Raw genomic sequence first — 56,372 nt, 5'->3', positions numbered from 1 at the left:
CTATCCATGCCTTTTGTAGAGCTGTGAAATTATATATTGCATTTGTAATTATGTCTAAGAATTACAAAAATAATGTATATATTTTTTAGTAAGTGTTTTAATTAGTGTGTAATATTATAATTTTAAACAATTTTATAAAAGATTATGCTATATAACGTCTATTCTATTATATATTCTGATTCTCAAGCAGCTATAAAAAGTCTCAAATTAGGAAATTTAATATTTAGGATGGTCAATTGCTTAACTGTTTTTCTATATTGCTATTTTCCTAATATAATTCTGTGGGTCGTCTTTCTTTATTCAGGAGACAATTAATGTTAATACTACCTTTGTCGTTACTAAGTATTTATCTTAATTAGAAATTCATTAAGAAAATATTTTAGACTAAGTATCTAAAAGCATTCATTTTTGCTATTTTTCAGCAGCGCTTAATTTGGAATAATAAACACGAAATTGTGGATCATTGCCTGTATTGTGTATAACACCTTTTTTATTTATCTTTAATTAAATTCAAAGCCTATTCAATGGCAATTAAATATATTCTCAGCGGCAATAAATGTACGACTGCATAAAACCAACACAATTTGCTGAAATTCAATGTTACTTATGGCACTTAAGAACGTATATACTTGTATGTTTATATCTCTAGAGATACAGAAGCACTTTAATGCATGCGAGTAAATATTTAAATACAGATTTGAGATTGTAACGTTCATGCAATAAAAGCCTGGCAATAAATTTTCTTTGTCATTTTTTGAGCTCTTGCGTGTCGTATTTACATATCCATTTGGAGTTTTGTTTGCAGAAGGATATTTGGGAAGCCTCCTAAATGTATTATTTGTTAAAGATTTGTTTTTTACAGCTTTTTATTATCTCTCTACCCAACAGTTAAATAAATCGTGTTTCTCAGTTTAAGCAAATAAATATTCTCCATTTTTAAAGGTGCTAATGTTATTTGAATTTAATAACATAATTGAAAATGCATTTTGAATTTTTTTATCTCTTTATTTAAGTTAAAAAATGACAGTGTTATTTGCACATGCAATGTCAGCTTAGGTGAATATCCTGGTGTTTTTCAGATTGAGTTAAAAATGAAATAGATTTCAGTATATAATGAGTGTTTAGAATAATATTTTATACTAGTAAAATAAATAAATTATATCTTATAACTTATACTTGAAATGATTCATAGATGAATACATCCAGACAGTGAATACACTGTTAATATCAGCTCAAGATAAACCAAATTAAGTTGTTGTGAATGGTACATGCTTCATAGCACTAAGCGGTTGATTGCTTCAAAGTCGTATGCTTTCATATCAACTTAATCTATATGCTTACTGTATAAAATGCCAGTTCTTCCACATTTTAATGTAAAGACATTAGCAGAAGATTTATTTACCATAAGATTAAATTTTTTAAGATATGAAAAGTCATTCATTCATTTTGCATTCATTTAATATACCATTCGTTTTTATATATTGGTGATATTGGTAAAATCCGCGGGTTAATATCATTAGATGATACACGTACCCACATATATGACAATACTAATCGGATTATATGAAATGAACGCGTATTTAAAAGATGAGAGTTCATGTAATATTTTTTTAGTACAACATATCCTTCATATAAACAGTTATATTAACTTTAAAGTGAGTGAAATATCTGAACAAATATACTATATAATGATTTATTACTATAAAAGTGTAAACTATATCGAAAAATTTGTACAGTGGGGTTCCGGATATTTTGATGTGAATGATGCACCTCATTCCTGATAAAAAATTTATAAAATTTTGCAACTGGTAGAGTAAGACAGACCATTAAGCTGCCAGGAGATAGCGAGCCATATGATAGGTTGAAATCATGTAAAAGCAACAGGCTACGTAAAGACTAAACAAAATGTGATATAACTGATCGAATTACTGTTAGTAGAGTGCTGTTGAAACCAATAAAATCCAGACTAAGTATTAGAATATGTATCGCAAACCATAATGGCCGGTGACTCTATTCAAACAACACAAGGCCTGAATTGACAGCAACTAAGGCTATGTGAAGTGTTTGGTAGGGAATTGTTTATTACGAGCTCAGTCCTTTATTCCGATCGTTAACTCAACAGCTTCCAAGTAACGATCACTTTATTAAACGATATACTTTATTAAAATTAATTTTCTTTTGCCTATATTTTAGGAGAAGTTTTCAAAACTTGTAGTTTTATGTTTTGTCGATTCAAATTGGCGGCTATTTAAGTAATCATTTAAGTAATCGTTATACAGTCACTATATGAAACCATGTACTCGTATGGTATGATAACTACCATGTCGTTATTAACTCGCTACATAATTACATATTTATTATTGGGTTACATATATAATGAAAAACGTGTAGTATTAATTATAATTTATGTTAAACGTAATACATATCGATTTTCGTGTTAATAATTTATGTATTTTTACTGAACAATTTTATAAGTGGCAACTATTAACAATAGCATACAAAGTAACGAATAAATTTCATTTCCATATTCATAAGAACTAGTAAAAAAAATGTTGTTTACATTGGCTTAAAATAGTTTGATTTACAAGCTTTTCGTATTCTCTTTTCGAAATCATAGTTTTGCTTTCATTAATTTTATTTACTTAAATTATCAAAGGAATTTTTAGGTATTTTAGTTTTTAATTAATAAAAATAACAAACTGTTTTTCGTAAGCATTTTCTTATTAGGTCACTTAGATTTACTCAAAGTAATTTGCTACCGACAAGCTACGTAAATAGAAAATGGAAAATTATTTTCTTAATAAAAATAACATAAATAGTGTTTTTATTTACTTTCGTATTATTCTAATATAAACAAAAATTTAATTAAGCACCGAATAACATATACGACACGTAGAAATGCTTAGGGGCATCGAGTAAATATTTGAAGCAACTCTTGTTTATCTGAATCTGGCTTATTTTGCACCTTCTGCAAATAACAACAACACAAGTCGAGAAGCATTCACACAACAGCAGAAGTTTTCATTATAAAGGAAAGAAGAACTTATTTTTATACAATAAAAGATATAAAAAGATATAAAAGAAATAAAAAACACAAATAAAAAACTTAATATGAATTTTACGTGTTCCAAAATCTACCGCAACAATTCGAATTTCAGTGACTCAATCAAGAGAACTTAAGTGAATATACAAATTTTATTTTATTTGCCTATTGACGATGAAAATTAAGTTAAATACACAAATTTGAAGTGTAAACAATTTAAATAAAAGCAAGCAAATCAGACAATAAATGCATTGCATAATTAAACTCATAAAATAAGTCAAGAGATGCAAATGCTTTGGAATTTAAATCTGATTCGACTCGTAAGCATGAGGAAAGCAAATTTGCTTAAAGAATCGAAATAAGATAAATAAAATGAAATTAAATTTTGTGCTTTTATTTTGAAAAGGCCTGAAATGTCAGGGGAAACGATCAAAACAGTGTCTTTTACTCTGCACATCTGCTTCAACGTGCACAGATGTCAGTGAGAAATTAAATAGAAAAATTTAATAAAAATTATTTTTGGCAGATACTCAACATAAATTTAGTATCTTAAAATTTTAACAGTCTTGGGTTATTTCCTTACTTATACTTAGTATTGACAATTTTAAGTGCACCACTACACAAGAACCTCGAGGCAAGATACATTTTTGTGGTTTTTACTTAGTGAGATAGAGGCTGGAGCGTAATAAAGAATATTGAATTATGCTTTAATACATCCTCCTTAATAACTTATGCGAAATAAGTAAAATGTGTAAAGATTTGTTGAAGAGAATTTAAAAAATTTCTCTATATACTACTATGGATAGAGTGTGAGTTAAAAAGTGTTTTGATTATATCTAGCTTTCAATTATACAATATTAAATAAATATAAATATTATATTATTAAATATAAATATTATATTAATATTATTATGAAAATTACATTTAATATATTTGCATTAAATTTTATAAATAATATTAGGATTAAAATATAAAATAATTTATAAACAATATAAATAACACAATATATATTATATTATATATTGTATATATAGCGGCTTTCTGTGGCTTGAAAAGGTATTCTTCTAAAGGAGAATAAAAGTCATAAAGGCTATATTATAATGCGCTATTTATTTTATTGTATTCTCTTAATTTCTAAAGCCGGAAAACTTGAAACGTATTTCTTACTTTTTTCTTCCTCCATTAAATTTTCTAAATTTTCTAATGTTAATGTTTTTAAATTAAGTTTACGATAGCTGCGAGTACCGCTACATATATATGATTCATTCTTTTACAAATCGGACATCTTTTTGACATTATCATCTCCGATTCGGCAGAAATTTTTTTATGAGCTTCTTTCATAAAATAACATGATCCGAATCTCGCGGAAAATTTTTGCAATGTTTTTCCTAGAAGATATGGACCCATGGGGTTTTAAGAGTTGGCATTATGGACACATTTTGAAATGGCGTTTTAAAGATAATTGATTAAACTTTCACGAAATTGTTTAAACAATTAATATTGTTTATATTTAAGTACGAATATTGACCGTTATATTTCAAAAAAAAATTTCTTTGCAAATGCATCCCCATAATTTTCATTTTTTATACTTTATTTATATTCAATTTTAAATTTTACTAAGAAATAAAAATTTTCAGGATGGCATTATTTTTGAAATTTTTTGAAATGTTTTTCTTTCCCATAAGAAACGTCAATTACATGTGTACTGTATTTCTATTAAATGAATTCTCAAAGACTAGACTACAAAAGTTCTAATATAATATTTTTGACCTTGATTAGTAATAAAATTCTTTATAATATACAAAAGTTTCAGGACGATATTGTTCTACACGACACTTATACAGACCATAGCATCATTAAATCAATTTTCCAAGAAAAACGACACATTCTTCCATCCTTTAAAGTAGCGCGGACATATGATGCAGCAACAAATGCTCTTTCGTATGCCTCTGCAAAAATATGTAGCTGTGTTGATGATAAAACCTCGCCTTTGAAGATGTATCTTGACACTTAAAAATTTTCTAGAGTACTTAAGTTTTCTCTAAATGCTGGACATGCTGTACTAAGACCTGTAGGTAGTGATTCATCCCAAGATAATTTCAACTACCATAATTGGATGAAAATCTTCGCCTTAAATGTTTCTGAAGCATATAAACCAAGTGAATCGAACAGTCTACCTAAGTCAAGACTTAACACTCCCAACGTGATTACTAGATTCAAGTATTCATTTTGATTTGTACGGTAGGTAAAGGTTGTTAATAAATTTTATAAATATAATTTTTTAGTGAAATGTGCATTGAATTTTTATTAAGCTTTGTGAGTGAAAACTGCAAAGTGCCAGAAGAAATATTATTTTTTTGAAGATGAAAATATTCAAAGCCAAAATAGTTTTAATCAGAATTTATTACAGATTTAATAAGAGTATAAAGTTTATTTTGTTTGATTTATTAGAATTTTATATGTTCAACGTCAATTCAAAATATATACAACCTACAAATTTTTTGTATTTATGTACTTTTATTCCAGATATTTAAAATATATAAGGATTATAACGGAATTTCATAAAAAATGTTTGCAGAGCTTACAATGAATTCTAAGAGACTTTTAGAATAGATCCGATCAAAAAATACATAAGGGACAGAGCCCTAAAGCTATATGCAAAAACCGAGAGGCTGCCCTACTTAGCACTATCTAATCTCAGAGTAATCACTAACCGCACGGCGCGGTACGCAGATCTTTGATCAGTCATTGAATAATCATGATGGTTATGAGCAATACACAAATTAGTCAGTGAGATGGGTGGGACTCTGCAGAAACCCATCAGCTATGAAAGAGTAAATGTGTCCAGATGCACTAACTCGGAAAAGATTCAACATTAGACAATGCAATTTTAATATAATCAAATTAAACAACTCATAAAAGAGGTATAATTGAGTCTTTACTTGATTCTAAAACAAGAAACATAAAAAACACAGCTATTCTTTACACAGAGTTCACTGAAAATAAGTTAGAGTTGTTAACCCTAAAGGTTATTGAAAGGTTTTGAAATTAATATAAAATCTAATTTTACATGTCTTCAAAGATTTTCTTTATAATACATATTTAATCTTCAATTATAAATATATACATATTTTATTATTTATTTTTTTATTCAAATCTCAATTATTTTACATGTAATTTTAATATTAATAATAATCGAATATGTAAGCAAACAAAGCACACAAATTTGTTCAGAATCCTAATAAGGTTATTCACATCTATAGTGGAATGAACCAACAAATGTTATTAGTAAACAAGAACAACAATAATTTTCGTTTTTTACATTCGATTTATGAAAAGTGAACACAACAAAATTCCAATTTCATAGAACAATACTTTGAGTGCTGTATCTCACCTAGCCAATTTAATCGAATCGAAATTGTGGATTCGCTATTTGCAAATTTTAATGAATTCATTCAACTGAAAAACGAGCATTGCACTCTTCATCCCAAAAACGGAATGAAGTGTTTGCGTGCTTCAGGCACTTAAAAAATTTCAAATGCCTTATAACACGACCGAGCAAAATTATCTGAATCGTTCCATGACGACCGACCAAAAAAAGACTTACAAAGTTTTATAGATGCACAGAATATTTGGAATTTTTCGATTAACCAAAAATGTGAGCTTCTATGCGTGCCATATATCAACTGCATTTATTGCTTTCATTACACAAATTTTGAGTGTTAAGCAAAATTTTGAATTGGAAAAGTTTATCTTTATTTTGTTTAACTTTGCAGAAGTGCCGCAATAAATTCTTCCCATATTTTGAATAGAAGGCGAAATTTTAATTGTCACTACGCACCCAAGCATTAAACACGCCTTGGTTTAATTATTATTTGTTTAGTAACAAAGTAAAAACACACTACGTTTTCTAGGCTGTAGGCTGTAGGGTGTGGGGTGTCTGATGTGCGGATGTGCGGAGGGTATGTTTATTTTATATCACTTGCACTGGTTTAATGCTGTTAACATATTGTCGTGACGTGCGTTATTAAGATTTGATTTACGGCTTTATCGGATGTCATGTGACGTTCTCACCCACTTTTCCAATTTATTGCCCATTGTTTTTGTTATCTTTTGTTGATTTTTCAAAATTGTTGCTGACTACTTGACACTGACTGCCAGAAATTAATAAAGATTTTATGCACTATGGTTTACTCATGTGGTTCAACACATTTTCCCGAAATTCTGTAATCAAGCAATAGATGCTTTACTGCTTAACCGCATTATTTAACTTTGAGTATAAAAAGACAAAAACACCAGAATTTGTTACTTTAGATGAAATGTGCCATGAAAGTTTCCATTAAAGTAAACATAATTGGGTTCAATTAACCTTTTCAAATTGATAATTAAATGAATTTAAAGAGTTTAATAGTAATAAATTTAATAAAGAGGTTTTTCGAACTGTAGTGAACTACAACAACAAAAATTTATTTCATATTATTTTAATTAATTAAAATAATAATAATAATAAATTTATTAATAATAAATTTAATAAAATAATAAGAACAAATATGTATAATAATATATATAATATATATATTAATATTTATAATATTATATATTATATTAATATTTTGTTGAGGCTAGTTGAGTAGATTATTGTTTATCACTTCATCCGACTAAGCAATAATTGACCTCAGATGTGCATACCTCCCCGAGGAGCCTGTAACCATTCTGAGATTTGATAACGCGGTGTTGGTAAGTCTGTCAGATTTCGCAAATAATTTCAGGGCTGTATCCTTTATGTATTTTTTGATGGGGTTAATCTTGATGTCCCTGAGGATGTCATTCGTCCTAATGTACCATGGAACTTTGAAAAGTCTTTTCAGAGCCTGGCTTTGTGCATTTTCTAGCTGGTGAAATTTCTCTTAGAGCAAATTCAAAGACATGTAAGTAGTTATGGCTTACTGAGAGTTAAGTTTCTCACATCAATTCATTTTTACCGGCTTACTTTTTAATAAATAACGTAAAATTTAAAGGGTTGTGAAGCGTGATCTTTGCCACTATTGGTTAGGTTCTAAATACGTTTAGGTTTGGTTTAAATATGTTTAGGTTAGGTTTAAACATATTTAGATTTTGTGTTTGATAATACTGTAGAAGTTCTAGAAAGCTAGGAGATATTTCAATTAAAATATCATAGAGTTCCACACTTTCTAAATATAAAATTTCAATTTCAAAATTGACTAGGATCGGTTTTGACATAAAAATTTGACTATTTGTAATGTTATTTTATTTGGAAAAATAATATAAAATTGGTATATGATATATGTGCAATACAAAATAGATTTTTGAGAAGATTCTATCATAAAAATGGTTTAACTTGAAAACATTTACTTCATTATTTAACTTAATATATTTTATATATTATAAAATGATACGAAATCTAAAATGAAATTTCGAAGTAAAATATTTTCAGTATTTTAAAAAAGGCTGATTCTAGCAAACTATTTTAATTTAAAGCATAGTCAGCAACTGTCTAAATAAACCTTGACTTTCTGGTTGTCATATTTTCATTAACTCTTAGTTTTAATATATTCAGCTACTATGAAGGAGATTGAGAATTTAGGACATGTGTGAGTTCGAGTAAATTGAAGTAAAGTAAATTGAAATTTCCTAACGATTTTTTTTGCACTGTACTTATGTATGTTAAATAATTACATATTTATTTATTGCACTTATTTATTACTTTTGGTTAAAAGTTTTTAAATTTATTTATTTTCTTATTAAACATCTATTAAAATTTTCACAATGGTAATACTTAATTTACCTAATTTTTATCGAATTTACCCTACTCGAAATTCTGGTAAATACCAATTCGCTGCCATACCGACATTAGTTACTATTTCCCTGAATTTACCATCAATTTACTTGAACTTGCACACTATCTTAATATACTTACTTCCTGTTTTAGGTTGTGGTTATACGTTAACTGATTTGATAGAATAACTTGTATGTCCAAAGCAAAAGCAGTACTATATTTATTCGAGCTTAGTGCTTAAATCAAGAAAACGTTAAATTATATGCTCAGCACTATTATGAACTTTTCGTAGGTAGGCTATTAAAGACTAGTAATGAAATTAAATAAGTCGCCAATAATGATATTACTCTCATTATAATAATTGCAGAATTCAAAATGCAAATTCCTTCGTAAAAAATAATTTTATCTTCACTCAAGGCTCTACATCAATTATAATTAATAAGGACATGACATTTAATAAATCTGATAAATGTATGTACTTACAAAATGTTCTGTTCGCTTTAAGATAATTTATCATGACTATTACTTTAGTCAGATTTATTAATATACCTAAATATTTAAGATATATAAAAAATTTGGTTTCTTTGAAGCTTTATTTCTCACTAAATACTCTCAGTGTCTCTAGTTTTAACTTGCATAATTTGCTTAGTATCAGCTCATTTTTAAAAACGCTATATATGGCTGAAATTGGATGCTCTTTTGTTGTGCAATTCGTGATTCAAATCTGTTAGATATTGTTAATAACATTCAGCAGTAACATTCTCGTTTAATTTTAGCAGTACGTCGTTCCATTCTGGTCCCATCAATGCAGAACGTAACCTTACATTAATCAATGTTTCGTTTTGCTGTAGATATGCATGGTTCGCCTGGATGAATCCATGAACTTTCTAATTAAGGTTATCGTAGTAAATCCGTTTTTCATCGTCAATCACAATTTGATGCACAAATGCCATTTCCGATGCCTTGTAGACAAAGAATTGCAAACCAATAAACGATTTTCATTATTGGCTTCAGTCAATTCGCGTGGTACCCATTTTCCTTTTTTTTTGGTTTATTTTTATGGCATGTAAATATTTGCTTAAGGCTGTTTGGATGACATTTATTGTTGTGCAAGTTCTTTTACTCAGCTTGAGCTGAGTTTCCTTCAATGATTTGCACTCTTCATTAAAATTCAATAGCATTCATAAGTCTTTTGAAGTAAACGAAAACTTTCAGCAGATTTTGTCTTTTGATTAAAGCAAATAGTAATGCTTCTCGGAAAATTGAGAAACTGGATATGTTTAAACGCAATATATGTTATCCAGTTTTTTATGGATAATGACATATTTAAAACTGAAACACATCGTAAGTGTTATTGTGAATAAATGTTTAATATAAAAGTTAAGTCATATTATGGAAAATTTTTTAGTTAAACACTCAACATATAAGGCGACCCTTGAATCTAAAGACATCGAATTGAGATTTACGATTTCTTTATAAGCGTATATTATATTAATAAGTATATAGTTCCTTTTAAGAGTAACTATAATAAATCTTGTTTCATTTTTGACATTGAAATCCTCTCATAAAATATTTGCTTTGTTAAAATCATCTTACTATGTTTAAAAAATATATTAAAAGATTTTAATTTTTTGGTAGTAATGCTTTCAAAGAAGACAAAAAAGATCTATCTTCCTACGCATTTCCAATGAAAATAAAATTTTATTATATCAATTAATCTATAAATTGTTTGTTACTTGAAATTTTTATTTTTCTTCTGTTATTAAATAAACATTATTCTTAAATTTTTTTTTAGTAATTGAGTAATTTATAGGCTAGGAATTTTTATTTTCTCCAGCGTGTTCCTAGCCTACCGCAACATTCTGTTTTTTCTGTTTATTTTGTAAGAAAAACAGTACATTAGCTATAAAATTTTGACATAAAAAACTAAATATTGTTTGAAAACGTTTTTATTATGCAAAACATATAAACAAAAATGTACTTTATATTTATGTATTCTGTATATATGTGTAAATAAATTATTCAGTTTTGATGGACTGTAATAATCTATCAAACCAAACACTCAACATTATTTATGATTATGACTTGTCAAAAAGGTTAAATGAGAGATTTCAACTGCATTTACGATAAATTACGGGTTTCATCAAATGCTTTAACATTAACAGTAATGTTATTTACAGAAGCGAAAACAACAATAACAACAACAACACTGTTAGCGTCAATAAGTGAGCAATCAATCAAAATGAAATGCGTTGGGCTTCCATAATTTGCCACCCAAGCGAGAATTACTAAAGTAGCGATTTGAAATCGCTTTGTGCTTTGCCGCCTGCCAAATAAAGTTTAAAGATGTGTCGATTTTGCGTGACTATTTAGCACTGAATTGGGTGATAAAAGACGGTTAGAGAAATTTTAATTAAGGAATTGGATACTGAGGAGTGGGAGCGGCAAATATATATAAATGTATAAAACAAATAATCAAATAATTTTAATTACCTATTTATTATTTTTATTTAATTTATAAAAAAAATTTAATAAAAAATAGAAAATATTAAAATTGTATTAATTGTTAATTATATTTTTATATAGTGCTTTGTTTGTTGTTGTCTGAGAAGACAAAAATTGACAAGATTTCAAAAAATATTTAGTTAAATAAACACCAATTTTTTTGATTCTTATCGCTGCTTCTGAGTATAATTAGCAATTTAAAATTAATTCAAATTTTTTTCCAAAAAATGTTTTTAATTAAACTTATTTTAAATCAATAATTTTGAAATATTTGGTAAATACAGTCGAAAATTCAAAGAATTTATTTTTTAAATAATTTTTTTCTTTTAAATGTATGAAATATTTTGGAATTTTTTTTGTTGATTTTTTCAAAAAATGCTTTGATTATGATTTGTGCGATTTTTGTTTATCGGTCATTATTTTGCATAAATTTCTAACAAATATATTGTATTAAAGGTTTATTTCATTTTTCACACCCTCACAATTCCCCCAATACATCAGCCAATTTAGTAGCAACAAACAAAATTTTTTATTGAGTGAAAAGATAAAGTATCTTTATGGATTCATACAATGGAGCAGACGTAAACATTAATTTTTTTATATCGATGTAGTGTAGTCGCTGGAGTATACTGAAAGTAGTCGGACGGACATTTTTGTTTGATTTTTATTCGTATATTTTGCCGTGTTCGAGTTTGTAAAAAATTTTTTTTAGTGCAAAATTTGTTATCGCTTTTGTATCTGTTTTGTTCACAAATGTATTGACATGTGAAGTGCCATAAATTAAATAAACCGTGAATTAATATCGAAGTAATGAAAGTTTTAAATAATAGTAAATACTAATACTACTAATACAAAATACTAAATACTAATTAAAATATTATTTAAATATTAAAATGATGTATAACATAATATATATATGCATATATAATTATTGCAAAAGCTTTAAATGTAACAAAACTCTAAAAATCTAAAAGTTAAAAGCATAATAAATATTTTTAGTATATATGTTATAATAATTTCATAAATAAAATTAAATTAAAATCAATTAATTATTCATTATACTAAATTAACACCTAGTGGAATGTGTGGTTTAACTCAAAAAATATTAAAAAAATTAAATTATTTAAATTTTCTACTCCCTGCCGGTTTCCTTATTTAATTAAAATATAATTTTAAAGTCGTAAAAAAATTTAAAAATGAAAGAACAGTGTGGAAATGTTATATATTAATATATAAATTTGATAAATTGAAAAACAGGTTTTTAATTCAAATAATTAGTTCATAATTTGTACTGAAACAAAATTTTGAAGCAGATGTATAAAGTAAGTTCAAATTTTTTTGAAATTAGTTACTTCATTATCGCTTATGCTATTTTAATTAAATAATTAAATTATTAAATAATGAAATTAACACTAATATAAATAATAAATACAAATATTCAAATAACTTATACATATCTAGCTCATGATAATTTTTAATATTAATTTTAGTTTAATTTAAGAGGTGACAATTAAAATTCTCTGTTGATCTGCAGCTGTGGATATAAAGAAATATTATTTTAGGCACTTCCAATATCTAAAATGACTTTGATAATATATACAAAAAATGTGCTTTAAAATGATATAAACTTCCGCAAGGTAGATTACAAAAAAAAGGTTTCATATATGCACATATGCGATATAATAAATGAAAATAAGAAATATATATAAGTAGAGTGGAAGTATCATGGTAGACAGGATATGGCGGAATCCTTGTTAAAGGCATGTTAGCTTATTGAAGCATTGAATGCTTCAATGCCTGCAGCATAAACTCAAAAAAATAACAAATTCAAAAAATTGGCACATATGTTAAGTTCAATGAAAAAAAAGTATCTCAAAGATAATCAAAACATTTTGTATCACATTTGTTACATAAAGTTTCAATGTATGTAAATGATGTATGTAACAGCTGCACAATAATTGCTTTATTATTCTACCATCAAACTTTAGCATTCCCAATCTAAAATAAGGTTATTCCAACGAATTTTATCTCATACGTCTGGAAAACATTATTACCGTTGTTGCAATATGTTGAAATTAAAACAATATTTGAGGGTTTTTGAAAATGAAAATCATTTTATTAAAATTGCAATAAAATATTTTTTTTATTATCAAATACGCAGAAAATGTTTGAAATTTTGTTATAGAACTTTTTTAAACAATTGAATTCTTCGATAACTGCAACAGTTACGGGTGGCTACAATTATTTTTTTTACCTTTTTTGTTTCAACTTCCTAAAATAACTGGTGGCATATTTTTATTATACTCTTGAAATACAAAATATAAATTTAAAAGCTGTTTATGATTTCCGACATATAATTATAGTAAATACAATTATAAAAACTAATGCATACTAATATACACTAAGTGATACTTGTGAAAGTGAACTTAACTACTAACCAACTTAACTACTAACTCATGGAATGCCAAGGAAAAAGTTATCCAAAAAATTATAAAATGCTTTCATAACCATTTTTTTCAGAGGTCTTATACCTATATTTTTATACTTAAACGGGTTTCACAGTCACAAATTTTTTGTTGAAGAATTTTCAACGATATAAAAGGAATTCTTCAAAAAATATTCTAGAAATTTTTAGAAATATTTTGTTGAAGAATTTTCGAAGATATGAAATGAATTCCCCAATAAATATTTTAGAAAATTTTTTGTTGGTTTTCTTCAAAGAAATTTCTACTGATTTTGGGAGTCTTTTTCACTCCTTTTTAGTGAGGACTTCAGATTTACAGACCAAATAAAATGAAAAGAAATAAAAAGACTTTTATGATAGAAAAAATCGTTTGTTTTATTGATGCCATTAGGTTAGAAATCACTATATAAGTGACTAATATATATTAATCACTATATTAGTTGGTTTGCATATCCATTTTGATAATCAGGTTAGTAATCTCAATAAGTAATATCATAGGTGATATATATTATATATTAATAAAGTTGTATTACCTATTATTTCTATAATTTTGGTAGGCACCATTTTAATATTTGTTGTAGCTCTCAAATGCTTTAATTACAATGTTTTCATATATGGAAAATGCGGAAATACATTACATATTTATTACTTAAGATATATGTACTTAATTTCATAAATATAAAAAATAAAATTAAATTCTTTTATTATCGTTTGTGGATTAACTCACTCCAGTGAGTGAGTTTAACTTCATAATTGAGAGTGAGGAACAATTATGAAACTTCAATTTTCTGAGATAAGAAAATAATATTTTACAATTAATGTAAAATATTATTAGTTTCATTGCAAACATACAAAATTAGTTGATTTATAACAATATGCATTAATGTACTAATTTAATTATTCTTGATACGGACATGATATGACAATATTTTAAGATTCACTTAATATGGATAGTAAAATAAAAGGCGGATAAATACAATTAAGTGACTTTTGAATTTATAACCACAAGGAAAAATTGACGTTAAAAGATATGGAGGATGTGGTATTTTTATGACAAGCAATTTTTGTTAAGTAATTTTCCCACATATCTTAATTGTAGGAGAAAATAATGGAGACAAATAGACTACAAACATCTATATAAATAATTATATTGTACTTAATTTAAAAATATAATTGCGGAATTCATAACCAAGTAATTTTTATTTGTTAAATGTTTTTGTTTTGTTTTTGCAATAAATTCTTAATGACTTTGGGAGCATGTTTCATTAAATTATCATAATATTTTACAATTTTATCGGCGGATATGAAATACCGGTTGCAAAACCAAATAATACAAAATTGAAACGCAAATCTGTTAATGCTTGAATAATATATTTTGACTACAATAACTTATTAAAAGGAGCCTAGTATAAAGAAAAAACTATTGTTAAACTAATCTTTTCAATTTTTAAAAACATTGACTTAATTTTGTGCTACTAATCGATATGACATACCACGGCTTACTTAATTCAGTATTGATTACTGAAATATATTCTTCACTGTTTCCTGGAGAACAAATTACACTAAGTTTTTATTAGTTAGTCTTGAACTAACATTTTTCAAATTATTAACTTTAATTTCTAATAATCTAAATATCTACTTAATTTGAGTCTTATGTTAACTAATCTGTTAGATTTAAGGACATCTATTTTGAAAAAATACAAGATTTTTCTACTAATAATGAATCCAAATATGATAAATCTTATTTTTATTTATCGTTGAAGAAGCTGGTTTAATTTACATAGTACATATTCTCGAAAAATTGTATTGACAGTAAGAGCATTTGGAATTTCACAAAGAAGGAAGTGATATTAAAATTTCTTTATGAAATAAGTAAACGACAATGATTTTATATTATATACATAACATTATCAAGTTTTACTGATCCATTAACTAACTTTTATCTTGGGGAACCGGTTCTAAGTGAGTTTCATTATTACACCCTGATAGTTTGATACAAGCCCGAATATTTTTATAAAAATGGCGTTTAGCAAGTATATTTAAAGATGTTTAACAGTCTAATAGTCAGTGGGTGAATCGGAAAAAATCAACAATAAATATAAATAAAGATTATGTAAGTTTCATTTAATGGAGAAACATATTTTAAACAGATTATTTATATCAAATAAAAAGTAATTTTAATGACCAATGATTTCATCTTACTGGGATCGTCGCATCAATACGACATGTTATAACATATCAAATAACACATCTCTAAAATGTTATTATATTTTCGAGTGTTCAGTGTCTTCATTGAGCAAAGTGTCTTCAGTGTCTTCATTGTGCAAAGTTTCATATCAAAAAACCTAAACTATTGTCATCGACGAAGTACGATACTTACCTGACATAGTTGTGTTTGAACTTTCTAAGCTTGAATTAACAATTCGAGGTAAGCGTTTTGAGCTGACTGAAAATGAAAATTCTCTAAGGGAGGTAAATTTAAACCACAATTTGCCTACAAAATATGTAATAATGATAAGTTCAAGTGCTGACACAGTTACAGTTCATCGTAGAGGCGATAAAATATATTTGGATTGATATTTGTTCTTTTAATTTACATATATAAATCCGAATAGTTATTACATTGAAAGGATTTTCTTAAAAAAGTTTTTCATACCGTCTCATAGCATAAATGGAAGTTATAAAAAGGATATAAAATAAATGATTTTAGTTTTTTTTGGCTTTTGTATTTGTATTTATATATCTGAATATTCATTTTAATTTTTGGAATTTAAAAAATACGTTCACATGTAAATTTCAGCACAAATATTTTTGTTTTAAAAAAATGTACAATCACAATTACAATCATTAAAGCTGAAATTAATCAAAAAAAAATAATCCCGAAAATAAAATTAAAATTTCTTTCAATGCGATTGTATTAAATTCTGTGCGAAAGCTTGGATTCAAAGATACTTAATATTTTAAGGAATTTTTACTCAAGGCAAGAGAAACCCATTATTTCATATCCCCAATTTAAGAACTTCTTATGGTTATATTACATTTTATAAATTTACTGTTGTAATTTTGAATAGATTAAGCTAGTATTATACAATGTTGAGAGATGTAGATATATGCTAAGGATGTTTTCATTTTTGCTGAGCAAATGCTGTTCTAAAATTACAATAAAATTTTGCTGACTGAAGTAAATATCTTTATTTATCATCTTAATTTTTTAGATGGAATTTTTAAGACCTAAAATCACTCCTAATGCATCATTTAAGATGATGTACTATTTAAGAACGCATTTTTTCAAATTGCCTAATCAAGATTTGTCACATCTGTAGGAATTTAAAACTTTTCTAAATATCTACTCGTATATAAAGGTAAGCCGATAATTCCATCAAAAAACTTTCAGCAACAATTTTTTATTTTATCTTTTTACGTACATTAAATAGGATTTCACTGTTTTTCACTTTTCAACCATGTAGGTACTATATCTGCTTTATCCTTTTGACAATTCTTCATTTTTTGATAAACTTTTAGTTGTAGAAAACTTTTTGAAAGTTTGGGATGACTAACTTATACGGTTGTGTCTAATAGCTTGAGTGGATGTGTTTTTAAAAGTTTTGTCTATCTTTGTACTTTAAAAAATTATTTTGAGTTAAAGACAATAATGCTTTGTGTCTCTTACTTAGTAGTTTGTATTTAAACAATTTTTAATTTAGTCATAAGTTAATGAGATGAAAAAATTTTGAAATTATTTTGATAAATAATAAATGGATTTTTAAGACAATAAAAACATTAAATGTAAAACCATTTATTTTGGTTGCCATCCTTATTTTGAAGCTAAGCAACAATTTAAAAATATTACAGTTTGTTGACACATTGACAATAATCATTATTTATAAATTTTTTTAATAGAATTTATTTGTTTGCATTAAAGGATAATAAAAATCATCACACGGTAATGGTTCTTTTATATATTTTTTATAATGACAAAAAAGTTACACCCTTCCTGAAGTGGTACTTCGTAGAAAAATAACTCGTTAAAATGACAATTGTGACATTTTGCCATGGAAATGTATTTTTCATTTTTATGGAAATAATAATCTGCTTGGCATATTATGCTCTAGTTCATTGATAATTCTAACGACAAGAATTGAAAGAAAAAAAACAGTAAGGGGAAATGTTTTCATATACGCAAGCAGGTTACAAACATTAGAAATATAACATAAACAATGCCTTAAAGACATTTTAGACATATTGTTTTATTATAATACTATTGGACCTGTGTAGTACAAATGAAATGAAATACTTTTGCCTACAAAAGCCAGACCAAGATTTACAAATTTAGCAGCTCCGAATGTTATGAAGAAATAGTCAAACACAGATGATCCACATATGAGGATTATCATAACACAATCTTTACAATTTAGTAGTCCTGTTAATTGCAGCAATATATTTTAACCTCGAAATATGAGTATACAATGAAAATATATACTTGACGTTCGGTTCCATAATTTATTTTATTATACACCTCGTTTTTGAATGAATATTTTTTCTTTGTCCAATAAAGTGTGATCATGTATTTGGTTACCTAATCCAAATAGTTGTATCTTTATTGGATCTTTGATGATTTACACATGGGCGGCTATTATCAAAATAATTGTATTGTAACAATATATGGTAGAAAAAAGTCTATAAGACATAGTTGCTTGAAAATTGGATGAAGTATCTAATCTTTTTAATTCGTATATATAATTTATTCAAGTGTTATGTGCAGATTTAATTTTTTTAATTATCAGAAAAATCAATTGTAAGTTTTTAGTTAATACGAACAATTTTTTATTTCCATGCAATGAGAATGAAATAACAAAATGAAAATATATGTTTTCGATGCAGCAATATTGAGATTTTTATAACATTTTGTGTATAAAAAAATTGTATCCTGTTTAGATTATTGCTTAATTTTGATTTTAGTTATATTATATGTTACAATAACTTCCTGCTTAACTTTGTTTCGGATACTCTGCTAATTGATATAGAACTCCTTCCATATTTCTATATCTGAAAATAAAATCAATAATGTTATTGAGGCATTACAGTCTCTAAACAATAGTTTTGTTTATAAATTCACCTTCTGAATTTTGTGAAGTTGATTTGTAGTCGAAGATTCCATTAAATTGCAAAAATGTGTAATTTACTCTATAAGTGCTTAATTTAATTAATATTCCAAACAATTCATTATTGAGAAAATATTACCTTAAGTCTGTTTTGGCTTCGTCCAATAATTAAATTTAATTGCTTAGGAAAACTGAATACAAATAAACGTAAAACATTAAGATTTAAGTTAATAATTTTTTTATTAATCACCTTTCAACTTTCACTGCACATTTTTGAGAAGGAGCTCTACAGAAAAATTGGAATATTTACGGTACAATCTTTTAGTTTTCTTCAGTAATGTCTGAGGTAGCAACATTTTGATCATCGTCAGATAAGCTCAAACAAGAAATTTGTTGATAAGTCCTAAAAGCTTTCGTTTCGCAAATGTGATACATAATAGCAGAGAAGATTATGTAGAGTGCGGAAAAAATGTAGAGTATATATAAAAACAGTTCCACTTCATCTAAGACAACAATTTTTCCCAAATCCATGTTTATCGCCAAAGTTTAAAAGAGGTACTTTTTAAAATCGAAAATAGAATTAGATTAACATTTTTTTTGATTTTATTTCGAAATGTTATTTTGTTCATATATAATAAAATATGTTTGGCCTACTTTATCATCTTAAATATATTTCGAATAGATATGTATCTGAATATTGAGACGAGTGTAATAAACAACAACATCGTCACAATGAAAAAACTGTGTAACAAACACTTTTTCAGTAAATTTAATAGTTATCAATTATATTTTTTTGTGTGTACTTAATTTTTAACATTAAGACTAATTATTTTCTGTTGGGTATTTTTATTGAATTTATACCGAAAATAATTCTTTGTTTTTATATGCAAAAAGTGCATAAGCAAAACAACAAAACGCATAGATGGAATTATATAGAAATTTTGTTGATAATCAAAGGCACTGAGATCATGACAATAGATGGGATTCACTTGTCGAGTTATTCCAATTGAACGACAACGAACAATTTCGCAAACAATAGAATTGTTTGATATGCAATAACAAATTCGAGATGAATGACACACCGTAGAAACTGGAAACGAAATCAGAAGTTCCCTAAGCAGAATGGGATATTAGAGGCAAAAATTTAACTGGAGATGATTTCACGGTGGCACTTGCAAGAGACGTTAGGTCCAGAAGATTCGCGATCGACCACATCTCCAACGGTATGTATGTTGATCCTTTTTTTCGAGTCAGCGCAACTGGGAACTTTTACTCTTTGATAGCTGGGGGTACTACACGGTCCCTCCCATCTCATTAACTAATTTGTATATCTCTCATAAGCTTCATGATTATTCAGTGATTGATCTAAGATCTGCGTACCTCCCCATGCGGAGACTGATTACTTTAAAATTAGATAGTGGTAAGTAGGATAGCCTGTCAATTTTCGCATTTAACTTCAAGGCTCTGTCTTGAAGTTATACGTATACCAACATGGTCTAGTTGCTAACGTTAATTAATTCCTAGTATACCAACGTGGCCTAGTCGGTAATATTTATTAGTTTCCCAGTATGCCAACGTCTCCTAGCTGGTAAAATTGATGAGTTCCTCACCATATCTGTATGATAGTACTATCGGTAACAGAATCTTCAGTATTTAAAGGGGGTTAATCTTTTGTACTTTTATTTTTTTTATAAGTGTTTAATATATGTAAATATGTTGTAAACATATGGAGAATAAGAATAAAAAATAATTAAACTAAATGAAAAGTACAAGTCTTTCCATTTGTACTTCTAGAGGATTCAGAGACACAAAAAAATATTCTTATAACACTTTTGGAGAATGTGTGCTACCCCTATCAACTGCCACGAAAAGGATCATTTTAATATATTTTATATATATAACATAAGATTGACAGTTTTTGCTTTTTCATTTTTTATTTTTTTAAATCAAAATCTATGGAAATTTACTTTAAGTAAATTGAAAGTGCCATTCTATAACATTTTAATAAAAAATTATTAAATTAAAATGATTTACTTTTTAAAGATATTTTGTGTAATTTATAATAATTGTGTGTAGTTGTGAAATATTGTAAAATAATTTTAAGGTTTTATTTCTAAATTTTTTATCATACTTTAAAAATTAAAAATAAGTAATAAATGGTTTTCGTATTCAACAAATAGATTTTCACCTGACAATGTTTAGTAAAAGCTCACAAAACATTATATAAACTTAGAAAGCAATAAGTGTTTAATAATTGACTAACTAACTATTCTCTTAGGTGCAATGTTTTTTTTAGATTACATAGTATATTTTTTAAATAATATTTTCTGTCCAGTACACAGAAAATTAAAGAACAATACTTACTAAAGCATTAAAGCAGTAAGGATTAACTAAACGGTGAATGTTCTTTTCTATACAATTAATTCTTGAATACCATAGCTGAACACAAGAAGTATAGAGTAGCGTGAAGAATAAATAATTTTGATATGCCTATATATTATATTTTTATGATGTTAAAATTGTTTTAAAAAAACGTGGCTCATTGTATATTTTAATAAAATTATTTGTCTGATATTCTTTAAAATTTTCAGAAGATAATTCTGAATAAATAAGAATATACTTAATTTGCGATAACGTCAGAAGTGTATCTATTAGAACACATCATTTTGAACTGCAAAGAAATTTTTATAAATCAATTTCCGTACACGCAAACGATTCTCTATCATACCCAACTTGTGTTAGTCAAACATGGCAACTTCTTCGATGGCAACTTCTTTCATTCAAACTTTAATAGCCCTTCCTACGTATCCTTCATTATTTTCTGTATTTATGTTCATACATTTGATTTTTATTATTTGCTAAAAGTTATTTAATATTCATGAATTAAAACTGTTTTTAATAAAATTTCTTTAGATGTTTAAATTAATTTTGATTTATTTAGATATTTTTCATCTTTAGATAATATTAAACTTTTAATTATAAATTTTAGATGCCATTTATGTAAAAAATGTCCTTGTATATTTTATTAAAATTTTTCACAGAATACTTTGGGTTTTTCAATGAATTTGTCAATATAAGACAGAGCATTTATCTTTATAATACAATTTATTGAGCAATATGCAATATTTTCATTATATTTAGTCCCTCCAATACTATTTTCTGAGCAATATGCAGTATTTTCATTTTAATTATTCTTAATCTGCACAAAGTAAAATATTTTATTTGCATTTCGATAAAATTTCTGTTAAATAAGGATTTTATTTATAATAAATTTTGTGGAAAATTGTAACAAATATGCTTTCATGAATGTATTTTAAGTTAAGTCATGCAATAATAAGAAGATATGAGAATGAAAATATTATGCATTACATACATAAAGGACATACAATGGATTAAATAGGGCTTTGTGAAATGACAAAGAATTAAGTTTTTATTTGTCTGCCTAATTTGAAGTTATTCTTTGTAAATTTTTTGATAAGGTTTAACTTTTCTTTAATAATAGTACAAATTTCTATAATTTATTTTAAAAATAAAATTTAAAATGGTTTTTACAAATTAAGAAATGAATTTATTTATATTGAAAATATCCAGAGAAGTCTTACACTATGTTTGGACAGCCAAATTTTCTTAATTTCGTGAAAATGAAATGAAGTTAATTTAGAAAGTGTTCATACTGCCCAAATTAAGGAAATCATATGGTTTTTGTTTACAAATCGAATAATAAAAATTACATACTCCAAAAGTCATTTATATCTGGGAAATTTTAAAAGTTGATTATTATAACTACAAAGAATAGCATTCAGTATTTTTATTAGCTTTAGTTGATTTTAAGTATGTGAATTATTTTTCACTCTATTTTAAAATTGTAACAGTTACAGGTTTTTCTCCATATACAAATTTAAAAATTTATACTGCTTTCAAAGTATTACCCGATTTTATTAAAATCAACTGTCATTGACTTTTATTTTGCAAAATGTTAATTTTTCGTTATCTCAACTTTATCTTTTTCTTGAAATTTATCTTACGCATAGTTGCATTTGAAATGTCTCTTAAGTTCAGCCATTTTCTTTAATTTCGTTCTAACCTCAAAACTGAATTTTGTATGGAAAAAACAATTTAATTTCGCTAAAAGGAAGATGAAATTAAGATTTTTGTGAAATTAAGGTGTGTCTGAACATAGTATTTTGATAAATTAGTTAACAATATTTATTAAAAAATAAAAAATTCTGATTAACATTTTGGTTGGTATTGGTTTAAGGGTGGAAATATGTAACTGCTGCAATTATCCAAGGCTTTTGAATGTCTACACTCCTAATAATGTATGTAAGTTTTAAAAGTTTTAAAGTTTTCAAAGAGTTTTACTTATACAGTTAAGATAACTGTGTATATCCTTATATTTCCCAAAAATATTAGTGTTGCCTTCACGAAGTTTGTGAGACTTCCTCTGTCAGTTTCAAATAATTCTCCGAAATCCTCAAAATAGTGTTTTCTAGGATTCTTAAATACATTAAATACTTTTCCGAAAATGTAATAGTGTCACATTATATTTTTGTTTCAATGACAGTTTTGTTAGTATGTTGTAAATTACTAAAAAAATGAAGTCACTACAAACGGATTTCTGAGTAAGTTAACATTAAACATCTTGCAACAGAAATTAGGTGGTGATTTATTTAATTTAGTTTTGCAGCTAAATATTCTACTAATGTCATACTCTATTATATTCTACTAATGTGAAGCCTTTTCCGAGTTAGTGCATCTGGATAGTTTTACTCTTTGAGAGCTGGGGGTTTCTGCAGAGTCTCACCCATCTCATTGACTACTTTGTGATTCCACATACGCATCATGATTATTCAATGACTTTATTCTATATTTACTATTTACAATGACTATTTTATGGAATAAAATCAGCTTAAGGATCGAATGATTACTGTTGCAACCCACGTAATATAAAAATTGTTTACTAAACTGACATGAGAGGCAAAACTTATACATTATCAAACATTTTTTTACAGTGTACCGATAATACTTTTAAAATGCAAGGCATGATAAATTATTTTCTTGCAAATCACAAAAAAAAAAGAGTTACTTTCTTACTAGCGTTGAATCGAACTCACGCAAATTTCCTATTAATTATTCAGAAAATGTGAAAAGTTTTCCGATTTTGTGATCTGAGGCAATAAATCACTTTTATGCCCATTACAAATTCAATTTAACAATTTATATATGTGATTGAAATTGAGTTAATCTCTGATTAGCAGGTGATGACGAACAATTTCACAACTGTGACAATCGAATGATGTATCACTTTCAGACTAAAGCAAATATTGGAGCGAAATTTGAAAAATATTAAAAAATTATTCGTAATTTGAAGGTAAGAAGAAATTACTTCCTTAAGGTACACAAAAAGGATGTGTCTTGTATACTAATACAGAATAATAATGATACCAAATAAAAGGGCCAGGAATAAATAAAAAATATTTTTCTATTTTGAGTTTAAAAACTATGTCAAATACTATTATAATAATTGGAAATATTTCTAGGTAATGTTATGTATATTACATGTTAAAAAGATACTATATGTTAGGTATGTATACTTACTTGTACAAACCTTGACTTGACATTTCTATTTTAGCGTTTTAATCAAATTACATTAAAAAACGTATAAACAGTAATTGGGTCATTTAATGGAACTCATAACTTCAAAAGTAATTTCCTGTTTTCTTTCGGTGTCTTTTTATATTTATTTTTATAAAAAGTGTTCTGTAGTGTTTCAGAGTATTAAATTTCATAAAAGACAGGAAGTTAGAAAAAATAAATTATAATCTGAAATAATCAAAGTGTGCTTTTTCATTTCGAAATTGCTACTCGCATTGTTGTAAATTTTTCGTATAAGAGCTGAGTTTTAGTTTTCTGTTCTAATGCGTATCTTTGTTTATTATTCCATTAAAGGTGTTTATTTAAGTTGACGGTGCCGTATTTTCAAACAACAGTTAACAAAAATATTACCGCAGTTCAATAGGTGACACAATTATTACTATATATAAGGTATTCTAACGTAGCTTGATTATGTAGTATATATACTAGTATATATACGCAATAATTATTATTAATAAAAATAGTTAAATTCTCCCATAAAATACGCCAACCATCAAATCCTATCATCAAATGACAATTCTGTTTAAAGGAATGAAATTAAGATATTACTTTCATTCGTGACCAGTTGATGTTCCATGAAGACCGTAGGGAACCGTATCGATGACTATGTGCTTCTTTTAGTTCACAATTGATGGAAATAATTAAAAATATGTTTAAACTCCCGGCCTATCTGCCCTTTGTATAATAAGAAAACGTTCTGTAGAGTTATTAATTCGAGAACTGTCTCGATACTGTTACTATCATATTAATTAGTTGAAGTCATTAGTGTACATGAAATCAAGTAAAAAAAATTCGCGGTACTTTTAGCATTTATTGCTTCGATAAAAAAGAAACAAGAATATATTTTCTCTATGACTTTTTGTTTTGGATAGCAATAGAAATAGATTTTAAGGGAAATTCTTATTTGAGAGTTAGAGAGAATATTCATTGGCAGAAACGAATTATCGGTTAAATCGCATGATTTTAACAGGATCATGTAATATGAACCTATTAATCGATAATTATTTAGTGAAAAAAGCAGCTTTAAAACTTAAAATAGTTTTAAATTCAGAGCAACAGAAGCAGATGAACTGATTATTCATTACAATCAATCAAAAATCAACTTGGAGAATATTAGTTATAAATGACTAATTATTAATTTGTAACAGCTTAAGTAGTTGTTTTTAATTTCTAAATAAGAGTTGCATTGTAATCTAACATAAAGTTCCACTACGTCTGATACAAATCCAGTCATTCTTCGATTGAAATCCAGAGATGTTTCTGACTTCTCTATGTTACATGCAGTACTTCCTTTTGTTTTGTTATGTTAGAAAAATTGTCATTTTTATATTGACCTTTCTATTTCTGATTTTGAAAGTTATAGTAGTCTATTTATGTGAATTAAAGTGGATGATATCGTTACGAGTAGTAACAGTGTTTTGTTTCTATTTGTATAATTCAAATATTTTTTATTTTCTAAAAGAAGTGCCAGTTAATACGTGTAATAAATCTGTTTTTTTTTGTTATGTGTAAGTACAGTAGATACTGGGATGATCTACCAGGGCTATCACTATTTGAAATATCTTATAGGGACTTTCATTCCGAAATGATTTAATTATGTAAAAATAGTTTAAAAATCATTGCAGATATTCTGATGTCTAATGTCTAAGGTTTTCGATAGTGTGATTCAATGAGTTATTGCTGATATAGATTATGTTATATAGCTTACAGGGACTTTCATTCCAAAATGATTTAATGATTGTAAGCCATTATGTAAATAGTTTAAAAATCATTGCAGATATTCTGATGTCTAATGTCTAAGGTTTTCGATAGTGTGATTCATTGAGTTATTGCTGATATAGATTATAATCAAACGAATATTAGTGACAGCAAGTACCAAAATTGTAAAATAGAAAATTTTTAATTAAAGAAAGTTTGAGTGCAGTATAATTAAATTTTTATGTGCTGATTAAGGTATATTTATTAGATCTTTTTGTGGGTTATCATTGCGAGGAGTTATCATTGCTACATAATCAAACATTTATTATAAACACTCGATGTAATAGACTGCGATTAAGTCTCGTATAATAACTCGGTACACTACATTCAATTTCCAGAAAAGAAATTGTTACGATATTCTTAAGTTTTTTTAAATACTGAATTTCAGATACTTTTTACACTAAATATAGTGGTTAATCATAGGTCTTTTCAAAGCTTATACTTTTTTCATTAAAGAATACTAAAAGATGCTTGTAATTTGTATCAAAATCACGACATTACAACAGTTTCTTTATGAAAAAGGAATCTATACTGTAATTGATTCTCAGATTTACCTTGAAGTTTGTCTTACAATTTATACTTTTAATAGAGAGAGCACTTTGATGTTATTAATAATCCACAAAATAGGTATAGCTGAAAATTTTTTGCATAGATTTGAAACTTTTTCTCGATAGAGAGTGACGACATCGTTCATTATTGAAATGTGATTTTATTTGGTTTTGTTTTAACTAATACCATAAATAAAATTAATAAATATAAATTTAAAACAATATTTTATAAAAATTATTAAATTTTTGATGACTGCTATATCAGTATTTCAAATATATTCAAAATTATGCGATACTTTACAAATAGAGCAGTTACATACTTAAAAAAATTCCTGAAATTTATTCTTAAAAACTTACGAAATTTTTTATTCAAAATTAAAATAAGTTAAAAAAAAATGAAACTCTTCCGAATTTTTTAACTTCAAATAAAATTACATACTCACGTTTATTTACTTACTTATCCTTGCAAAATATATGGAAAAAATATTTCCCATGGTCTTGACTAATAATTAATCAAAAATGTTAGTAAAACTATGTAAAATTTTACCACAACTTAAACTTCTTAGAAGCGCATAAATACGGTGAAAATATTCCAGGAACTTTAATCAACAAATTTGATAAATGAGTGCCTTCACAAAAGTAGAAGAAAAAGCAGAAGTATAGAAAGGGGCAGTTGGCTTTTTGTGTACTAACTTATTTGGGAACATGTGTCAACACCACCAAAATTAACCCAGGAGTTATTATCAAAAACTGTGGTTAGATTTTAAGGAGTGAACAAAATCAACATGTCAACGTCAGCCACAAGTGTTGAAGTACAGATTTGCTTAAACCACGTGTCATAGTTTTACAATAAAACTTAATAAAAAAAGTAAATATTTTCATCTATCAAAACAAAAGCCCAAGTATAAATGATTTGGAGCAAACTTTGAGGTATTATAGTACCAAATGATGCTGATGATGGTGACTTTTTGTTTAATAATTTTGGGTATTAAAATCAATCGATATGTTTAATGTTGCAATCTCATACACAGCAATTAATACTTTTTTTTCAGTTTTATCAATGAAGACAAAACTTTTATTAAATTGCATTAAATTATCTTTACGTATTTGGATAGAATTTGATTTAAAAATATTATTAAGTTATTATTAATTTATTCCATATTAATATTAATTAATTATTAGTATTTATTCCAGTGGTAATATCTCTATGGTGGGTTTCACACCTTCAAAGATGAAAGATTTCTCTTTAAAAAAAACTATGTTATTAAACTATGACTATATAAGTATAATTATCCTTTGGTGTATTATATGTGTAAGACTAATAGTTTAATATCTTTGAATTGTTCGTATCTTAATTTATTACGATAAAGGTACATCTTACTTAATAAATATCAGTCAATTGCTAATAATTTCCCTGAATTACTTGCAGATCTGGATTTAGTTAATTTGAAGAACTTAATTGAATTTATTGTGGTAATCAATAAATGCTATTATTTGTTATCGTGTTAGGTGTTGTCTTTTTATTTCTAAAAACGACTATTGGCAATTCTGAGCAATTATCACTTGGAAACCCATAGTAATGAATTGAATGCAACTGTCTTAATATGAATGTTGTAAATATCAGCAAAATTTTTGTTTTGATTGTATTATAAACTAACTAAGCAAACAAGAACAAAATAATTTTATAATGATTTACTAAAAAAATATAAAGTAATTTTTGTTATAATATATCATAAATACATTATACAATTATACATACTTATATTGTTGATAATTTTGAAAATAAATATATAAGCAAATTATTACCTAAGTAATAAATTACTATCCTATTAAGAAACCTTCACCAATCATTCTAATAATAATGATCCTATTATTGCTTAACATTATTTCTTAATATTTCTTAATGTTATTCATAATATAACTTAACCATTATCACTCAATATTCTAAATCTAAAAAATTAAAATTAAATATCTGTTAATCTGGTACTAATTGTTAATATCATAGAGATTCAATTTTTAAAATTATATCCTTTAATTAAAAACCAACGAAAAAGGATATAATGCCTTCAAAACCCCACTACTCTTTAAATATATGTATCAAATATGTTGTGCCGACTCCGAGTGTTATCGGCAAAATATTCAAATCAATTTGTGAAATTCATTCATATATAAGTATTAATATGTTCCATTTTCTGTATTTATGATGCAATAATTTCGCTTTACTCATCCACATGTTACGAAATTTTAAAGGGATACGAGTAAAGGATTTATTAAATAAATCCACTGCAAGTGGCCTATATCTCAGCGGTACAAAATATGCATGTGATTACAGTGCATTGGAAAGCATTGTCTTATATTTCCTTTGATTATTCTGTATTTGTATTTTGACTTTAGTTGTGTGTCTAAAGATTTTTTTTACATTATCAAAGTATTAAATATCGAAGGTTTATCATTTAAAATATTAAATCAAATTTTACTGATAACATAAATTTATTCAGGAATTTTTTTATACTTCCTTAAAATATATATATATATTTAAAAGAACCTGATTGAAATTAAATTAAATTTATTCAATTTTTAAAATTTCAAATCTTTTTAAAAATTATTCATCTGAATTCATAAGAGAGTTCGGTAGACCAATAAATGCCATTTTTGCTTAAATTCCTTTCAGAAATATCAAAAGCGACTTGCTAATTTCATATGCAAACGAGTACGAAGAATTTTATAGCATTTTGAACATTTATTGGTTTTACGCTCGATGGCTTCGTCAAGGATAAAAGCAACAAAAATTCTTTTTTTCAGGTCGATACCGACACATTATTGCATAAAATTTGTATATAAGATTTTAGATAAGCCTTAAGATATTTTTTTTTTAATTCTATATTACATTTTGGCTTGGTGATGTTAAGTAATAAATGCATTAAATGTATATTTTAATAAATTTTGCTAGTCGAATTTCTTAATAATTTTTACTTTAAATTTTTTTGTTGTATTTGGATTTTCATTGCTTTATAGTAGCTTTTATGGTATTTAGAATTATGAGTTTCAGTTCTTATATTAAAATTTTATAAAATAAAGTTCTTATAAAATATTTGTAAATATATGCTTGAAGCATATAATATCCTAATAATACGTATTATTAAAAGGCCAGTAAAAGTAGTTATCCATATATTACATTACGTAAATTAAAAATAAGTTTTCTTTCTATTTGTTGCTATTATTAATTAAGAGAAAGACTTTTAAGCTTAAACGACATTTTCGATTTAGTAAATTAATTGTATAATAACACAATTTTCTTTATTTTTCTTAACACTTTATCAAAAGAAAATATATATTAAATTTGAGTTATATATATATTAAAAGTATTTTAAATAAAATTTTTAAGTTAACAAATATTATATTAAATTTTCCCAGAAATTGAAAATATATTACTGCTTTGTTCCTAGCGGTACTACATTGCGTATACGTTACAATTGGGATTACTACTTATATGAAACATATACTCAGCATTGCAAAAATTCAATTTGTGGTATTAATTATTTGTGTAAAAAGATTTCAGAGGAAACAAGTAAAAATAGTAAACAAATAAAGTGCAAAATAATTACCTGAGGTTGAGCTCTTTATTTTGAAAGTAGGTTGTATGAAAAGAAACTAGTGTTAAGTTTTGTATAGTATTTATTTTACAATGAAATAGTTTTTTTTTTGTTGTTTCGATTTAAATCAAATATTTTGTAGCATATTATGTCTTTTCAATCAAACCACACTTTTGATCTGTATTATATGTCAAACTTTTACTAATAACTGCTACATTTCACTGCAATACATACCATTCATTTATAAAAAATCGCCTTAGAGGTTATTTGATATAATCATAAGAAATATCAATATTTTGACATCACCTATTATATCAATATCAACACAAATTAATTTTCCTTTTCGGAAAAATTTCACTATAAACTACACTCCCACACATATCATATATACGTATTTGTTTAACATTTAATTAAAACAATTAATTGTAAGGGTTTTTTGAAATTGCCGCAAACCAAAAAAAGGATTGAAGGCAAAATGCGTATGATGTGTTCCCCCACTTAATTTCATTTACTTCTGCGGTCATATAAATATTACATAGTAATGTGCAGTATCACACTACAAACATATCAAGGGGTATTTGTAGTTATTTCAAGAATTTTTGAATGGCAACATCAAAATAACGCAATGTTAGTTATGGTGGCATATGGGTTTTGGAATTTTTTTTATAAATAATAAGTTTATTGTAAAAAGGGACTTTTAATGTCTGCTTATTAACTCGTGTATATCTTTAAGCTGAAGGTCAAGTTGTTTTCTTTTAGTAATGATATGTTTTCTCCATACTGGTTGCCTATCCAACAGTATGCGAAGGCACTTACCGCTGTTGTCTGCAGGTAGCTGTTTTTTCGTTTTGCAGAACAGGTGGAGATGTACCGATATTGTTATAATATTAGCTTTCATTTTCCAAGTTTTAATCCAGTTTTCCATCATATGATAATGCATTTGGAGATACTACTGGATTTGTATGAGTTACAGGCAAAACTGTATTATCAGCAAAAGTGCCAACATTTCCTGCTTTCGGAAGATCGTTAGAGAAGAATGGGTACAATACGGAACCCAAAATGCTGTCTTAAGATACGTCGGTATTTTGACATATTTCAAGTATTTTTGTAGTATCTTTAATGAATTTCAGTAAGAAGTATTTATCTAAGAGGTGAGAATGTGAAGTTAGAATAGGAAATCAGTTAGACACACTTTATTACATCATTAGGTAAAATTCAATAAAACGTGCATTCTTTTAAATTACAGTTTTTATTGTTCTATCAATTCGGTGCACTTGTTTCTTTATGTCAGCACTTTCTCTGAAGCTAAATTTATAGATTGTCATATATTTTTAAAATTATTAATAGGTATGAAATTGAAAAGAAATAGTTCTTTTAAACTGTCCTGACTATCGACAAATGATATATATTATTTTACTTATACGTGTAGTTTTCATACACTTTTCTGATAATAGCGTGAAACATATCGACGAGCAACAACTTAGTATTTAGTTGTATTTTAAGTTGCTTTTCATTTAAACACAAAAATATTTAAAATTGGGGCAATTTTTACTTAAAATGAGAGTGTTTTCAATACCTATATTAATTATTTTAATAAAGAATGTGGATAACACGTCCATTTGTTCATTTAGTGCATATATAACCATTAAAATCAGTATAATTTAGATTCGTACTTTACCGATTGTTTTTTCATATTGTTCATTTTCATTACGATATGAATGTACATTAAATATTTTTTTTTTTTCATAATTAAAAGCTATCTGAAATATCAAAATATTTTGTGCTGCAATACATCAAAATAAAGTATTTACCAAAAAGAGAAGTAAGAATATATATAAAAGATTAATTTTGTAGATAAATAATGAACTGTTCGATATAAATTTTCTTTGACTACATAAGAAAAGTCAAAATACAATTAAAATATTGTTAAAACAAGATATTAAACTGTTCAAATATGATATATACTTTCATAACAAATAAAAATTTTTTGCTTCATATTCAAAATAATTTACATATATTAAGTTAAGAAAATTATAAAACCAGTTTTTGAGGAAATATTCAAAATTTAATAATTAAAATTAGTATAAGCACGTTTGATTAAATTTTACAATTTAAGATTATATATAACTTTAAAAATTAATTTAAATTAAGATATTTAAAAGACTTTGGTATGCTTAAGTTCCCCACTTACGTTAATATAAATAATTCATTAAATATATAAGGTGACGCATAACCAGTTCGTATAACAACATTTTAGGCAAACAAATTTTCAAATTGTTTAAAAATTTTGATGAAAGAATTATGTATAGTATTTTGGAAAATTTTGAATACAAAAAGTTTGTACTTTCTCCTAATAGAAATCGAGTATAAAATTTTATAATTCCTAAACAATTAGATTGAATAAAATATTATACAAAAATAATGTATTACATATACAATACATGTCAATTTGTGTCAGTATTTGTTACTCATACGCAACGTGTAACCTTTTCATTATAAGTAGCTCATAAAATAATCAAAATATTTTTTTTTTTTTCAATTTTTAAAACAGTTTTTACTTTTATTAAACAATGTGTAATCCAATAATCCGCTTACTAACTTTATGCTATTTGCATTTTATGATATTTTAGCAAAATTGAGTTTTAGTAAAACCTGGACTAAATTTATACCCATTATAACTTTTTTACTATTGATTGAATAATGATAGTTTTTTTTTGTTGTTTTAAATCTAAAGTTATGGTTATTAACTATATGTAAAACAATTTTCAATTTTAATAGTAAAATTCAATAAATAAAAATGTTTAAAGAATTTAACGTTTTTAATGGAATTTTTAATTTCTTTCTTTTAAAATTATATCACTGTTAGGTAATTGTCAATTATAGAGAATTTAACCTTTAATAAACCTCATAGATGTTGACGAAGATACGAATAAATAATTAAATAATAAATATATATATATATATATATATATAAATCTTATAATTTAAGATTATTAATGACTTTAAAAATTAATTTAATAAACTAAACTAATTTATTAAAGACATATATGTATATAAAATTATACATGGAAAAAGATATATAAAATTAAATCAAATTCTTTCATAAATATATGAAATTAATTTTGTCCTTTATTAGATTTTAAATTTTGCAACTTTTTTTTAATCTTTAGATTTTCTCTTACTTCACTTTCGATCTCGAACGATTTTCCGCTTAACTTATTTGAATTACCATCGATTAATTATATTAGTCAAGTAATATAAAATAATTAATATTCGATAAAATGATTACTATTATACGAATCATGCTTGATTACTTGTACACAACAGACAATGTAGCAATGTATAACACGCAACATGTATGAAAGCGCTTCATACGTTAAACTTGTTCCAATCAAAATGTTAACTTTCATTCAAAAGTGTTGGCGCAAATTGCGCGCCAAAATTGCTTTACGTATGATAATGTTGATTGTCTGTACTGTGCGTTGCCGCCTACAGACCGTTACACTTGTGTGCTCGCATGCTTTAGTGAACTTAGCATTAACAAAACTTGTCTTGTTGTTCCAGTTGCAAGCATTCAACCTTAAATTTATAGGAAAATTGTACGGTTGTATTAAAGCGCCAAGCCATGCAAGAAAGGAAAGTAGATTTGATAAGAAAGAAAATTTAATTTTTAGTTGATAGCGGAAACTCGGTCTGCGCGGATGTTCGAAAGCGGTTCAGAATAAAATAAAAAAGGTGTTGATTTGAATTCTTATATTGTGTACATGAAATATTTAATTAATAATATTAAAAAAATTATATTCATATAAATAAAATACAACAAAAAATAATAAAAAAAGAGAAATTATAATAATTTTATTAGCGCATATGAAAATAAATATATCAAACATATAATTAATTTAAGATTTAAAGCAAGCTTTTGAATTTAAAGTGAATTACTTATTTGAAATAAGCTACTAAATTAACTACATTATAAATATTTGAAAGTTTTAGATGAACAATACATATAATTTAAATTAATAATATTAATGTTATTAAATCAAGTTTTTATTAAAAAATATATATATAATTAGAAGTGACATAGAAAGTTAATAAAAATTACGATAATTAAAAATATATAAATTAAAAAGTAATCCACTTAAGTATGTAATAAATAGTTTATATTAAAATAATCAATTTCAATAAAAAAAAGAAAGTTTAAGCAGTTTAATAAAAATAAATCATAAAATAAAAGTTTAAATATTTTAAATTTTAAAATCAGTTATAAAATTACATAATAATTAAATGTGTAAATTTAAATGTTAGAAAATTAAGCAACAAATTTAAAAAATTAATAACGAAATTTATATAATAATATAATAATAATTTAATAATTAAATTGCTAATTAAAAATTTTTGTATTTAGTGGTAGAATTTAAAAATAATAAAATTGCTAACAAAATTAATTAAAAAATAATGTAAAATATTAGAAATCAATCAGAAGAAAAAAACAAAAAGCAAACAAAATTAGCATTACAACGAAATATAAAAAATTTTGTGAAATAATTGAAGCGTTAATAAAATAATAATATTATTTATGTGAATAGGAATAGGATAAAGGACATTACCACATATCAAGTAGGTAACAACTATTTGGTGAAAACACGCACTTCTTGATTTATCTAATAACCTTGAGATAAAAAGTTACAAAAGAAAAAATGGAACAGGCCACATGCTTGGAAATTTTTTTCGGATTTTACTTAATTGAATTTCCGGTTGTGAGTATAGTTCAACGAAAATAAAGTTCATAAATTTGACTATTAGCCACTAACCACAACATCGAATGAACATTATATAAAATTATTATAACACAATAAACGCGTGTCCTTTGCGTGAGGAAATCCCATTGGCATAACCTTTTAAAGCAGAGTATAAATATTCCTTTCAAAGAAACAATATCAACAAATTAAAAATCTTCTGAAAATTATCCCACTGAGTAAATTCGAAAAGAGAAGGTCACATTTGCATACTGGTTTAGGCTATCCTGGTAAGTAAGTGGGGTGATGTATAAATTTCTAATAAAAACCGAGAATTCCTATAAATTCATTTGATATGCATTATGGTTGTTGGCTTATTAGAAATTATTAGACGCATGACTTTAACAACGTTTGTATTGTCAGTCGGTTATTCTGTTTAGGCATTTGAATAATCAAAATAAATTCCATTAAGTGAAAATGTGAAGCTTATTTTTCTGATAGACTCTAAAGCAAAATTAAATATATATAAAAATAAGAAAATACATTTAATAATGACATTTAATAATGTCAATATCACGTCAATAATTTAGCATATGTTATATACGATACTAATATACTATATATATAATATTTGATTAAATTGGTTATAGCAAAAATAATGAAGTCTTTTACAATAGAAATGAAAACTTTGCTTTACTGTGTTGTATACCATTTAAATCGATTAATGGTTGATGTAACAAGTCTTATATATAGAAAAATAGTGTTTGTTTTTTAATGTGAACATCCACTGCAAAAATCGTTTGTTTTTTGTTGTCCTTCATGTGTAGTTATTTCAATATTTCATAATTTTAAACGAATTTAGAATAAAAAGCAGATAATTCAATTTAATTTTACAATTTAGGAAAAGATTTTTAATTGCTTTCATTGTTACTATTACATGAAGTTCGCTGACTGATTTCTATTTCAGAACCCAACATCTTATACCCTGCTATAAAACTACCTCTAGATATTTTACCTTGTGTGGCACCTGAAGGATATTATTGGCTTTAACTGAAGGAAGTGTTCTTCAGCAAAATTTTTGTTAAACTATTATTATGTTCATGTGCTAATCTTTTATTTAATGAACTCTTACTCGTAAATCTGCCGAAGACATGAGTTACATATTGTTCTGGGCAACAAGATGAGTGAATTTGATTTAATTCAATTATTCAATTTTGAATTTGTTCCTCGAACTGGTGATGATAATAATGTTGTTTTTATATATTTTATTTTTGGCTACAGGTCAATATTTTTTAATTAAATATTTTTTTTTGATTTAATTCAACTGTATTCAGACTACAATAAATGTTCAAGAATATATTATGAGCTCAATTTACATTCACAACGAATCCATATAATTGGATCGGCAGTTTTTTAGGCCCGATGTGTTCTGATATAATTATGCGAAAAGTTGTTATTAAAACAAAAAAAGGTTATGCTCTCTATGTGTTATAAATAAAGATAAAACTTTGTAACATTTTCTGAACCTCTAACCAACTTTTGAATTTCTCCGTTTATAATGTTTGGTAAATGACATATTCAGTAAAATAGAAGTAAATATTATTTAAAAGGTTCTTTGTAATAAATGCAAGAACTAGTCAAGTAACTAGTTAAAAGTTAATAACGCGCTTAAAGATTTAACGTGTTTCATCAAATAACTAATAAATAAACCTAATTTTTGACTTAATATTTAATGTATCATAATTTTGGTAATTCCTCAGTTTAATTTTGAGCAAAATGATTGTAAGTCGGCAGGTTGTTAAATACCTTTCAGCTTTCCAGCTAATATCATTGGGAATAGCTAAATATCTTATCAGTTAAATGATCTAGTTGAGTACTTTTGCGCGCAAATGAAGTTACATTTTGTATAAAACTACCTGACTTAGAGCACGTTGTTTCGCATCGCAATAAAGTTATTTATATTAGCGAACAATAACGTATGAATATGAATATATACAATATAAAAAATATCGTTTAATGGTATACACACTTTGCTCATTGAGCCAATTGTAACGGATGTATGAGAACTATAATCCATTGTGTTGATATTGTACGATAAGTGAAAACTTTGTCTTGATTAGCGCTTTATTTAAATGTCCTCAAAATTATGTTAATCACGCTCTCGTTTATGTGTTCATCGACCATTTTGCATCGTGCTTTTCTTTTTATTTCAGATATTTTAATACTGAAATTCTTAATTACTGATTTATTTAATTTCAAAATACAAGCCTCCATTACTTTAGGTTGAAATATTGTTATATATAATTTAATTAAATTTGAATTTAAATAAAAATTAATGCATATCTTTCGATATTGAGTGCAGTATGTGTTTTAATATGTACCCTTGTTATCAGAAGTCTTACTTTCAAAACATAATTAAAACATAATATAACATTTCATAAATGATGAACGTTGAAATTCAGCAGAATAAAAAATAAATCTATAGTAACACCTTTCATAGCATGTCAATGTTCAAAATGAGAATCAATTTCCTGATCCAATAATCGCTCGTAGTATGTCTGAATGGAAAATAAAGTTCTTGCGATAAGAACCACGTGAAGTTCTCTAAGGCCATTGTCATCTTTGAACGGATTATTTATGTTCAAATAGAAATGACGTTACATTGTGAAAAATAATAAAACTACTTCCAATTTCAACAGAAAAATAATAAAATAATTCTTACTAAATTGATGAGATGTATTCATAATAATATATTTGTGAGAGGAAAGTTCATTTTCATTCTACAGAATGCAATAATTCTATAGTAATAACTTATAAGTATAAAAATATGCAAACATAAACTTAGTTTTTAATCTGTTTATTTTTCTAAACAAAACAGCTTGTAAGCTTTTAGGGTACCTTGGGTTTGTTCGTGAAAGTTAAGTTGAAAGATAAATCTTTCCAATTCTTATTTTTAATTGCTCGTCTTCATAGAAGAACAGTTATTTTTATTACATTTTTAAATTTAATACTTTCTTATTTGTAAAAATCTTGATACTCCTAGTAAACAATCAGTTCGTAATTTCAAGAAATTTTATAACAATGGACTCTTAGTTGAAAAATCGTCTTAAAACTTAACTTAAAACTCTTATGCAAATATATACTATAGTTTTTAATTTGCTTTTTTTTAATGAATAAAATAGCTTATAAGCTTTTAGGGTACGTTGGGTTTGTTCGTGAAAGTTAATTTGAAAGATAAATCTTTCCAATTATTATTTTTAATTGCTCGTCTTCATAGAAGAACAAACATTTTTATAGCGTTTTTAAATTCAATACTTTCTTATTTGGAAAAATCTTGATAGTAAACAATTAGTTCGTAATATCAAGAAATTTTATAACAATGGACTCTTAGTTGGAAAATCGTCTTAAAACTTAACTTAAAACTCTTATGCAAATATATACTATAGTTTTTAATTTGCTTTTTTTTAATGAATAAAATAGCTTATAAGCTTTTAGGGTACGTTGGGTTTGTTCGTGAAAGTTAATTTGAAAGATAAATCTTTCCAATTATAATTTTTAATTGCTCGTCTTCATAGAAGAACAAACATTTTTATAGCGTTTTTAAATTCAATACTTTCTTATTTGTAAAAATCTTGATACTCCTAGTAAACAATCAGTTCGTAATATCAAGAAATTTTTTAACAATGGACTCTTAGTTGTCAATCGTTTTAAAATTTAACTTAAAACTCTTCCCTTTTTTTGTAGATTAAGCATTGATTTTTAGGAAAAAGCAAATGGCTTTAAAACTATAAAAGATACTTCACTCTCTTCACACCAGCTCTTTCTCGATGGTTTAATGAACTTAAAGTAGGGTTGCTGAAACCTTGAAGATATCAGAACGGAATATGTACTTATACTAGTACGTATATTTTAACGCATGAAAATTGTTTTCAAAATGGACATTGTATGTGCTAAAAGTGGGTTTAAAACAACAACGTATTGTTTCAAAATGTTTCAGTACAATTAAAATAATCCTATTATATATTACTTCTACTTATACACTTCAGAGTCAAATCGGCACATAGCTGAGTTGCTAGAAGTCAAGGTAAGATGTCTAAATTGGTTAATAATGGAAATGTCAGCTTGTGGGGTTTTGGGTTGCAATTGATTTCTTTGAGCTATAAATAACGATCTGTAGAGAATATTTTTTGTGCTATTAGTGTATTTGACGAAATAATTGCTTTGAAATTAATCATGGAAGATCATGGAAAATTCAATGCTGCCAAATATAATGAAAGTTTTCGTAAAAGTTTTAGTTTTTTTGGACGTCCTACGAGCTTAGTGATTGATGTGACTCTATTGAGTAGCTTTATTCTTATATTCCAAATTTTTATTTTTTTGTGCAGACAATATTATAATACTAAAAATGTAATTAATTTAACAACTTTTGATTGCTTTAATTTTTTCATGTTGAAAAATTCCGTAAAAAGAAACATTATTTGTTTTTCCAAACATACCATAAAAAAATGTTTACAATAATCTTATGCCCTGTGGCTTATAAATCACTTAGCTTACAAAACAGCAAAGTTAGCAACCATATCGTAATTAATAAATAATCAGGATTACTGTGCATCATGATAATACATACAATATATATGCTTAGTAATGGACATTAAGCCATAACAAAGAAATAAAAGTTTCAGAATTTGCCTTACGGCATGCTGTGCTTCAAATTTATTTACAAATATGGATGTTCAAAATGATATTTGTCAAACAATTTTCATATGCAATATTAAATAAATATAAGATCACATGTATAATTATTAAATGATTACTGAAGTCCACAAAACACTTTGGCAATTCAAATAAAAGTAAATAATTTTCACTATCCCGTAGGCATTAATTATAAGAAAAGATATAATTTAATTATTTTATTTAATTGAATTTAATTTCATTAATTAATTAGCTGACATAAACACTAATAAAATATCCACAGAAATTATTTTAACACATTTGCATATACGAGTAATATTAATTCTCATAATTGTATATTTTTATTTAGCAATTCAAGCTTCTGCGAGTAGCTTCCCAAATATCTTAGAAGATATTTGGGGACTTAACTCACATTTGCTGGTGTGTCAGCATTTATTTGCATAATTGCTACAATAATTAAATGGAGCAAATGTCGTAAGGAAGTTGCTATGGAAGTAAGTTATTTTATTAATTACGTTACTTAGATGCTTGAGGATTTTTGAAGGAATAGCAGCAATAAGGCTTAATTAAAAACATTGCATCAGTAATAATTTGAGATTGGTTTATCTGCTCTGTGAGTGAGTATAAATGAGAAATTATTTAAGCGTTTTAAGTATAAAATATTGCTACTTAAAATAATTAAGTAATTAGTGCAAGTTCGGCACTGCCATTTAACAGTCCTGTTTTTATTAAACGAAATTGATTTTAATGAGTTCTTTAAGCTATTTGCATTTTATGTGAGCATCATTACTGAAAAGTTTAATTGATTGAAATTAAAAAGAAACTGAATCAATTTGTATAAATACCAGTACAATCATTTTCATAACTAGAAAAAATAAACTTTAATCATTATAAAATCGATTCTGTTTTTTCAGAATTTTAGATTTTACTTCAATCGTTATTTATATCGTTAAATATACTAATATTTCTATATGTATTTCATCAAATTCGCCTTTTCCCTTAATCAGGAGATTTCCTAATAACAACTTAAAAATTAAAAACAAAATCTATTTATTAATTTCTTTTTTTAGTAAAAATATATTTTTAAAATTTAAAGAAATATCACTTTCTGCAGGTAGACTGTTCTTAGCAAGAAATATAAATAGCATTGGAAGTAATTAAATTTAGATAGCATTACCAAGTTTCAACCTTTATATAAACGATTGTTAAATTTTACTTCTGTTTATGAATTCCATTATGTATTAGCATATGTTTATAGTTAACATATTATGCTTCTTTTATCAAATATAAATAAATTATAGAACACAACTGCATTATTTTTACCAGCCTTTTTCCTACTAGCAATAAATACTACCAGTTCGGATGTACTTTGAAAATACATATTAATTAAATTCACTACTATATATATACATATACTAATTTACGAGTAACTTTAAGTTGATTCAAATAATTAATAGTTTTTCTTTTTGTGTTTTTAACTATTCATTTCAACCTCAATAAATGCTGGTACCCGATATTTGTATTAGTATATAATAGTACACAAAGGAACCCAGTTTCTGCACATTTTTCAAAATTCATGAATTTTTGACTAATGCAGATTCTGTACAATATAATTTGTTTTAATGTTTGTAATCAATAATCAATTTTCAATCATCTAATATCATTCACTTTCAATAGAAATGCAGTTTATGGAATGCTTTCTCACTCAGAATAAGGTAAGGTATAAGTTGCTAATGTATAAGGTAACCATATCTTGTGAATGTCGTATTCAATTAAATATTTTGATTAATCTGACAACCCAATTACTGTGAGAGACAGCTTTTACATTCACTAACTAGAAAATGATTGGAATTAATTTCATCAAAACTCATTTCACATAACTATACCTTAAATTTTCCTTCATTGTAATAAATTTGTTAAAAATATTATTTATTAACACAAAATAATTATTTGATTACTGTTGGTCAGTTTAAAAAAAAAAATTGAACAACAATCAACTAAACCATCGTCAATAAATCATCAAAAAAAAAATTGCAACAGAAGTTATCACTAACAGTTCCAAAGTTATTGTGGTAAATCGATCAAGAAATCGTTTAATACTTTTTGCCCAAAGAAGGTGAATAAACCAGTGAATGATAAAAAATTTGCAGTTTGTACTCCATGCATTATAGTCTTAAAATTTTTTAAAGGTCTTGATCAATTTAATAAATATGATAAATCCTTCTTTAAAAGCTTTTGAATTTCTTTTGAATTTTGAAAATATTGTTGTTCTTCCTAATTGCGAAGAAATCTAGTTACGTTGTTTTTTAGTAATATTTTGAAGGATATTTGTGTTAGATAAGAAAGAACGGGGTACTAGCTCCCATTTGAGCAGAGTACTGCGACCACGATTGATCTTTTGTGCTACAACACACCTTAACTGAACAGAAGACATTCCGCCTTCCGGATGAAGACTAAAATGTCGGCCGTTGAGGACCTCCTAGTGTCGGAAGGGGAGAGCCCAGATCAAGGCTGGGCAGTAATATTTGTGTTACTATAATTCAATAAAAAAACAAAAAATAACGTCTTTAAGTTATGTATTTTAACTAAAATCGAACTAATGGAATGAGGGCAAATACAGTTAACTCAAGCTCTCAGTAACACCGTCCGCACAACATTTGTTTCATTTCTGCAACAAAATGCGTTACTAAATTAAATCATTTTAATTAGCTCTATTTTTACATTTAAGAAAATGAAAATGTTTTGCAAAAAAATTTATTGATAATAAACTAAAAGCGATTATGATGAAAATTACTATTTTTTTAATAGAAACTACATGTAGTTTAATAGAAAGGTTCTTTAAATAGTAGTGAATTACAACAACAAAATTTAATTATTTTTAATTAAATCAATTTTTGAATTACTATACAGTTATTGCAAGCATTATTCGTAAATAATTTTTATTTTTTGAGACTGCAAGTACCAGGGGTTGAACTCGTGCCCTGTTAAATTGGAAGCTCGCATTCAGTGTTCATTATCCAACTGACCCAAAGCCATACTTGACTTGTAGGTATGTTCGAAATTGGAGTTTTATTAATTTACTGTGAAAGTTATATTTCAGGAAATTAATAACCATAATTAATCATGGTTATTTTTATTGAATACTACTTTGAATACTACTCTATTGTAGAGATATTATTAATTCCTTCTTCTATATTGAGTCTAATCTAAAAAAGTAATACAGAGAAAGTCATGCTAATGCTACTGTACGCTATTTGTATTTATGATAGTTAAAATATCAACAATATTCTATCGAGATTCTTCAAACTACAATATAAGATAGTAAAATAAATTGCTGAATAACTTGAATCTACTACAGAATTTAATTATAAAAATGTTATTAAGATCTTTTCGTATTTTTATCATTATTTTACAGTATAAAAAAATCAATAGATGAATGTCGAGCAGAGAATGGCGTATTTGAATCTGAAAGAAATTCTGCGATACTCAAATAAGTTCTCAATGAATTAAAATTTGAAGCAACAGAAAACCTGCGAAAATTGAAGTATTTCTAGAGAATAAACAAAAATACGAAATAATGGACGAATATCCTGTGGTGCATATACAACCAGACGAAATAGTTGAAGAGGAAGAATTTGGTAAGCAAATACTTGGAAAAGTATTACTGACAATGAGAAAATTGAATGAATTATCTTCGTCAACGTTTTAAGTTTAGAAACGTTCAGTTGTTATTATAAGTTCAATTCTTTTTATAATTTTATATCTCTTGTAGTGAAAAATCAAAGCTTAAATTATTTTATATAAATTTTATACTTCAAAGAACTAATAACTTACAGTTTTAATTTCAGTACTTATAATTCTTTTTTATTCTGTCTTTTGATTACACATAACATTCAGCTAAATTGCTAGTAGTATGTACATACGAAACTTTAAACTTATCGCTACTATCTTATTTCACTTTGAAATCTTATTTTCTAACTACAGTCTGCAAATTTATTTTATTTTTAGAGCGTCTCTATTCAGCTCCAGCCGAGATTGTTGCACTCTTGTCAATTTTTTATGGTGGAATCAGTATCCTGTCTGTCATTGGCAACACACTGGTGATTTGGGTGGTTGCAACTACAAAGCAAATGCGTACTGTTACTAACATGTACATAGCTAACCTGGCATTTGCAGATGTTTTCATCGGTTTATTCTGTATACCATTTCAGGTAAGCCATTTAAATGGAATTTCTCACAAAAATTAATTTTATATAAAATTACAAACAACGAACTTGAAAAATATATATATAAACAAGAGTAATGACATTAAATTTAATTTAAGAGTAAGTATAAGTAATTTAAATCTGTTAAGTTAAAAAACATAAAACGAACTGTGAGATAAGTTTTTTTGCAATTCTTTATTATCGAGCTCTGTTAATAATTTTATTAAATAAGTTCTGAGATTTCCATTTATCAAATTTGATTACTTATTATTCTCATGTCTTAAAATACTGAAATATGTATTATCTGTATTATTACAGTATTCTAGGAATACACATATCCAATCTAATTTAGAATTGAACTAGGCCCAGGTTTAAAATTAAATTTAAAATTTTGTTGTCATTAATTTCGACGTTTGTCACAAACAGATAGTGTTAATGGTACAATAAAGTTCCTAAAATTTCTTGACAAACAAAAAATAAATTAAATTTATTCCATAAAATTAAAAAAGTAAAATTTTTTAGCAGCTGTTCCATCCGGCATGATTCGGCACGCATACGAAAAATTAAATTAACGCATTCTTCAGAACTTTTAAATTGCGTGACAGCTTCAACGGTACGGAAATTAAATTAAATTAAATTAAAAAGAAATTTTTAATTGATGCGTTAATTTTGTCTTTCCAAAACCTTTTCGTATTTAATAAAATTCAGATTATACGAAAACTAAGTAAAATATGATTAAATATTTTAAGACTAGAAGACTAATTAGTTGCTTCTTCAGATTTTTCTTGCAGTAAATTTAAAATAAAATATTGTAAAAAGTTATTATGTATTTTATATGTGTGTAACATGTTAATTTATAAGACAAGATAACAAGACATCTTAAGCGAATTTGTTTGGTGGAACAGTAAAAATAACTTGACAAAAATATAAGTTTAAATAATTTGAATCGAGAATTGCATTGGTTCCGACACATTATTCTTCAGATCAAGTACAATTCTAGTAATTTTTTTAGCCCCATTTAAACATTTCCTGCAAGCTATTGAAATATAATCCAAATTCAATGCAAACCGAATGAAGATAGTCGACTCATTTCATAGTAATTGCAAAGCACTAGCAGATAAGATGGGCCGAAATTTTACTCTTCATCTCACTGTCTCAGAAGTATTGTTATAATTCAGACCAAGTTTTGAAAGGTGATAGTTAAGACGAGCAGGTCCAGTAAAAAACCAGTAATTGATCTGAATTCAAATCACTTATAACTGAAAAATCTGCAATTATTCCGTTACTATGTACTGCATTTCTATTTTGATATACTGGTTTAAAATAAATGCGATTATAAGATCTTTCCAACTGACTCTTTGAGAAAGTATTTTTTAATATTATTCAATTAATATTTTTGTAAATACATTTCAAATGAATATTATAAAGTGCCAATGGGTTCGATTTTCATTAAAAAGTTCATTCCAATCTTTGCATTTGACATACTCCAAATATTTGCTCATTCATGTCACGTAAAAACTTTTGCTAATGTCAACTTTTGAACCTTTTTCCAGAAAAAAATGTGTGCTTAAATTGTATTTCCGTATTTTTATAAACGAAAATATATTGAATTAAGCAGAGGTTATGGAAATAATTAACTGTTAAAAATTATAATTTCTTTAATTTCAGCAAGGTTTTTTTTCTTGTTAGATTATTAGAATCCATATTTTAGATGGATGTATTTTTTTTGGAGAATTAATTTCCATCTTTGTCAGAAGTATCTATATAGCTGTTTTGATCCCCTATAACTAATTTATTATTTTATTCACTTAACTTTATATTATGCATAATATACATATTTTTAAAAAAAAATTAATATTTAGTTTAAATTTTATCTTTAATTAAATGTAATCATTTTCAGCAGTGCAGCTTTTTTCGATATTGCCTAATATTTATGATTTGTATACAGTCAATAACATATTGAATTAGCTTTGGAAATGTAGACCAATCTATTGTATATGTACTTATTCCATGTCGTAACTATATATTATAGGTAGGATTACTGCAAAAATGAAATAATTGGGTATGATATTGGAAACTATTATTTTCGAAACACTATTATCTATTATTATTTAAAGGGGAATATATTATAATTATTAAATACTGAATACTGTTAAATAAAATAAGGCGATCATATATGAAACAGGATCATCGTTAATATTATTATAATATTAAGTCTCGCTGTTAAATGAAATATGCCGTCTATTTGATGCTTTATTTTTAATCTGCACTTCGAAGGTAATTAATATTGGTAATATTTGTAAATTTTTACATTTTCGGAACTTCTCAAGTTTATATTATTAGTTTAAATTATATAATAATGATTCCGATTTATATTAACATCTGAATGTGCTGTTTTAATCTTTGGCACAACTTGCTTCTTTTCGACTTGTGCCTTTTAATAGCAGCCTTAGTTATAATTATGACAAGTTACTGTCATACTAAGTCTACATATAGGAGTTAGGGAATCTCTGCTATCTCACACATTTGTCGCATACTTGCTTTTCCGATTTCAAGTGCGATAAGAAAATTATTACATGTAATTAAAAGCAGTGGAACATAGTTTGTTGTTGGAATATATAATGACAATATAAACGAATAAACCAATTTTAATCATTATTTATGTATTATATAGTATAAATTTATATCATATATTATATTTACTTATATTATATTTATATTTAATAATAGAAATAATTTTATATAAGAAATAATGTAATAATATATGTTACATAGGATTTAACATGCAATTATATGTTTCAATTAATATAGTTACTAAAGGTTGTTTTAAAAAGAGAACATTGTTTTTTAAATTTAAGTTTCAAGCTGCTTTATTGCAACAATGGAATTTACCTTGGTTTATGTGCGGCTTTTGTCCATTTGTGCAAACTCTTAGCGTGAATGTCTCGGTTTTTACTTTAACGGCAATTGCAATTGATCGCCATCGAGCAATTATTAATCCACTAAGGTAAGTTTTTGAAAAATACCATAATTTATACATAATATTAATATAAAATCACAGCATCGGAAACTGTATGAAACGTTTTAACCATATGTAATTTCCAATTTGGTAAAGAGATTAGATATTCTTTGTGTGTTATATATTCATATATATTTTGTTACTTTTTGATTCTTACACTATGTACCATAAAGTATAGGACGTTGATATAGCATTTCATTTTTATATATTACTTGATAGATTTTGAAAATTTCTATGTTTTATTTCTTACAACTAAAAATCTGGAAAAAATATTTTATTTATTATTCAGAAATATATATTTATTTAAACTAAATCTTCTTCACTATTTTACCTATATTTCACCCCTTTGGTTGCCATTGTCAAGTATTTTTTGTTAATGTAAAGTAAGAGTTTTATTCGTTTATGTACTTCAATGTATTTTTAAAATGTCCATTGCTTATTCCATATTGAGGTTACTCATACGCACCGTAACACTTTTTCAAAAACTGGTAGCTCGTAAAAAATTTATTTTATTTCTTTAACTTGAATAAAATTGCAGAGAAATTTTGTTATTAGTTAATAAACTTTTCGTTTTATTATAATAATTAGGACTAAGTAAGATATCTCATAATTTAATTAATGTTTTTTATTAAGTAACAAAGTATAAAAATATTATCCTCTGTTTTTAAATCTTTTTTCCATATGGATTTTAAAACAAAGCTGGCATGAGTAATGTAAAATATCAATTTATGAGCTAACAGCTTTTGCATGTAATAATATTTTTATACAATTCTGTGCTTTTTAAGTGTATCCAGTCCTTGACATGAAGATTTTTTATAAAATTTAAAATTCAGGCTTTTTTCGATAAGCTTCATAGTAGAAGCTTATGATGTCTGCTATGTACATATGCATGAAATCAAAAACATATTTGTGTTGTAAATTATTGTATTGTTAATATATATTAACGTACATATAGTTTAGTTAAATTACTTTAGTTCAAAATTACTTCAAAATACTACTTCACAAATAACATATAACTTCAAATATACTAATCTTATTTGGTTTATGTAAAATGTTATAAATAAAGCATATCAAGATATTTTATTGCTTAATTTAAAAGTTAAGAGTACCTAAACACCGCATAAAATTTCTAATTAGTGGTTGCCTTTTTTGAGTATGGAAAACAAATTATTTCTTTATTTCCAATACTTTTTATGTGATATTAATGACACTTCATGCTCCACAGCTTCCAATAACTTTAGTTATGATTTAGTTGATGTTATATGTGTGTATATATATGTATACATTATATGTATATTATGTATATTCACAGGACGTCGCCTAACTGCGTGACGAAAATATAGGAAAGTATTCCATAGTTCACAAAACGATGAGATCGTCTTAATGGGAAGATTAGCTTATAATCGAGATGCAAGATGTTAAAAAAAAAACGAAAAATGTTTGATTGTCTTGAAATCGGGTTTTTATAATACCCAATGAAGATTTCTATTTATTAAATTTTATCTAAAGTTTGATACTTAGGTATCATCTTTTGGTATCATTTAGTATAGGCTCAAATCTATTTGGGGTTTGGTGGTTTGTTATGGGTAGTCTTTTGTTCATCACCTTAATGTTGCTAAAATGCAAAGACAGTTCCAATCACAGAATTATTTTGGTAGACTTCCTTAAAAGAGCAAAATAAAAACAGGGAAATATTATGTGATGTTTTAAAACTTATAAAACGCTAATACATATTAGTAAAAGATATTGCATTACCAAAAGAGAATCATTTATTCATTTATTATTATTTACATTTATTATTCTACAAAACTGAACAAATTACATTATGGGTCCGCTGTGTTCACTATTCACTGAAATTTCAATCAATTAAGTCGTTTGTTCCGGTACTAACGAATACTATGAGGAACTAGAACACTTCGCATTTGCAGAAGCGGTTAACAAAGTGCAATATATGTAGCATTAAAAAAATAAATTGAAAAGCAAGACTTCAAACTTCCACAAATTTCCTTTACTTTTTCCTAAATTATTTTTGGATGTCGCAGATGTTTTGCAGTTTGTGAATCATTAATTAAAATAAAATTTTGTTGAATTCGAATTTATGTCTAATATTATTTATTTGCACTTTAGTTTATATATCTGATCATTTGAAAATTTAAAATTCTTTTATATAATTACGGTGTTCATAGGTTCTTCCAATACTTTTCTTGCTTCAGGAAAAATTAATAATAAGTATTGCAATTATTGCTTTTAATAGACCATCTTTTTGTTTTCGTGTGGTAAGAAAAAATGTTTTCGAAGTATTGTAAGTAAATCTTCAATATCACAATGAAGTTTTTAGCACTCAGTAGAATATTTATTATATTAAATTCTTTTTATCAAATTATCATTTGTTATATTTCTTTCAGTTTCTGTTGAGAGTTCACTCTTCTCTTTGTATTGCAAAAAAATAAAAAAATCTCTCTATTTCTACTCATTATGTAGAGCAAGGCCAACAAAATTTGTATCGAAGTTAATTATTGTCACAATATGGATTGTTTCTATCACATTTGCTATACCATGTGCCATTGCTTTTCGCGTAGAGTTGGTACACGAACGGATAAGAGGTATGCTAAACATAAGCAATACAATAAACGATTTTAACAAAACTCTGACAACTTTTAGAGGATGGCGTAATCTACAATATGACACGACCGTTTTGCTTGAATAAGAATCTCTCAGAAGAGCAGTTGCAAACATATCGTTATTCTTTGGTATTTGTGCAGTACTTGGTGCCATTTTGCGTCATCAGTTTTGTGTACATACAAATGGCAGTGAAATTATGGGGCACTAGAACACCTGGTAATGCACAAGATTTGCGTGACATGACATTGTTAAGAAATAAGAAGAAGGTAAATCAAATACGTGTCAAAATGATTAACTGCTCATAAATAGGAAAGGGAGATTATAAGTTCTCTTACCTGCATAATAGTATGACAAACTGACAGTTACATCCTGTCTGTAAAAAGTATGAATAGTTATCTCGACTTTTACTTATAAAGTTACGATATTTGACTCAACTCATTTATTTAAAATTTTTGTTTTATTTCTTTTGGTGATGACAGGTCATTAAAATGCTGATTATTGTCGTCATTGTATTTGGATTATGCTGGTTACCACTACAGCTCTATAACATACTTTACGTAACAATACCAGAAATAAATGAATATCATTTCATCAGCATCATTTGGTTTTGTTGTGATTGGCTCGCAATGAGTAACAGTTGCTATAATCCTTTCATTTATGGTATTTACAATGTAAGTATAAATACGTGCCATTGTCCTATTATTTTACAAAATTATTACTTTTATTTAAATATTTATTTCGGTTTTTCATTGCGAACTTTATAAAATCAATATAAAATCATCCAAATGAAAATTTAACCTTTACTTCTTCTTCCCAAAGTATGTACTTGTTCGTACTTAAAGGATTTGATTTTCCTCGCGTATTTCAACACTGAGCATAAGTGTGAACATAAGTATCTGTATTTTTTTAATTTTATGTTGACTGAGCTATTTAAATACCTTTGAGATATTTATATGAATAGCCATTTTTAAAACTCTTCCAAAAGGATTTGTGGGTGTCTAGTAGTTTTAGTACAGAACTTTCACAAGTTCGGTTTCTGTTTAGTTTATGGTTAGCTATTTGAAACGTGGGTTGTTTTACAACCGCTGTTTTGGTATTATTAGACGAAAAACTTCCAGTACGTGTAAATTAAGCTTTAAGTGCTATTGAATTGGGCACCATTTGTTCACCGATTTGTTATCAGTGCACTTTGTTTTTTGAGGATGTGTATCGACTGCATGCTTACAGATCACTCTTAAATTCAAGACGTTTCACTAACGAGCGGCAATTAAGTAATGTTCAAAATTTTGCAAACTATATGCCAAGTCAGTGAAAATTGCCTGAAAAGAATGCTATACTGTTAGATATCCAGTGGTGGAGATTTGATTAATGTTGTGTTTTACACTTAATCATCTAGTCTTATATAGCCGATTATATTTGAGTTAAAATCAGCAGGTATAAATTATTTATCATTTAATTACTTATTTTAATACAATATAGCAATAGTTGTTCATTTAGAGAAGAATTTATAAGGTGCACACTGTTTGTATTATTTCTGATTTAAGTTGAACAAAAAACTGAATAACCATTTGAAGCTTGAAAAAAACAAGGATCAAGCGGTTTGATTCGGAAGATATCGGATTAAGTTTTCAAAATAGATTAAGGTATTCCTATTAGAGAAAATTAAAATTTAAGGATGGTTGTCTTGAGCTAAACCTGTATAGCTAAAACAATCCTATATGACTTCATATTATAGTTCGGATTTTTCTGATTAAGTAGAGAATAAATTTTGTCTTTACAAAGTTTATTCTCGACCTTAATATGCATTAATCTTATATTGAAAGAAAATCCAAATGCAATGTGTCGAAGCTTCTTAACAATTTGAATATATGTGTCATTTTAGTTTACAATCGATCGATGATTATAACAATTATTTACTTTGAATTCATTTACTAAAGAATACAAAATATATTAAGTAAAGTCTTAAACTTTAGACTTCACTTTACTAGACACGAAAAATATGTCTGCTTGTTGTTATAACTACATAGTACTCCTTTCATTTTCTTTGTAGTCATATACTAGATGCGTTACTCCCAATCACCGTAGAAGGCACTACCGATTTTAACCCCAAAAACAGAAGACTGCATGCTGTTGTGTATCTAAAGTCATAACATTTACTGAATAAGAAATGTATTTCTAACACTTTAAATACTTAGAAAAATAGAACGTTTTAAATTTTTTTGAGGAACTAAAAACCTTGACTAATAGGTTAACAAATGCTTTAGGTACTTTGAGAAGGTGACACTTTTAGAAGTAGTTTTTCATTATTATTTCATGAAGTGCAAATGAAAATTTATATTTATCAGCTAATAAAATAAGGTAAAGGGAATTATTTTGGGTAATTTTAATTCGTAATTTTAATAAGATTTTATGCATTCGGTTCACATATATACTTCAATCAAATGTAATCCCACTTAAATTATATTATTATTGAGACTAAAGGTAAAAAAGCAATGAAATTCTATTAGAACTATCATAGAGCCTTTTCATTTTTCCTTAATATATTTTTTTTACTAACACTTTTCCTGCAAATACCTTAAAAGCTTTCAATAATTTTGGAAATCTTTTTCAGGAAAAATTCAAGCGTGAATTCAATAAACGTTTTGCGGCATGCTTTTGTAAATTCAAGACATCCTTGGATTCACATGACCGCACTCTATCCATGCACACACGCGGTAGTTCCCTACGTTCCAGTTACATGAGTTCCTCAATGCGTATGCGTAATAACATATTCTCATCCAGTCATCAACACCCTGTTAGAACGGCACATTGCTACCGTCCAGGGCAGATGAAAATTGGTAAAAATGGCCACAACAACATTTACAATGTCATGACTTTCGGTAATAACACTGCGAACAATTTTAATGGAGGCGTTGATGCTAACATTATTGTTGGTGTACATGATGCAAATAATGTTGGTCCGTTAATGTACCAGTGGAGGCGTAATAACTTTAAGCCGTTACATCCAGATGTCATTGAAAATGAAGATGATATGGGATTGATGGAGTTGCCGTCAACACCGCCATCAGAGATACCTTCCGGTACGTATGGCAACACGGTTGATACGATTAAAAGCGACTCGAATGAAAGTTCCAGTTGTATTTGTGAACAAGAATTAGGTAGTCGCACTGAGTGTGATGGCACTTGTATACTGATGGAAGTTGCACGTGTGCAGGCACCGCACACTGACATCGTCGAAGCTACGGACAAGGACATACAATTTTAAATGTTCCAAGCACTGCAGGTGTTGTGATTTAGCAATGCACATATATTATAAATTAAGTTAATTATAATTAAAATTTTAGTTGTACTCTCTTTCTTATGTTTTCTTAAGAAAAGTTGTTTGAAACTGTGATTATTAGAAATTTGTTTGTGATTAAGTGAAACTAATGTAGTGAAAGCACTTTAAAAAAGTCAAAAATGTATGCTTTAAAGTATGTATAAGTTTAGTGTTAAGTCGCTGTGCGAGTACTTAAATTAGCAGCTGATTGAACAGTATTAAATCTTCTAAAAGTAAGTTATTTTTGTAAATAAAATCAATTAATTTAGGGCCATTGTGCAGTATGAGCTAGTGAACTTGGAACAATTTAATTATATTATTTTATTTTCAAACACAGACGAATAGTTTTTAAAGCAATTAACTTAAGTATTTTCTTGCGTGTAAATCGATACATTAAAATTCATAAAAATGATTAAACTTTAAATTTAAAATAATAATAATTATGTAAAGATAAGTAACATATAGGCAAGGTTAGTAGTACTATAGAGCAGTCGAATGAATTTTTTTATATGCTTATTAGAGTATTAATGAATTGATGCGTGTATTGTTCTTTACGGATTATATATAAAGAAAGAAATTAATTGTAATATATGGAAATGCATTGAAAAAATTAATTTTAATGTGTGTAAATATATTTCTCATATCAATAAAATTAGTTATTGAATCATTTAAAAAATAAATTGAGCTTATGAAATTGTAATACTAGTGTTGTTCTTTCAAAATTTTTGTTTATTTTTGTATGATTTTGGTGGCCAATTCACTTAATGAAATTGCTTATATCTGTGTTTATAGCTACAGTTTTGTATAAAAGCTTTGCATTTTAAAAAAAAATAAAAGCTTATAACACTTTGAGATCAAATGCCACAACATTAACTGATTTTTGGTCGATGCTATAATCTTTCGAGAGTTACTTGTTACCCCAGATGTACAAATTTATTTTTTTGATCAACTTACAATACAATTTATAATTTTTATGTGTTATGAATTATTCATCTATAACAGAATTATCTTTTCGTAGTAAATTTCAATAACATTCGCATGCTCTGCGACTGCTAAGCGATCCATAATGTGAACTAGCAAAACTCAAACTAAACATATCATGATAGTTTTGTTTAACATACATTTCGGAAAACTACAATATCAAGACTTCGGAATGGATAAATTCTCGTTTTCTCTGGGACCTGATGCAATAAATGTACTCATTTTTTGAACTATTGGCCATAAATGAGTCTTAAGGTATACATTTTGTAGGACCTCGTTCACAAACTAATATGTGGGTACTTTCAAAGCCGTATTTTATGATCGAATAAAATTTGTATCTAGCGGTATGCAAGTAAATTAAGTAAATGTGAGTAATTTATATTTTATAAATGGACATAATAAAAAGTTTTAACGGCGGTTAAGCAAAAGGCAGATTGGAGTGAAAGTTTGTTAAAATTCGAAAATAACTCTAAACGTAACTCTAAATTTTTAACTTAAGAAAAAAGCTGTTCGAAAAGGTTAACTTATAAATTTATCTGCTTTACTTGTTTATCACGACATTAGCTAGCTATCAATTGCTTATCAATAGTTATGATAAGTACAAAATTAAATATTACCAAATAACTGTAAGTAACTAAAAAGTTTTAACTAAAACATACATATTCAAATCAAGGAATAAATTTTAGTTACCGTCCTTTCTTCTTAAGGACCAGACCATCTAATGTACTAATTTCTGTTTTCATTAAGAGCTTTAAGTTGTTTGCGACACATACACTAAACGTTTGATACTTTACTAATTTTTGCTTTAAGTCCTAAAATTTTCTCAATTGTTTTTTGTTGAGAAAATTATGGTTCACAGAAAACAAAGCTAAATACATTACATTCTATTCCATTCAAACATTATGAGTCAATGTTTATGTTCAATTTTCAACCTCTAAGGGCCATGTTATTTAGAGTGCCTCGGGCACGGCATAAAAATTGTTGTTTTCAATGCAAATTATAAAATCGAGAGTGAGAGAAAAAACAATATATCGGTTCAAATTTCGGCATGAGATCCGAGCTATTTGTTCATTGTCATTTAGGCAAAGCAGTGTTGTCCAGTAATTGATGTCAGAATTTACGCATTTTAAATGACCACAATTTTAATACATTTTGTAGAAAAAATGACAGTAAGCAATACAGCCTGAAACTAAGTAGAGTGATTAGCATTATAATTGGCATAAATAATACATTCTTTATATGCAGCATCATCTGTCATCTATCTATTTATATATCTATTTATCTATCTATTTTGAAGTCTATTATTAAATTTATCTACCGACATAGATTTATCTTATATTATTTGTATTCGTTCTAAGTTTTAAAGTGTTTTTCCGTCTCTTTTTCTTGTTTCCTGATTATCTATCATATGGCGCTTATAGTTTGGTTTGATATATTTCGCTAATAATACTTGTGTATGATAATTCACTTTTCAATCTTCCGACTGAGGGCGAAAATCAGGGTCTTATTATTATTTTCAATTAACATATGCATGACTTAATAATTATCATATTAAAATTTTTTAATACTTAATAAAAATAATTACTAATACTAAATGTAGTATTGCTGAACTGATTTAGGACTGTGCAACCCTATTGGTGAGAGAGGATAACCTTACAAATTTAAGACAAACCTCGAATGTTTAAAATAGCGTATATAATGGTTCGCAAGTTCAAAAAATTTACCAACAGAATATTTTTAAAAAAGTCGCTGTTTAGATATTTTAAACGTTTTAGCACTTGTATAAAATAAATTTATTTTAATATTGTATTCATTGACTTGTACATTTTTTCAATCTTAAGAAAGAAATCTGAAAAGTTTATTTAACTTTTCATGCTCCTGAGATCTCATCAAAATAATTGTCACTTCAGTAGCAACAAACAAAATATTTTATTAGGTGGAAAGATAAAGTATTTTTATGGAATCACACAATAAGGGTAGACATAAACCTTTACATTTTAACCAAAAAGCTAGTAATATATTTGCAAGAGTACACTGAACGCAGTCAAAGAGATATTTTTGCTTGAGTTTATTCAAGAATATCTTTAAATCGTAATTTGTAAGAACTTCTGTACAAATTTGTTATCGACCTATTTTCATATTTTCTTTACACGTAAATGAAGTGCTGATAATAAATTAAATTCATACTTGCATTAAAAAAAGTAATGATATATAATGATGATTTTGACTCATTACGATAAACAATTGATGTGGCTTTTATAAAGAATTATTCATATTCTGCTTTGCTGTATTTGTTTCCATGTCAACATACGAAAATTTATTATTTTGTAAAG

The 56,372-nt window shown here is 26.4% G+C and overlaps 1 protein-coding gene and 1 long non-coding RNA gene across 2 annotated transcripts; one reads left to right on the top strand and one right to left on the bottom strand.

Annotated features, from left to right (window-relative positions):
* Window positions 1–18,711: 18,711 nt before the first annotated feature.
* On the bottom strand, window positions 18,712–19,504 carry LOC119672733. Its single transcript, XR_005251945.1, has 4 exons — window positions 19,162–19,504; window positions 19,051–19,102; window positions 18,926–18,993; window positions 18,712–18,855 (listed from the first exon to the last, which is right to left on the bottom strand). It is a non-coding gene; the product is annotated as an uncharacterized LOC119672733 (long non-coding RNA).
* Window positions 19,505–35,033: 15,529 nt separating this feature from the next.
* On the top strand, window positions 35,034–53,047 carry LOC119669853 (RYamide receptor). Its single transcript, XM_038079885.1, has 8 exons — window positions 35,034–35,491; window positions 43,309–43,531; window positions 43,902–44,104; window positions 46,957–47,105; window positions 49,599–49,720; window positions 49,779–50,005; window positions 50,219–50,410; window positions 52,351–53,047. Exons 2-8 carry the CDS (start codon window positions 43,471–43,473, stop codon window positions 53,002–53,004), a joined length of 1,608 nt encoding a protein of 535 aa, XP_037935813.1. The 5' UTR covers window positions 35,034–35,491; window positions 43,309–43,470; the 3' UTR covers window positions 53,005–53,047.
* Window positions 53,048–56,372: the final 3,325 nt, after the last annotated feature.

This window comes from Teleopsis dalmanni, chromosome 1 (genome assembly GCF_002237135.1).
Source record: "Teleopsis dalmanni isolate 2A chromosome 1, ASM223713v2, whole genome shotgun sequence".
NCBI classification, from domain to species: Eukaryota; Metazoa; Arthropoda; class Insecta; order Diptera; family Diopsidae; genus Teleopsis; species Teleopsis dalmanni.
This window is presented reverse-complemented; position numbering and strand designations above follow the sequence as displayed.

Excerpts from the sequence above, each read along its gene's own strand:
- LOC119669853 (XM_038079885.1), top strand. The coding sequence starts at position 43,471 with ATGGACGAATATCCTGTGGTGCATATACAACCAGACGAAATAGTTGAA. Across the intron at positions 49,721-49,778 it reads GGTACACGAACGGATAAGAG|AGGATGGCGTAATCTACAAT; the intron begins GTATGCTAAACA and ends GACAACTTTTAG. Across the intron at positions 50,006-50,218 it reads TGTTAAGAAATAAGAAGAAG|GTCATTAAAATGCTGATTAT; the intron begins GTAAATCAAATA and ends TGGTGATGACAG.